Source organism: Podarcis raffonei, chromosome 2 (assembly GCF_027172205.1).
Source record: "Podarcis raffonei isolate rPodRaf1 chromosome 2, rPodRaf1.pri, whole genome shotgun sequence".
Lineage (NCBI taxonomy): Eukaryota > Metazoa > Chordata > Lepidosauria > Squamata > Lacertidae > Podarcis > Podarcis raffonei.
The window spans coordinates 51,820,332-51,892,420 of NC_070603.1; positions in this window are offsets into that span (position 1 = coordinate 51,820,332).

Consider the following 72,089-nt stretch of genomic DNA (forward strand, 5'->3'; position numbering starts at 1 on the left):
CTCCTCATTAGAATCGTCGGTTGAACTGACCCAAGCAGGATGATTAAGGTCTGTGTGGAGATAAACTTTAACCAAAAGTATGCTTTATGGAGCTCGAGAAGCAATAAGAGCTTTTGGAATGGCGCAGCAATTAATTCGGAGTCGCCATCTTGCCAAAGGATTTATAGCCGGGAGGAGGAACGGACCTGTTTTCAGACTGCATTCCTGGTGAATCTCCTCAGAGGTTTTGAGAAATGAGGCAGATTGGTGAAGATTAATGACGCTAAGACTGTTTTGATGTATGGAAGTGATGTTATATGGAAAACGTCTGGATATGGCTACTGGATAAAAAAAAAATATCCACGCAGGATTACAAACTGTTCTAAGCAGCTTGTGGAGACTATCAGAGGTCACAAAGAGAAAGGAAAAATATATGAAAATAACAACAAGAGATGTGGAAAAACAATAAGAAAGGACTGGATAGTACTGTGAACATCATAAGGTTAGATTTGTGGACATTAAAACAGCAGTAAGAAGCAAGAAGTTGATTGGATCCCCTTCGGAACTTGAAATATGGGTACCCCCAATAAAAATTTAAAATTCGGCTGTGTAATTTGGAATTTATGTAATTTGTTTTGATTTGATGTGATTGGTCAGTTAATAAAAAAATATTCTTAAAAAAAAAAAAAATTTTGCTTCACATAACGGTTGCACCCAACTTTTTTGCAAGAAAAAATGTCTATAAGTTCTAAACTATGGCTTAGTGTTACATCCAAGCATGACCAGTACATAGCAACAAGCTTGGATTTCCCCGAGAGCAGTGGTTCCCAACCATTTTTTGGCCATGCCCCACATAAACATCTCTAGTGTAGTGGTTAAGAGTGGTGGACTTGTAATCTGGTGAACCAGGTTCGCTTCCCCGCTCCTCCACATGCAGCTGCTGGGTGACCTTGGGCTACTCACACTTCTCTGAGGTCTCTCAGCCTCACTCACCTCACAGGGTGTTTGTTGTGGGGGAGGAAGGGAAAGGAGATTGTTAGCCACTTTGAGACTCCTTAAAGGATAAAGCAGGATATCAAATCCAAACTCTTCTTCAAACTCTTCTTGAGCTGTGTTGTGTAGGGAGCATTGTGAGAAATTAAAATGGTGGGTGACCAATACCCACCTGCTGTAGATCATAGAACTACTCCTTGATACAACCAGCTGGTAAGCCAATCAGGTGCAGATGCTTTGCTGGAAGCACCTGACAGGGTGGACTTTGGTCTTTCAACTTTCAGCGGCACCCTGTGTGAGTCCAAAGTTCACCCCACCCTCCACTCACCTTCCATTATGCTCAATTCATTGTGTCATAGTTGTGGTGCCCTATGGCACCCCCTAAGCTCATCTCCCAGTACGTTGAAACTGGTTGCACTGCTCTAAATCTGCCTCTGCTCTGAGACCTAGTGCATGCCCTACATTCATGGCAAAAGCAAGGTTTATCTTGGTTTGTAGCTTAGACTTTTAGCCATTATGCTGCACACTTGCTCAAACCTCTGTTAAGTGCCCATGCCACAACTTTTATGGCTTTCATTAGATCCTACGCTGAGTCCAAATCTCCTTGTCTAATTCATGTTTTATTACTCCCAGAGTTTTATTTTAATGATTCCTTTGAAAATCTTAAACATTCATATTTATGGGATAGAAAAAGACTGGCCTGCCGGAATTAACAATAACTCTGAGAGCAGGATGGTACCAGTCAATGAATCAGAGTGATAAGCAGAAAGGCGGTATGTTGTTAATCACAAAAAGGAAAACAAATGGCACTTTTCATGTTAGCTGATCCCTGGAATGCTCTGAAATGTCCTCAGAACTATATTCCACTTAACAATGAATGGAAAAACACCACCATTTTAAAACTGTTTGGCTAGTCCCATTGAAAATATGCCAAGACACATATCAGAGGCAGAGGAACTTGATTTTTTTTATTATTACAATATAAAAGATGTAGGCAAAGACGTGAGAGATTTGAAAATATAGAAGGCTGACCTGTCTGGTCCTAACTAAGCCCAGCCAAGTCAATCCTTTGTTTGGACAATATCACTTCTGTCACTTTTAAAAGTAACATAAACACAAGAGGCACTGATCCCAGGTCTTGAAATTTGATTAACTGATTTGGGGGGAGGGCAGTTGATGGGTGCCTCAGTGCTCAGTTATTTCAGAAGTGGACTTCACTTCTATCTCCAACATAGTCATAAACCGAGCCAATCTCAGTATTTATGTCTTTGATGATCAGTAAATGTCCACGAAAATCAATTTGAAAAAAGGTAATCAATTTATACCTTAATAGCTGTCATAGATGGAAGGTCAACTGTGTCCAATAGGACTTAAAGGTAAAGTAAAGGGACCCCTGAGCATTAGGTCCAGTCGTGACCGACTCTGGGGTTGCAGCACTCATCTCGCTTTACTGGCTGAGGGAGCCAGCGTACAGCTTCCAGGTCATGTGGCCAGCATGACTAAGCCGCTTCTGGCGAACCAGAGCAGCGCACAGAAATGCCATTTACCTTCCTGCCGGAGCAGTACCTATTTATCTACTTGCACTTTGACGTGCTTTCGAACTGCTAGGTTGGCAGGAGCAGGGACCGAGCAACGGGAGCTCACCCCGTCGCGGGGATTCGAACCACCGAACTTCTGATCGGCAAGTCCTAGGCTCTGTGGTTTAACCCGCACTCCAGGGCAAATGTGCATAGGATTTCAGTCTTAGGAAACCAGGCAGTAGCTGTTTAATGAATTTAATACTGTGACAGCAAAATATTCAAGGGAAATATAATTAAATTAAGCCTTTTGTTGCAATTGCTTGTTCAGCTTTAGCACAGTTTGTGGCAGCACATTTCGAACAGTATTAATTCCTGTGCTTTGTATGTATTGTATAATCCTCTATTATTGACAATTGATTTGCACTGGTGTGGGTTTATTATACTGTCAATTGTCAAAACACACACACACACACACACACCCCGCCAGGTTGCTCTTTCAAAACAGAATCCCTGTGGATTTAGTAGGAAATTTTTCGGTGGTGTAACTGCATAAGTAGATCCACAAGACATCAGCTTGGACTGTTAATAATCAGTGGCTCATGAAATGGAAAAAGTCCTGAACACCCTGCTAAATTAGTGTCCTTACTTCACATTCCGTCCATGCAAAATTGCTAAAACACACATACATTGGCCTGCGATACACGGCTACAGTGGTACCTGGGGTTAAGAACTTAATTCGTTCTGGAGGTTTTGATTTTCTTTGAAATGAGTTGTCTTCTGTGGGAAGCATTTAATGGGTGACATTCATTTTTTACCACGTTGAAGTTAGATACTTAATGCTGTTTAAACTTTAGCATCGTGTCTATGAAAGAAGAAAAAGAGAACCTGAAATAGTACATACAGAGGCTGAGGTGCATATAACAATGTTAGGAGATTGTATTTCTGTCAGTCTCCAAATCTGGATTCCCCGCATTCTGTTGCACACTTCCCTTCATTTGACATCTTTCCACACATGATTGTAAATGTCAAACTAACATATTTTAAAGTTATTTTCCCCCCAAAATAGTATACATTAAAAAATGTAAGCCCTGTGAATATGATGAATTGATGCTTGAAAATACATTTATCATACAGAAACATTTATCAGGGAGGTGAAATCTGAAGCAGCCCCCCCGTTGCATGAGCACTGTAGCGTCGTGGTTCCCAACGTGGAGCACACACCCCACAGGGGGGCAATTAGATTTTTAAGGGGGGGGCAATTCAAGAATGAGTTATTAACAGTTAATGGCCTTTTAGGCTTCCTCTACTTGAATAGGAGTTCACTTTTTGAATAATAAGAATAATATGTCACTGCGGGGGGGCACCAGGGTTTTAGAAGAGGAGGAGGAAGAGGAGGAGGAGGAGGAGGAGGAGTTTGGACTTGACATCCCGCCTTTCACTCCCCTTAAGGAGTCTCAAAGCAGCTAACCATCTCCTTTCCCTTCCTCCCCCACAACAAACACTCTGTGAGGTGAGTGAGGCTGAGAGACTTCAGAGAAGTGCGACTAACCCAAGGTCACCCTGCAGCTGCATGTGGAGGAGTGGGGAATCAAACACAGTTCACCAGATTACGAGTCCACTGCTCTTAACCACTATACCACACTGGCTCTCAAGGGCATTTGAATGGTGGGAAGCTCATAGGCTCAGCCACCCAATGGAAGGGGGAGGAGTGTCCCCAAACAGTATGTTGTTATGACTGTTGTTGATATGAAATTACATCTTTAATTCTTTATTTGGGTCTAGGAATGTATTGGACACAATCATTTTAGGTGTAATTTCGTATGTACTTGGCCTCCTCCAATATGGTGTCATCCAAAGGATGTCATACCACACACCAACTGTGATGTAGCCACACATAGGCATCATGGCCACAGCTTGGCCAGCTGGGGGAAGCATTTCATTCCCCCTGTGACCGCATCTTGTAAATTGTGCATTGAGAAAATGTAACCCCCCTGAAACAGACCCTTAAAAAGGATGCCTGGATCCCATAGAAAGCATGTGTGTGTTGTACTACAAATTTAATATTTAGAGAGACCTTAAAAATTCCCTGGTAGGTAGCCCAGCAATATGGACATGCTGACATTTTCTTTCAACTAAAAGCATCATCAACTGAAAGCAAAATGCAGCAATAAAAAAGCTTGAATTTTCATTTGTTTCCTTCTGCCCACTGAGTATGATCTGCACTTCACAGAGAACAACGATCAATATTTGAAACTATTGTCTAAACAACAGGAACAGATAAGTCAATTGGCAAAGCCTTAGCAAATTGCTGTCGGTTCTCTGGCTGTCAGACAGAGAAAGAAAGGTATTCTTAGTGTGATGGTGTTCAGGGGAAAGTTATTTATAGCTCACTTTGGAACAGGTGATTGGAAGCACAGACAAAATAGTTTTGGATAGAATACAGTTCTCAGGTTCAGTTGAGCTGTGTTGACACAAGTACCACCTGGGAGGGCCCTTTGCATCTCATTTCTCTGCTTCCCAAGATTGCCATATGTGGCTACACTGCTTACATGATTGAAAATCGAACACGGGCCTGTTTACAGCATTAAGATTTACATGTTATCTCCTGGAGTGTTATATTCTGAGATCATAACCTTCCATCAGTGTTCTAGCTGGAGCTCTTTGCTGATTCACATGACATGGTTTATGGGCTAGTTCTGATTGCCTCGAACCTCCAGTGATGGGTGTGCCTGTGGGTGCAGACCATGGAGAAAGAGGAGACTGAGGTCTCACAGGCTCATTGACAGACACCTTCTTGTTGGCAGCAGTTTAGGAGAATACTGAGAGCAAAGTGCACCTTACCACCAGGGACGTGTATATGGTTGTGCCAGGTCAGTTGTGGCGAGGTGGCTGTTTGTTTCCAAACTGCTTAGGGTGGTTAAAACAGAAAGGATTGCAAGAATCTCCAAAATAACGTCTCCAAATGGTGTGCATGGGCAGTAGAATGGACAAGTGCCATTTACATGTAAGTAACTGTAATGTGATGCACATCGAGACTGACCAGGAATGAGACTTTTCTCTGTACAAGCAGAGGAAGTGGTCCTCCACCTCTTTAGAATGATTTCTATCTCGTGCGCAGGTCTTTACAGATTTAACTGATTCATGGGTTAATTGGTTAATTGACTAGAACCACATATATTGAAACCATCTGTCAGCAGAGTTGGATTTAGGGAAGCACTACATGCTCAGTCGCACTGGGCACAGAGCCTCAGTAGCGCTGCAGGAGACACCGCAACTATGTTTTAGAATGGAGTGTGGAGAGGCAGTGGGTGCTGAATTTTGGTGTCTCACAGGGTGCCGCCGAAATTTGAGACCTCAAGGTCTGCCACTGCTGTCAGGGATGCTTTAGCAGCAATTCCTGCATTCCAGGGGGATGGAATAGATGATTCTTTGGGCTCTTTCCAGCTCTACAGTTCAATGATTCTAAGAACTAATCCATATAATTGCATATGCCTAGGATTGCACTTCCAAATGAGCCACTGTAGGTGCCATCCAGTACATGTCTACTCAGAAGTAAGTCCCACTGAGTTCAATGGGACTTTCTGTAGATAACCATGTATACAGTTGCAACTTGTGTGGCCTTTTTACTTTTTACTTTATTTAGACATTTTCAGCCTACAGTCCAGTGCAACTTAGAATGCAAAACACAGCTTATGGGATCCAACTTTCCTAGTATCTGACTTAATATACATTTTACAGACTTCATCATTTCAATCCAGTGTATTTTATTAGAAGAAGGCAATGTTTTTAATGAGCCTATTAAAGATTCACTAGCTGGCAGAAAATCCTGAGTGTTTCCACACTTCGATAGCAAGGGGCTCTTGGCCTTGTGCCCACCAACACGCTAGGTGTGAATTAATTACAGGGTAATCTTTATTGGTCTCTGCTTATTAGAAACAGTAAATCGCCACTGTGAGCTGATTAACGACCAGAGGAGAGCCAAGGCATTAAATCAATTTTTAAAGTCATTTATCATGTTTATGTATGTACACACACACACACACACACACACACAATGGTGCAGAGCATAGACCAGTTGGGGCTTAGTACAACTAATTTAAAGCCCAAGAAATGTGAATGAAATGCTCTAAATCAGGTTTTGGGAGCCTGTGGCCCTCCGGATGATAGTGGATTGCAATTCCCATCATCCTTGGCCATTGGCCACATTGGCTGGGGCAAATGAGAGTTGGGGTCCAACAACATCCAGAAGACCACAGGTTCCATATTATCTTCTCTAAATGCTGGTACCAGCCAAAGCATTGATTTGCAAAGACTTATACAACCACTTTACCATTGAGGACTCAAAGAGGCTCTTTTCTATCTATAAAAATTAGCCCCACTTGTAATCTGTGGGACTTCATAAATGTGAATTTACTTGATTTGCACTTTCCACAATAATTCACAATCTGAAACACAGGCATCATTCAAAATTCACAGATCCCTTAATTTTGCACTGCAGTTCTCCAGCCAAGTAAAGTGTACAAAAATACACTGGGGTAAAATGTGCCAAAATATGACTATACAAAAGTGCATAGTATTAGGCAAAATAATCATAGCTGTCAATGTTTCCCTTTTTTTAAAGGGAAATTCCCTTATTCCAAATAGGATTTTCCTTAAAAAAAGGGGAAAGTTGACAGCTATGAAAATAATATAAAAAGATGTGTATATTAGGGGAAAATTCATACTGAATGCTAATGAATTTTCATGAGCTTTTTTATTTTTAAAATATCACAAATTGATGTAGCAATAGTACTGGCTAGAAGTGAGCTAGCTCACACCCCAAACCTTAGTACATTGACTTGGAAGTAGGTTCAATTTAAGTTCAATGGTATTAACTTCTGAGTGAGCACATTCAGCTTGGAAATCTCAAAATGACCCCCCCCCAATCATTATCAATTTTCAAATATCTTGCTAACTGACAGTCAACCGGTTTGAGTCTATTTTTAAACTTAAAAATGGAATACTCATTGCAAAGTATTGGAAGACACAAGAATTACCCACTTTGGAAGAATGGCAGATGCAAGTAATCGACTATATGGAAATGGCTGAGATGACTGGCAGAATCCGAGACCAGGGAGAAGAGTTGGTGGAAGAAGATTGGAGGAAATTTAAAATTTATTTACAGAAGTATTGTAAAATGTATGAATGCTGATGACATTGAAATAAAATGAAGGGGTTCTAGTAATAAGAGATAAAAATTTGAAATTTGGGAGGTAAAATATATAAGGATAAAGTAGTAGGATACGAATTTGCTGAACTAATTGTTAAAAAGGGATATAAAAAAGGGAGGCGTGAGGAAGTCAGGAAAATAAGTTAATTGAAGATGAATAATTAGAAAACAGTGATTTGTGTTTTTTATTTTATTGTTTGTGTGTTGATTGCTCTTTTTTTTCTCTCGTTAAATGTTTGTATTTTATGTATTGTGAAAGTTTGTATTGTTGTGTTTTATATTTTTTGTGATCTTATTGTCCTATTTTTCTATTGTTAAACTGAATAAAATATTATTTTTTTAAAAAAATTAAAAATGTCAATATGCTTTTCCAAACACTGTACATGCTCAAATCACAGGAAAATCATCCTTTCCATACTGTGCTCAAGCATTTCCTTCTTCCGTCTTCTCGCATTACAGAAACTGCACTTGCCATGAGTCATGGAATCTTTATAGCAGCAGGAATGAAGTACCTTCTTCTGATAAGAGAGCACAGCCTGTGACTAAGGAATTTGGCTCTGGCATGGCTCTTTAGCTGTGTGCCTGGCCCATTTCTACGAACGTTCCCTGTCCACACTTCCAGCTACTGGAAGCATGAAGTCACTTCGCAGAGACTGACAAAACACCAAGCACAATTAAGACGTGTTTGGCGTAGTGTTCATTGTAAGGGAAACTGGCACAATGTTCTCTTGAAGCTCTCCACTTATAATAAAATGGGAGTTCAAAAGCATTCATTCCTCAGTAGCGGGGCACTTAGTGCCATGAGTAAATTAGATGTTGCTGCTTCTGAGCAAACCAATTAAACATTCTGCTATTTTAAGGCTTGGGGGGTGTTTTCTTCTTTAGAACATAAGGAACTTGGACTAAAATAATCATGGAAGGGACATTGGACTATTGTTGTTTTTAAAATGACAGTGAGCTGGTTGGTTAGCTGCAACACAATTGTTTGGATCTAATTCTGTTATATAGGAGAAGGAGAATGCTAAGCATAAGCTGTGACTGGCTACTTGGGAGAACGATACAAGGAGCTGAAATATTCTCTGGGATCAGTGCAGTACCAGTTATCTATAGTATATGATGCAGATTCTTATTGTCACTTCCGTATGACCTGGTTATTAAGCATTCAGCCTGATTTTTTTTGCACAAAGTTTGTGGGGAGGTTAGATGATGCTGGCAATTTATTGAGCATTCCCTCTGGTTTGTTTTTACGGAAGTTATACAACATCACATCAAACCCCCTACGTTTCAAGAAGTCTGGGAAGTTTTTTGGGGGGGTAGGTTTCTTCAGCTTTAATTGCCAGCATTTGATTGAATGCCACCCCAAAATAGTGACAGTCTGGAAGTGCCCTGTATCACCGAATGGGTGGATAGCAGGGGTGCCAACTTGAATAAAATATTGGGGGCCTCAGGGAAGCCTCACTTGCATAATTGATTACATGTTATGGCATGCACACACACCATTTGAATGGCAATGCCCATCAACATTGGGGGGCTTGGCCACCTCAAATATTTTATTGGGGGGCAAAGGGACCTTGGCCCCTAGGAGTTGGCGCCTATGGAGAATAGGATTAGCTGGAGATATGCATTGTTGCCTCACCACCCCTGACACCAGTTCCTTTTTATATTAATCATTATTCTACATGGGCAAATAAGTTACACTAGAAAGACAACTTTTGGCAACTAATCAGCCAAAAGATTGCTCTGGGCTGCCTTTTTCACACTTAAAGCAGGAGTGAGTTCAGGCAATACAATATAGGCCATAGTCAGACAGACAGACAGACAGACAGACAGACAGACAGATAGATTAGATAGATATTACTAGATTTTTAGACAAAAGTCTGAGAGAGTAATATGCTTACATTAGCCACCTTGATCAAATAAAGCATATATTGAAAAATGTGCCTTTAGAACAGACAGATCCTTGAGATGTTGCACAAGTTTGTGTAGGAAGTTGTTGTTTTTTTCTATTTCGAAATGTAATCTATTGTTGTGTTATGTATAATGTAATCTCTTGCTGTGGTGGAACGTTGCAACAGGAATTTGCTTTCATAACTAGGGCTATATTTACCTGCCAGGATATCCTGATTATATTTTGTGTCATTTCAATTTACGTTTTCTGAATTGCGGCTTGCTTATTTATTAGAAGCCCTTCTGCTAAACGGCATTCAAGGTGGCTAAACAATCATTCAGCCAAGAGCAACAGAAAACAGCTGGGAAAGGATAGAGCTCCTTTGCCCAGTGCCATGTGCATCTTCCTATGTTGCTTTCTCCATTGTGTATTTATTTTTCCTCCTCTGCCCAGCCCCACACAAACACGTCAGTTTGTGTGTGTGTGTGTGTGTGTGTATGCGTGTGTGTGTGTGTGTGTGTGTGTGTATATATATATATATATATATATATATAGTATGAGCTATAATGACAGAACATTATGACCAAGACTGTTTGTAGTTTGTGATACAACGCAGAATGTGAGTGCCTTGGCCCAAGAATTTGGATTCCTGTAGTACAAAATACACACCCACAGCTCTGATTGTGAGCAAGCAACAAACTTGCTAATTGATTATTGAAGGGCATGGTCACTTCTGCTCACCTGTGACAACCACAATGGCCGTAAAACATTAAGGATAGACATAAAACAATTGATTTGACAAATGGTTAACCACTCAGCTGGATTATGAAACATAAATAACCTTAGTACTGGTCTGAATTCACTCTAATGTAAGCTCTGACCTATCACTCCATATTTACTTCTTAATATTGAAGCTCCCATAAGAAAACCTCTGTACTTAGTCACGGTTACAGTTATGGGGTTTTTTATTCTCTTTTTATTGATCTGTGCATCCTATTGACTTTTTGCAGCTGTATTTTCAAAAAAAAACCAATAAACATATATACTGAATAAAAGCCAATAAACCAATAAACTAAATGAACAAAAACATATATTAAAACAAATGAACTTAAAAAGTATGACAGCTCAGATTCTGAGACTGCATTGCAGCTGTGGACCTGAGTCCTTAGGGAGAGTGCGGCCCTGTCCAGCACAGACTGAACTGCTCTTTCTGGGTCACAGCCACATGTCAAGCCCTCTTGTACCACTTAAACAGTCATGGATTCCTCCAAAGAATACCAAGAACTGTAGTTCATTGTTTATTGAGAGTTGTTAGGAGATCCTTAACAAACTACGGATCCCAGGATTTGTTGAGGGAAAGCCATGACTGTTAAAGTGGTGTAAGACTGCTTTGATTGTATGGAGGGAATGTGACTCAGGTTCAGAAAAACTGCCAGTCCACACAGGTTCTTTCTGGGGTCTGATTTGTTCACCCTCTATCAGTTAATCTAGCATCCCAATAATTCAATAGAAAGGGGAGATAAAGGTTATCTACTCTGGACAGTAGTTTCATGTAGAGGTTTGATAAGATGGTGGGCAAAATGGACCCTTGTGTCACCCTTGTGACCAAAGGCCATGGAGTGGCATCATTTATTCCCCATTTTAAGTGGTATGTGTGGGCTATTTCACAAATTACACAGAAGCCTGATATGCCAGAAAGTATCTACTCCCCAAAGAGTTGCAGTCAAATATGATTTGCATGCATATTTGCAAGTGCATTTGACATGTTCATGCTTTACACTTGTTGGTGTATACAAAAAGCAGTTCAAAGATGCACCTACCACATGTAATGTGTCAAAGGACTCTGAGTTTCTGCATTTCCATTGCCGTTAGCAGGAACAGTTACTGAAGAGTACAAGAGCAGGACTAATGTCTCCAAATGGGCAGAAACATGTAGTGGGGACATCCTAGGGAGTCTGAGGTCTATCCCTGTTTTGCCGCAGATAGTTTGAAGGCATGCATCTCCCTTCACACTTGCACACATTTGCACAAGATGCCATGCTAACATTAAGCATGAAAACTGGGCAACTGAAAGTAAGAAAACAATTTATGGGGCTTGGCATGGCAAATCCCAGTATATAACTGGGGCGGGGAAGAGGAGACCCTGCTTGCTTGCAAAGGCTGGATTGGCACTAACAAAATGAAGTCAGGGCATTCCCTTGACATACAGTTTGAGCAGAACTGTGTGACAAAAAAAATGCAATGCACACTGCACAAAGAATGGGGATGTGCCGGATCTTTCATTCCTTGTTCAACAGGTCTGTAGCACTTGCAGGCAGTTACTTGATGTTTACAGGGTACAAGCCATCACTGCAGAGCCTGAACCGTATCTACAATATGTCAATCCTGGCAGCAATAAGAAAGGATGAGAAAGAGAGAGAAAACACAGAGGCGATGGGAGTCAATTTAATGTACCCTGCATGCCACTTTCCCAAGAACTCGGTGATGTTTGAAGAGCTAAGGGCATAATGAGCATGGTCTGTTGGTTTTAGCATCAATTGTATACTCATTATTTACATAGCCAGACAGAGCCAAGGAGTTGGAGAGTCACACTAAGAAGAAGCCTGCTTCTGTTGTCCTTTATTTAAATGATACTTAGAAAATGGAGTCTCATTCTTAATTATCTACTGTTGCAGAAGCTCCACAAGGTGCACGGCCATGTGACTACAAATGCCAAATATTTGTAGTAAGCAAGTTCCTTTTGTCACTTTAAAGGAAGTGCTGGTATGGATGCAACATTGCAAGAGAGGTGAAGAGGAATGGGGAAGTGTTCCCAGCTGATTCACTCTAAGATATAAAACAATCATTTCTTGCTGCCTGTAGGCAGTGACACTTGCAAGATTAATCATCGTGTCCCATCCATCACAAGGGCTATTTGTTTTGGAAGAAGCTGAAAGCAGGATTTCTTTGCTGGGATCAAATATTGTTTCCCACTAATAATGCTGCACACGATAGTATTCAATGGGCTAAAGAGAGTTAGTTTCAAGCAATATCTTGAGTCAAACCCACATAATTGGATGGTTGGGCTAAAGAACATCAGGTTCTCTGATAAGACTTGAATAGAAAGCGAAGGATGCAATAAGGGATTCTACAAAGGAGGACCTGGCAATGTGCGATATGTGAGTTTGCAGAAAAATTGCTGTGGACTTGTGATATATCATAGAGCAGCCACCTTGGAGAATGTCCATTCTCTTCTCTGATGAACACTAGGGGGAATGTTGGCTAGCAGTGATGAGATTGTTGAGATCATTTATATAATCCAGCTTCATAGACCTGAGAATAGACAAGTCAGCTTATAGTTCTGTACACTAGATATTAGGTTTTTGTTTGCTCAACTGGAATGAGAATTTTTTTGCATCTTGAAGATAATGATATCCCATGCTCATGGTGACAGTAATATTTAAAAGAAGCTGAACTTTCTTTTTTCACCAGAAAACTTATATTTTGCAGTGAAAACTGTATGTTTACTAAAACTAAAAGATAAATGATATTCATGTACTTGAGCTGAATGAATTATGATAGTTCTAAATTTGATGGTTTTCTGAGGATGGATAGAATAGCCCAAGGGTGGGAAATTTCTAGTCTGTGGGCCAGACTCACCTCACCAGGCATCCCCATTTGGCCTACATGGCCATTTCAGGGAAAACACACACACACACACAACCTGTACCTGACATGATACATGGTGTCAGGTATGTGGCAGGACTTCAAAGGAACAATTGGGAGCATAAAGACTGCAGTCAAATCACACTTCTTCTTGGCAATAGGGATGGAGAAGAAATTTGTTTGGTTCACATTTTCACATTCCAAACTAATACACAAATCAAAATGTGGCTATTCTTCAAAACTTGCACTTCTCCAAATTTTGGGGATAGTGTGCATAAATATATATATGGAAGTGACATTTTTAAAATGCATGAATGACATGCAAACGTGTATATTATGCAAAACTGCATGCAAAAAATGTACATGTTAAGAGCAATGTGGATGAAAATTTTCATTCACACTTTATTTTCAATTCACAAACTGATGTGGTAATGGAATAAGCTGAGCTGAAGATTGGAAAAGTAAGAAACAGAGAGACTGAAACTGATTGATCTGTACATCCCTAGTTGTAAGAGGATCTCATTGAACTGTGTAGGATTTGGAGATAACCATACATAGGATTGTGCTGCAAATCAATGAAGGATTTTGTTTTACAGTTATATGATCAATGCACACATCATAGCAAATGAACTCCACACAGTTGCATCAGCATAGTGCCCCTCACCTGCCAGAAGAATGTGAAGAACTCTGAGAGGGCTTGGCACCTTCCTTTTAATCACAGCCCCTAAGCACTTCCTCTTTCCTTCCTGAATCCTTGTGCTCTTGAACAATTGATTCACTTCCTCTACTTATTCCATAGTATCTCCTTCCACTAGCAGAGCTGAAGTGACAGTCCAGGAAATGAAGTATCCTCAGTGACTATAGCTGGTCCATGGAGGGCAGTCACAGTCAATGCGGGATTTATGTATAAGCTAAACAAACTATAGCTTCGGGCATAGCTGTCAACAGTCCCTTATTTGGCGGGAAAGTCCCTTATCCCAGCGCTGTGTCCCGTGCTGTTCCTTATTGATGATGTCCCTTAAATTTCCCAGGTTTCAAAGGAAGCAGCTCCTTTCCCTCCCTCCCTGCCGGCCAGGGAGGAGGGAGGCTTCAACAGTGATGCTTGGCTGCGTTGCTCACCCAATAAGGAGTCTAAGAACGACCAGGGGGTGGAGCTTGCATGTCTTTTGCTGATCAAATTAGCCGCGTTGCCTGGGGACTCGCCTTGGCTCAGCGCATCCCAGCGGAGAGGTGACGGTGGTTTTCCTTGCTGCATCCCCTTTGCTGGATTGCTGCGCTGTGGGAACCATGAAGCTTGAGGCTTCATTTGGCTGCTGGCTGGGCTTTCTGCCTTTGGCTTGGAGGGGCTCAGAAGTTGAACATACTTATGCTCGGAAAATCCCTTATTTTGGCTGCTGATCCCTTATTTTCAAGGCTGCTGGTCCTTATTTTCAAATGGCTTAGGGCCTCATTCTCTTGGGGGCCCCCCAAAAAATTACAGTAGTACCTCGGGTTACAGATGCTTCAGGTTACAGACACTTCATGTTACAGACTCCACTAACCCAGAAATAGTACCTCAGGTTAAGAACTTTGCTTCAGGATGAGAACAGAAATCGTGCAGTGGTGGCACGGCAGCAGTGGGAGGCCCCATTAGCTAAAGCAGTACCTCAGGTTAAGAACAGTTTGAGGTAAAGTATGGACCTCCAGAACAAATTAAGTTCTTAACCCAAGGTACCACTGTAAAGGGGGAAAAACTGGATGTACATTTCCAAAATATAAGATAAAAAACAAATAAAACCTACCTACAGCAAATGGCTTTAGATACTATTAGGTCCATAAATTACCATATAGCAAAAAACAGTGACAATATGTTGTTGACAAAGGACAGCTAGACATATAAAGGGCCCCATTACCTTCAGTAGCTTAGGGCCTCATCAAACCTAAATCTGGCCCTGGTTACAGTTGGCAAAATGGTTCAGTTGGGCTTGGAGTCTAAATTGCCTGCAGCCAAACTGAGCATTTCTGTTTTTCAGAGGCGTATTCTTGAGTTGGGGGGGCGGCGGTGGCGAGGTAATCCTTTTGCATATCCTCATGTCTGCTTCTAAAAACAAAAGTTCATTTCACACAGAGGGAAGAGACACATCCTCAGAGGATGTTTGCTTTTAAGACCATTTTTCAAAATCTAAATGTTTTTCAGCACTCTGTCTGGATATGTACAGAATGCCAGAATTTTTGAAAGTAATAACAACCATGTAATGTCAACCATGTAAAAACAAACAAACAAACAAACAAACAAGCAAGCAAGCAGTTATTTCAGCTTTAGGAGTCACTGGACCAAAGGAAAATGTAAGGAATCAAGATGTTCCACAATTAGGACCGGTAGGTCCACAGAAAAGTACCTTTGGGAAACAAAAAACATCACTCACACACTTGCACTATCTATTAAAATAGTCATTGCTGGAGATAGGAAACAGGGCTAAATGAACACAGGAGAACATTTCATAAGTATATACAAAGGAAAAATGTGCATAGTCCAAGCTTGTTAGGGAAAGCTACAATCAATTCAGGGCCCACGTGTTTCAGGTGTGACAGCTGTCCTCTCGCACACTTTTTTTACCATTTCCTGGCCCCCTTCCAGAAGCTACCTAAATAAACTCTTTTCTCAGCCTTTATAGCTTCATCTTCTTTTAAGCTGCTAAACTCCACAGAATAATTTCAACAAATGCTGATGTGGATTTGTTTTAACTTGAATTTTCCTTGAAAATAAAATAAAAATGCAATTTCCTCTAAACAAGAGAAGTAAGTTTGTAGAGAGGCCTAAGACTGGTTCACACAGGGACTCTAGTGAGGGATAGAAGAAGGCAAGAAGGCTTTGACCTGTCTTTATCACAATCAGTGTTATATCCATTCCACTGCAGTTCAGTTTCTGCCAAATACTGTGCTAGCCATTTTGTCATCTACTACCTTACTTTTCCATCTACAAGACGCCCCCTATTTTTGGGCACTAAAATTTAAGAAAATGGGGGGAGATGGCACAGAGTTGTTGAGCTTTTTTTGCGGAGGATTGCCGAAAATCGCTCACCCACACACATTGCAAAACCTGCCTCTCATCTGTCCCATCACCAGCAGAAGCTGCAAATCACCCACCCAACTGCCGGAGCATCAGCCAATCACACCACAGTGCTGTTTAATCTAAATTGAATCCTAAAATGCTTGTGAGTAGTGTAGGGGCAGCTTTTAGCCATCGTGAGGATAGGATACTGGGCTAGGTGGTCTATTAGCCTAATCCAGCCGGGCTCTTCTCAACTTACTCACAAACGTAGGTGCAGAAGCCCCACCACATGGTGGAGGTACAGGTGCCAGAAAACCAAGTTTAATTCAAGCACCCCACCACATGGTGAACATACATAACATGGCTGTGTGTGAACCAGTATTTAGTTATGGTAGGGGATCTTTGTGTTGTTTTTTTAAGGAAATCATTTATATACAGCAACAGGCTGAATCAATTCCAAAAATCCATATGAGGGCAATACCATTACCAGGTCATTGCAAAAGACCATGCAAGCTTTGAAGTTCCCCAGAACTCTTTGTCAGACTAGATGATGAATAATGGGGTTGAGGATGGAAGCAGAGAGAGAGAGAGAGAGAATGGAAAAACATCTGCTGGTAAATCATGGGCAAATCTAGTTACTCCCACATTCCTAGATCGGCATAAACGCCGTGCAAAAGTTATAAAGCACTCACTATTAGGGAGGGAAGCAGCTCAGTTCTCCATAAGGCACAACTGATAAATTGGTTGCAGCTTGTCGTCTTATCCAAGCTGCCTCCTGGTAGATAGCTCTGGATGAGTGGCTGCCTCTGCTTCCCCCCAGGTGCCTCCCCTTTCCCTTTTCATTGACTGACGCATGAATATTCCACCACTGAAGGTTCTCTGGGCTGATAGGCTCCAGCACCTCATTAGCTAATGGCCCGTTGCCTATGTAACTTGTTTAGCGATACACAGCAACAAAGAAGAAGGGGAACTGGTTGCCAACTCTTGGGGGAAAGTACTGAAAAATAAGAGAAAGGATGCCTTCATTAAGGCTTAATGCAAGGGTTTTCTTCACTCCCTTCTACATTTTCCTTTCTAGGGGCCAAGAGGCTCACCCAACCATACTCTGAGGACATTGCTAGGTACCTAAAGGACTCACAGCACAGGCCCCTGGCACAAATCTGCAAGAGAGAGAAAAGTTGCATATGCTAATTGATTTTAAAGCTGGCATACTTCTGGGCAAGTTAAGTGGGAAAGGTGGTTGGTGTGTCACCAGCATTGCACTTTGCAGTGGGCCCAGCTATCCTATAAGCAAAGTTTTTTAAAAAAAATAGTGACAGAAAGGTATAGTCGATCTGGACTTTGATGCAAAAGATCTTGACCTGCCTAGACCACTCTCTAACAATGTCTCTGCCCTAATCCCAGTTTGGTGCAGCAACACACAGCCAGGCGCTGTCCAATTCCACGGGCAAGTCAGAAACCCTGTCCAAGGGCTCTCAGCTGCAGATTAATATTGCATTGCTTCTTCTGAGGTGCTGGAGGCTTCTGGTTGGAGACAGGAGCCCCTATAAACCCTTTGTAAATGCCCTTGGGCTGTCCTCACTCAAACCCAGACCAGGCATGACACACACTGCATCAATCCTGATTTAAAGTACTATTTTCACCGACTATCTACGTAGCCATGGTCAAGAAATACAGCTACTTTCAGCAACTCCCTTCCTCTTTCTCATATCCTGGGAGTTCTGCCCACATTTCTAACCATCCTGTACATCTTTAAATCATTAATTATACACACAGATACACACACACATATATATATCCTTCAAAAGCAGCATGAGGAAGATAAAAGGAATACTCTGAACTAGAGCAGGGAAAGGACAGACAACCTTCCAAAAGCAAACTTCCATAAACTAGCCTTCAAAATCAGCTTGTTCATTGCAATGGATAAATAATAGTTTGCGGATCCTAGCCCACAAAGAACACTATTTTTATGTCTTTTTGGTTATCAGGTAGCCTTCTCTATAAATATATTTTCCCACAGTTTTGGAATCTGTTCTTAGACCAGAGGGCAAAACGCTATTTCCATGTGTTTTTGTTTTTCACACTGCATGCCAACACTGGAAATATTAAGTCAACTGTTAGGTGTGTGTCTCTTTAATGAATGTTTCACAAACATCTAGATGCCTACAAGTAGTCACTGTTGTTTTTCCGTCTGGGCAGAATGACTCAGCTGGGCAGGGACAGAGCTATCTTTAACACTGTTAAATCCAGTGTCACTATGGAATGAAACATAAGCAGATGAACCTCCAGGTAAGGTGAGGTCAGACAATGTCATTTGCCACACCTTATTATATCACTGGCCTTTTGTGCACGTTCTTTTGGCCTGTTTCTCTTTTGGAATGTTGAAGTTCAGCTAACCTTGGTGTTGGCATTTCAACCAATTCCTAGTGATTCAGTCCCAGCCCTCCCATGCGCCAGGTTTGGTCCTCAATGTGATGCTGAACTGCAGATCCCATCATCCCTGACAATTGGCCGTGCTTCCTAGGGCTGGTGGAAGTTGTTGTTCGGCAACATCTGGAGGGCATTTTGCATTAGGCAGAGTGAGGTGCCTCAGGTAGCAAAATGTCTTCAGCCAGCCCCTTTGAATGTATATCTTGTTGCTTGGTGCAAGAGTAAAGCCCAAGAAGTTAAAAGGCATTACTATAGCAAGCATTTGATATTTATTGCTGTCGTAATTCCTATAATGTGCAGAACCTGTCTCCTCTTAGCCACAGTAATTCACTAAAGAAAATAACCATCTTGTTTTCATAAAAGCTTCCTCAAAATTTCAATTCATTGGTTGAAAATTTAAAGGGCTGCAGTCAGCATTCTCCCCAAGGGCCTTTGAGCCAGCAGATGGGTGAGTTTTAGCGCTGCACAACAGAGGAAGCCAACACAACCAGGGCACCAGCAGAAACTTGTTGTGCAAGAGATTGTGCAATCTACTGTGCAACCTGTTTGTGCATTCTCTTTTGCAACAATGTTCCACTGGTGCAAAACAAGTACAACACTAAAGGACTTTAACTTACCACTACACTGGATACAACCCAAAGTTCCAAATTATCCCTTTCACACAAAGATGGACAAATTCCGGAATCAAAGCAATAAGTTAGGAGAAACAGGCCTTTTACTCTTTCATTTGATGTGTTGTATCATTCTGGGCATGCATGTGTCATTGCTGAACTTTCCAAATGATGCATATTCATGAGATATGGCAACCCAAATATCTCTGAACAAAGAAGAGTTATGTTTTAGAGAACGCCAGTTAGCCTCTTATCAAGCACGCCTGAACATATCTTCTGTCAAGCAGAGTCAAATAAATTATGGAGCCTGAAGTCCAGTCCAACAGAATGTCCAGGTGGGATGTTTCAGTCAAATAGATGTTGGAACTGGGACTGTGTTATCGTGCATGGCATTTCTGAAACATGGAGGCAGATGTGGGGGTAGCAGAGTCCATGGCTTGGGAAGGAGGAGTATACCCCTCATACTAATGGGGTTCTGTTATTGCAAGGCCTTCTGCTTTCTCCATACAAGACACTGGAGTGGCATTTGTTCTTTTTTTTCAAAAATTTTATTGATTTTCCAAAAATTTTAAACAAACATAAATCTTAACTGTACTTAATCCAATCTTAGTAACATTGTTAAGTGACTTCCTCAAATCCCCCTGACTGAGTTTCAGTGTATATCATTGTAACAGTTTTCCAAAACCAATTTTCTCATAAAATTACCTTAATCACTTAAGATCTTTCTTTCTTTTCATTTTAACTTTAAACATATTATTCTCTAACATCACATATTTAAATCCTAAGCCTATCTGGTATTTGCAAGTTTTTCTATTTAAATTATCTTAACATATTTAACTAAATAGTCTTTGAATTTCATCCTTTCCTCCTGCTACTCCTCCTCCTTCTGGTCGCGGATTCTTCCGGTCAGGTCAGCTAGCTCCAAAAAGCCCATCATCTTCATCTGCCATTCCTCCACTGTTGGCACTTCTTGTGTTTTCCAATTCTTAGCTAACAAAATTCTAGCTGCAGTTGTGGCATACAAAAACAATCTAACATCTTTCTTGGGCAATTCCAGTCCTGTTATTCCAAGAAGAATGGTCTCTGGTTTCTTAATAAATGTATATTTCAAAAAAATTTCCAATTCATTATAAATCATCTCCCAGAAGTCTTTTACTGGCATTTGTTCTTTGTTTAAACCAGGGGTGGGAAACTTCAATCCCAGGTGCCAATGTGGTCCTCCAGATCTCTCTACCCTTGGGTCATCCCTTCCCCTCAGGCCACAACCACCCCAGCCCTGCTCCACAACAACCTTGAGTGCCTGACTGAAATGTATCCTTGAATTCAGATAATGCCTCTTTCTTGTGTGGCTGGAGAGATGTGGTTGCATGTAAAAACCACTAACATTTACATGGCTGGAATGTAGCCTGCTGTGCAAAGGTAGGAGTCCCATCTGGTAGTGCACCCACTTGTTCCTCTGGCTTCATGCAGTTTTGCCTCTGAGCCCTGATTCTCCCAGAAGGTTACCCATGAGAGAATGCAGACCTTGGGCTGAACCCCCAATCCCACAACTAACTCCTTCCAATTTTACCTTGGACCTTGGGCTGAATCCCCAATCCCACAACTCCCTCCAATTTTAGCCAAATACTCACCTATCCCATAGCCTTCTGTTGAAGGTCCCTCACAGAAGCTAAGTGAGTTGCCCCCTCTGGACCCTTTGAAATTGGAGAACTAGACAAAGGTGGAGATTCTGAAATCAAAATACTCGTTGATTGGGGAGTCCCAGTTGTTAGCACCATGCATATTCTATTACCACATCTATAGTCAGAGTGAAAAGCCAGCTTAGACAGCTTTTCCATATCACAGGGGCAAAACTAGGCTTTATTTCACTTATAGTACACCCTTGTGCAAATTAATTGAAAGAAGCAATGTAGTTTATTGTACAAAACTCACATATACATGTACAAAACTCACATATACTTACATTAGTCACGGATATGACCTCCACTATTTTTAAGCAGCATTTGAATACGGTTTGGCATGGAGTCTACTAGTTTCGAAGAGTCACTGTTGATTTTCGGGTCCCTGTACCACACTTGAATCAGCACCTGAATGAGCTTCCCCATAGTCATACACAGTCTACAGCACGGAGGCAACTTTTGCATATAGCCCACAAATTCTCAATGGGATACATCTGGGGAATTCCCTGGCCAATCAAGTACCTGTATTTGCTGCTCTGTCATGAATTTCTTCACCACTTTTGATGTGTGACAGGGGGCTAGGTCCTGCTGCAATATCCCAGTACCATCAGGATACCTCTTTTCCAGCTCTGGAATAACTCTTTTGTAGAACCTCAATATATTGTGGCAAGCGCATCATTCCTTCTATTGGATGTAGGCTTCCAACACCATAATGATCAACTGACTTTGCGTGTTTGTTTTGAGCACAGGATTATGAGTAAGATAGAAAACATGCTTTGTTTCAATTAATTTGCACAAGGATGTAGGTCAAAGACCCAGTTTGGCACCCCCAACACACATTTGTGTGTATACACACACACAGGCTGGGAGCCTCAATAGCGTCCCTCTGGAGGCTTCACCAAGGGGGGGAAAAAACATGGCTCCCCCTACAGCAACTATGTATTTAAGGACATTGGCCTATTATTTAGTTGCACTAAGTACCTCGGCTTGCCAATAAACACAGTGATAGTTGTATCTCCAAGAATGTGTTCAAAGGGGAGCGCCAGGTGACACAGCATCACAGCCTCTGTGACAAAGCATGCGGGGAATTAATTGCACATGCTGGGCATCTATGTGCCTTCATGGGGAACAAGTACTTCACACACCAATTTACATTAGGAATGAGGTGCCAAAGGATGAAGAGGCACAAGAGACATAAACCCTTTCTCATTAACAACAGCACAACACTTTCCACTTTTGATAAAGTCTTCGCAGACAACTTCAAATATTTCTATGGCCCTCTGGATGATAGGAATGTTTTAAAAAAACAAATCAGGGTTTTTATGCCAGAGAGGAGCTTGTTTCATCTAAACTCCACATCCAAAGCCATCTACCTACCACCAATTGCCCTCTGATACATATTCTGATTCACTGTTATATTGTAACATTATGATTTTATTAATGTGTTTTCATTTATGTTACTTATAAACTGCATTTGAAGGATTTGCATCCTGAGAGGCAGGATATCAATGATTGTAAATGATTATTATGATTATGGTAATAATAGTAAACAAAATACTTGCTATCTCCTTTTTCTCTTTTGATAAGCTTACAGATGACCTTCATTTGCATTCCATCTTTCTACCTTCCCTCCTTTCCTTTCCCTTGTACTTCTCAGTGGTTTTAAGGCAGCCTTAAGGCAGTGCATCAGCCAGCACTGAGTCCCACAGAGCCACTGGATACATCTTCTCCTTGGAAGCTACACTTACCTCACTGCTGATCTCATAAAACTGTGAGAAATATGACTTCACAATGACGAACTAGGACAAGACATTCCTGTCCCTTGAAGCAGAATGTCTGTCTTTCTCCTTCTGATTTCTCAAGTGCCAGAAAGCTCTGTGTCTTAGTGCATGTTCTATAATTCAAAATAACAAATTGGTATGTTGCTATTGGGCTTAAAATGCTTTACGATTGCTTAGTGCTTTGTTGTTTAGCATGAGGCAGAGGTGTCCCTTCCTTCCTTCCTTCCTTCCTTTCTTTCTTTCTTTCTTTCTTTCTTTCTCTCCCTCTCTCTCTCCCTCCCTCTCTCTCTCTCTTTCTTTTTAGCTAACATCAAACAAGCAGCCAGAAACTTCATTTCAGATGGAAATCTCAGTAAAGGCTCAGAAGGGGAAAGCAAATACAGTAAGAATGCAGCATATTGTGGTTTACATTTTTTCCTCTAGAGGGTATACATCAGATTCACATGCCCACACATCTTCTCCGGTCAAATTAGCTTTGCACGTAATTTCTGTGACTTTTGGTGCCAACTGAACACAACACTGGTCTGACGCTTTAAAAAAAATATAATCAAAATTCCCTAGCCATTGAAGTGACCCTTCTGAAATTTTGCAGGTTAGTTTTCTAAGTGCACTTCTATGATTTATACAATTTTCATACTATTAGAAATTGTATAAATCATACAATCTTTTCTTTCTTCCATTTAAGTCTTTTCTTTCTTCCATTTAAGATTTAAAATCAATCTTAAAAGCACCTAGCACAAAATAACCTGTATCTATCATTCTAAAGTTTGTCAGCTTTCTGACTGAGGGTCACCTCTGTTTTCATAAAAAATCAACTGTAAAAAAGGGGGAATATTAAGTGACTTTTTTTACCTCCTAAAATCTGAAAATATTGTCCTTGCATGAACACCCATTCACCTCCTCTGAATGGGCTACCATGCCTGTAAATTTCACCCAGTTTGCCAAAATTTAAAGGAAGTTATAGACTATTCCATTTTTTTTAAAAAAAAAACAGTATGTCCAAAACAAAACCCTGGACCTATTTGTCTGGAATCTACCATGTTTTGTCCACTAAGGAGTAGCTGCCTTGTCTGCAAATTTCATCTAATTCTGCCCAAAAATAGTAGCTTTAAAACAACAACTGCAACCCCATAGCAGTGATTATGGAGACATGAAGCTTTGGTTTCCTAAATCAGGATTTGGATTTGGACCTAAGGTGAATTGGGCAGTCTCCACATCAGTCCAAGCTGAATCAGACAGTGGTTTTTGAAAGAAAGAAAGAAAGAAAGAAAGAAAGAAAGAAAGAAATTTGGCAGGTTTTTTAAGTGATTAATCAGGATCCAAACTGAATCATGTGGTCAGTTCAAACTCCTAATTTGTGGCTGAATAATACACACACCCACACCCCTGTATGTATGTGTATATGAATAAATAGTAGGAGTCTTAACTTACATGTCTGAGGTTTAGATCAGCCTCTTCCTGTCACACCAAGGCCAGAGATTTTATCAAATCTCAACAGAATATTATCACTGTGCCTGAAAGATGCACATTGTGATGCCATGTTCCTTCTCCGCAAAGCCATTGTTATGAGTTTTCTACCATATTTTTCTGAATAGGAATCTCACTGTGGGTTTCCTTAAGGCAGAGGTGGAAAATGTTTTTATTTTCAGTGATTCACCGGGGGGCGGGGGGAATCAATCAGGATGCCCCCATGGTTATTTTTTCCCCCTCTGGATCAATGGCCTATAGGATGCCTTTGAAAGAGCAGATTGGATTGGCTGGTGGGAAGGAGGCTGCCTGAGGAGAGCTTTGGAGATACATATCATGCCAGCTGACAGCCAGTCTAATCCACTGTTTGGAGAAATAGGGGTGAACTTAATACTCTTATTGATCTGCTTGAGAATCCTGGAGCACAGATTATCTTCTCCAGTCAATACTGAACACTGAGAATAAAGATAGACTCAGAAAGCTGATGCTGCAGCAAATGTAAGTAGTAACATCCAAGTCTATATCCAAAGAACTGCTCTTATTCTTTCGATATCCTAAGTACTATTGCTTTTCTGCCTCATGTATAGCAAAAAAGACCTCTCACATGTTTTGCTCTCCCAGCTCTCCCACCATTCAGCAAATCTTCTCTTACATTGGAATGGAGGACCTCCAGTTCATGGGTCAAATTCGGCCTAGAAAGCCACCACACCCAAACCACACCCACCTGCCGCACTCCTGACATCAAATTTGAGGTGGGTAAAGATGTGACTGGATTGGCTGTGTGAACAAGTTCCACATGGGAACCTCAGTCACACAGCCTATCTCTGCGAAGGTAGGTTTGAAGTCCCCACCCTTGTAGACTGACTCCGCCAACCCTAATCTGCTCTTATCCGAAAGGACTTTGTCCATGCTTTCTGGGCTACAGGAAAATCATCTGCTGTCTAAACGCCCCACTAAATGCCACTTTGCTTTCATCATCTTATCCAGAACAGAAAGCATAAACAGATTGGTTGTAATCTTGTTACTTTACTCTTGCTCTTTATTAGCCAAAATCAGGCCAACATCCTTTTGAAGCCTGTCCAAAATGGATTGTATCTCTGCCTAGTGGGAAGGACCATTAACAATGTCATCCCTTGCTTATAAATGTGCTGGGGAAAGTTTATTCACTGGCAGGCTGCGTTATTGGCAAGAAGGCAGCAGTTAGCATTAGGGAAACAGCAAAGAAAGGTCAGACATTAAGAAAAATACACACTAAACTCTGGATAGTCTTTTTGTGCATTCTAGGGAACATGGGCATGATGAGAACAATGTCACCCCTCCTACCTCCTGAACATAAGCTGTCTATTAAAGTACAATTAGCCTTCATCCAATGTGTGGGGAGCAGGAATAATACATAGGGTTGCCATACATCCTCTTTTTCTAGGACACGTCCTCTTTTTCAGTAGTAAAATTTCTGTGCGGGTGGATTTCTTGAATTTGCCAAAATGTCCAGGGGGGTTTCTTTGGTACCGATTTTTTCCCTCCCTGGTGCCCTCCCATGTCACTCCAGTGTGAAGTGAAGGAACTGCAGAGGAAGGTGCAGAGTATTTCTTTGCATTGTAAGACTGTCTATTTTGTAACTGTCAGAAATATACCATAAAAGTGATGCCGGCATATGTCTGATCAGTGGGGAATGCTAGACAGGGTTAGTTGTTTGGGGAGAAGAGTGTTTTTTGGTTCCATCTCTCCCATGGAATGCTTTTAACTTTGCTTGACAGTTCTGTTAAACTAAACATATTTGTTATATTTTACTTTGTTAGTTCACTCTTTTTACTGGGGGCATAATATGGACAATAATTGGTGGACCTGTTTATCAGATGGGTGTCAGGAATATTAAGAAGCTACCAAGAGCTGGACCCAATAACAGTCAGATCCCTTCCATCCCAACAAGTCCCTTCCCCTGGCAGCAGTATTGAATTCTTGGGTTTTTAAAGATGGGAGGGGGGGTATTTCCAGGGGGTAATAAAGTGGAGAAAACAAATGTTGAAAAAGTGTATATGATGAGAACTTTGTGTCTTCAAAAGCACTGATGCTTCTTTGCCAAAAGCTTATGTCAAATATATAACAGGGGCTGTTCTTCACAGTTTAAGCAGCTTTTAATGTTAAATGAAAGTTTTCCCTTAGTAATAAAATGCCACCAGTGCAAACAGAAATGAAAGGAAGAGTTGTGGCCTCCTGAAGAAGCTCCTTTATTATGAAAATTGTGAAGAGTAAAATGAAAAAGATTTTTGATCTAAGAAACAGAGATAGCAGTCCCTGCTCAGCTGGAAGTTGCAGGGGGTGATAGAGAAGTCATGCTGGCCCAATGAAACCTACCTTGTAGGACTTGGTATGTTCTGGGTTGTGACTTCCTGTGATGTTACTGTTCACTATTCTTTCATTTTATGAATGCATGCTTACATGTACAAAATTTAACAAAAAGGGAGGGATCCACCCTAACTGCTGTTAAGTTTTAGAACACTAATGGTTGGTTTGGATTGTCACTTTCTTTTGAAAAGAATTCGCATTACACTCTTTATTGCAATGTCATACTGAATTGATATGTATTTTGCTGTTGTATTGTGAGGTGCTATGTGAGAAAGTGGTGTACAAATGGAAATAATAATAATAAACATTAAAAAGAAATTCAAAACTGATGTGATTGTATGTGGTGAGTTTAGTGTCACATCCAGGCAGGCCCCAAATTATTGAAAAATTATTCAGCACAGCTATTTGATGGAATATGACAGAGCACTATTGCCTGGACACCTCTACCACTTCAGCTTAGCCCTTAGAGGACCATGATGGAGGTGCTCCTACATATGCATTCTAGTTACACAACAGGTTGCATAGTGATGCAGTGGTGCAAAGCTGCAACATGGAACTCCATAACAAAAGAGACCCGCTGATCCTTCATGAAATAAGAGTGATTTGTCAGCATGGAATGAACCAGACCACATTAGTGGTGATGCTTCAACAATTTCGGCTGGCATCCTGTTATACAACCATTTTCACTGCAATGTCTTGGGGATGCCAAGGGCTTTGGTTGTATCAACACAGGGCATGAAGTCCAGCTTCGTAGATAGAAAGACATGCTGACTATTTAGTCCAGATTAGTGTTTGCATCCAAATGTGGGGCTGATCTGAAACCGTTCATTCTGAACATTTTTATAGCACAGAAGGATTGGTTTTTCATACCAGAGGTACAAGCTTCCAAGTAAACAAATTGCATCAGTGGAAAAGGCAATCTCCCATCTAGTGCCCAAGCACACATATCAGCTTAAGACTCTTGCACAGGGAGTCATGGATAAGTTCTGGCTTTTCCTAAAGAACAACAGACCTTTAAACTCTTCCACAGTGGTTAGCACACCAAGACAGACTGAACTGTCACGACTACAAAGCCTGTCTCAGAAGTCATAAGGCAAATTCTCAGTTTAATTGGGAAAGATTTAATGAGTGAAAGGGAAACTCATGTTTGCATGAGTTGAAGAGGGAATCTTGAGTCCCAGCTGTGGGTTTTCTCAAAAAAATGAGCTGTTGAGAAATAAGCCAGGATTGTTGGGGGAGTGGCCATCCCTTTATATGCTGTGGTATAGTGCAGAATAATGTGAGTCAGGCGAAAGAGATGCTGTAGACATAGTTTGGTGCTCAAACGGCTTTAAAGGCAGTAACGTCTTTGCCAAAGGAATCTAATGTGGAAGGAGAATGTGAGATGACTTCCTCATCATTACTCTTCCGTCTCCAGTGGCTTGAGAGCTTTGACGGGATGTTTTCCCCCAAAGAATATCTTGGTTTGGCATGGGGGGGGAATATACTTTACTTATTCACATGCCACCCCACTTTCCAAGTGGTGTGAGATTCCAGGGGTCTTGGTCCTTACTCACAGTTTAAGATTCCTTCAAAAATTGGGCACAGTGGAGACTGTGGTGTCTTTATGATATATGGTTTATTTACACATATATACAACCTGAGTCTACAGTGGAGGGATTTCCAGCATTCACATCTCAAGATGATTCTTTGCTCCTCACTTAGGAGCAGTAGGCTAAGGGCTACAAACAGAGGAACCATCCATGCTGCCTGTCCCTTTGTTACAGCTTGATCCAGCCAGCCCCTAAGAGTTCTGCTAGCCCCGTTTTCCCCTTGCTTTCCAAACCTCTTGTAAAATGCCACAATTTTACATCAGCCTACATCATCCAAACTGAAACCCTAAACCTTTTTTTTCCCCTGCCCACTAGCACACACACCTGGAGAAGCAGCTCCTCCCCTTCTTGCCTGGCAATCTTGCCCTCTGGTGGTTTCTTTGCTGAAACCAGAGTTTGTCCCCTGCTGATGGCCCATCTTAGTGGTTATGCCAAGTTGGCCTGGGTTGTTAGCATAAACTAAATCCAGTGAGTTTTAGCGTTTGGCGCAGAAAAATCAAACCTTGATTACTTCTAACTTTTACTACATCCAGGAATTATGGTGTGAATTGGAGTCACAGGTTTGCCACCCATACCATATACTAGGGATGCATATCAGCTTTGTGTACATGAGCAAATAACAAGGAAAACTGGAGTGATAAGGGTGTCTGGATGGTGGCAGAAATGGTTCAAAAGGAACTGATGCCAGCAAAAGCAAGCTCCTCCCGCTTTCTAGGTATTTTGCTTTCTCTCCACCCGCACAAAATCAGTGAAATACCCCTGGATTCTTGCCACCTGCAGGTGGGTTGACAAAAAAGAGGGAGAGAGCATATTTGCCCTATCATTCCTCATATTCCTGTGGCATTGCCTCCTATATTGTTATGTGCAATATACAAAGGAGTAAAAGAACTGGTATTGAGATGACTGCCTTAAGAAGGTCAGAAGCACCGTATTCAGGGTTAAAATACTCTCTGCAGTTCAGGCTCACTTTTTAAAAATTAAAAAAACCTGACAAAGAAGAGGCATGAGAGACCACTGCAAGTTAATGCATGCATTCCGATTTCTTCTCCTGATAATTCCTGTTCACCTCAAGTTTGCCTCGGCCATTAGAATGATGGGAGGGTTATGAATAAGCAAAGCTATGGAAAGAATCTCTATCTGGCATTTTCGGGTGGATTTTTATAAGGCTCTGGTTACACAGAACAGAACTTCAGATGTCACTATTTATTACTTTAGCACTGGGGGGGCGGAGCAGGGGATCTTTATCACAGCATCCTGTATACAAAGTCAGTGTGCCAAATTCTACTGAACAAGGAACTGCAGAAAACTGATTCCACTCCTTCACCCCTGCCTGTCTAAAGAAGGAATAGAGATAATGGCGATTCATTTTTCCTTTATAAAAATGTGCATTATGTCATTTTAATCAGTTTTTTTTTAAAAAAAATACTATTTAACCATTTGCATTTTGTTCTCCACTGCTATGTTATCATGAATCCAATAAATGATTATGATGATGGTGATGATATAGGACAGGGTATGGGAAACATTTGGCCCTCCAAATGCTGCTGAACTACAACTGACATCAGCTCCAGCAACCATAGCCAAAGGGAGTTGCAGTTCCACAACATCTGGAGAGTCAGAGTTCCCCCACACCTGCAATAGGACCTATGCAGCCCAATTCTTAATTACCTAAATGCGACTTAATCTTATCAGGATTATTTTCATGAGTTGGGTCCTCTGTGCTACCAACCACTTACACATTGGTATTCTGAAAAATTGGTCCTGAATTGTGTAAGTGCATATGGAATTATTGTTCTTAGACTGATTGACTAGTTTCACTTTTTCTAACATTTTCATTGTCTCTCTATTTTAATTTGTGTCACTTACAAGCATTTCCATGTGCTGGTTCGGCTACAGCTTTCATATATGCATTTTGATGGTCTGTTGTTTTTTTAGGGTTGCCTTTTTATCAGTTGCTTTGTTCACAAACATATTTGTCATCCACATGACAGAAAACCTGCATGATGCTGTAAGCTTTTCTTCATCTTCCTGAAGTCACCATGATGACTTCTGAGAGTGAATGTCTTGACTCCTATCCATTACTCCTATCCATTACACAGCTTTGTGTAGTTGCTTTCTCTCTCTATTCTTTTCCAAAGGGAGCATTTCAACAATCATTTTGAAGGCAGTTTAGGCATGTTACAGCAGCCCAAGGCACCTGAAGATTAGGAACTAGGGAATACTTATAGATATTCACAAACTTCCCCTTGTTTTAGAAACAAACTTTTATTCTGCTATAAATCAGCATTGCTGGTTAGTTTTAAAAAAACAAACCTATAAGGTTCTGTGTTAAAAACCAAAAGAAAGAGAAATAGTTCCTATTACATCCTCTGCCCCACTCTAACTCTCTCAAATTTCAGTTGTGTAAGTATTCCATATATAAGCAGTTCTTAAATAGTTCCAGGGACAGCGTGCCCGGAGTCTGATTTCCTTTGGATGAGACAGCACTTAGTAGTGTCTTTCTACTATTGTTTCATTTACAAATATAAAAGTATATTAAAGATGAGAAGGCAAAAGCAGACAGTCCTCCTACAAGGTGGCAGATCCACAATCTCTCATTAGTTGGAAGCGGGGAAAGAAATTCTACCTTCATAAGAAACTTTCAGCCCTCTGTCTCTCAGTCTCTCAGATTCTCCGTCTGTTCAAAACAGCAAAGACTATTTGCACTCCTGAATGAGTATTTTTTTCTTATTTTGATCCCTCAGATTTGCACAAAACCAGAAAACTGCAGAAGTAAATGGCACTGGCTTTATATGTCTTTTCTTTTTATCTTTAGATTTACACAAGGCCAGAAAACTATAAGAGCAAATTTACAATTGCCTGTGTGCTTTTGCATGCTTATTTGGTTGCCATATTTCAAACAGTGAAAATGCGGACAGAAAAGTCGCTCTCTCTTTTTTGGCAAAAGTTGTTGAGTTTTTTTTCAGTTTTGTTCAAATTTGTTGGGCTGTTTTTATGGGAAAATGGCAAAAATGGCACTGCCAACATGGGCTGCCATATGTCCAGATTTTCCCAGACACTTTCCCAATTTCTGCCCAGACACTGCTGCTGACTGCAGTATTCTGGATGTGTCCAGGAAAATATTGGCCGGGGAGATTTTTTGTATTAAGTGTGCGCACAGATACCTGCAAGGATGCCCTGTCAAGTATTTAAGTGGTATAATAGATTCAACAAATTAGAAGGTGGAGACAAACACAAAAGCAGGTGCCTACTGGTATGAAATGTAAAGACCAAATTGCTCCTCATATACAGATTCAAATACAACTGTACCTTGGTTTTCAAACAGCTTAGTTCTCAAACGTTTTGGCTTCCAAATGCCATAAACCCGGAAGTGAATTTTCCAGTTTGCGAACTATTTTTGGAAACCGAACATCTGATGGGGCTTCCATGGCTTCCAAATGGCTGCAGGAGCTTCCTACAGCCAATCAGAAGCTGTGCTTTGGTTTCCAAATGTTTTGGAAGTCAAACGGACTTCCCGAACACATTCCGTTCGACTTCTAAGGTACAACTGTACATGCGGGTGTGGACTACGCTGGTCTAATTCAAATAGGGGGAAAGTGGATTAACAGCTAAATAATGCTCAGATGTGGACAAGACCCAAATTAAAAAGCAGCTGTATCCGTGTCTCTTGTAACATCTAATTCCTCCTTCAGTTTAACGACATTCTAATTTTCAGAGACTTTGAATATTCCTTGTTTCATGTCCCATTGATTTACATTGTCTCACTTCACTAGTTTACCAAAAACACGGTGTAATGTTACAGGACTTGACTATGAAAAAAACTAACCAACAGAATTGAAACTTTCAGATTCTTCCAGCTACAAAAATATTAGTAATATTAATTCTTCAAAGTTCGCAGAGTATTTGCCCAACTGAATTTTCTGAATCAGATCCATAATAAGCCAGATTTGGAAGAGATGTCTTTCTTTATGCAGAGTATCCTGTTTTGTTTATGAGTTTCTCTTTAGTTTCATTTTGCATTAACCCTGGTTAATCTGGATGCTACATGACATCAACCAGATCCCAGCTTCAGGATCCAACGTGGGCTTCAATTCTGACAGGTTGTTTTGACCTGCAAAACAAACTAACTGCTGTATGAATCCTGGAGAAATGCCATACAAGCATGTCAGAGACTTCTATTGTTTATACCTGGCAAAACTTGTGAATTTCTCCTTGAGGTTCATTCTTTAGTAATTACAGCTGAATTCTTCTAGGTGGGGTTTTGCATTCCAAATGCATGAGCCATCCAGGCTCCAATTTCCCCCAGATGCTGAGAAGATCTGAGGAGCGTTAGGGCCTTTTCCAACCTCTCTCCCTGGAAGCAGAAGTTTGCCGAATGCTTCAGGTGTGTGTGAGCCAACACTTTCTTTAGAACACATGGAAACATTTCGTCAGAGTGCATCCGATGTGTAATCTCAGTCCTCCTCACACCAGTTATTGGCCATCAAAGGACCGCTGCCTGTAGCTTTGTTTGTTTTGGCTGGCTTTCCGCATTCCAGAGAAGCATCGCCTCAACTCCAAGCCAACACAGCAGCTACATCAGTTCATCTCTACAGCAGCAGAGGGTTTGGGGGTGGCCATTGCAACTTTAGTAAATCACTGTGTGCAATGGCAGAATTACACATTGTGGAAGATGTACAAGGCTGCTGTTGAAAACAGGGCCTCTGCGCCACTCCCCAAGTCCAACAGAGAATGTGTGCTGTCATGTCATCGGACTCAGAGTTTCCTCTCTTAAGTGTCAAGGTGATTCTATTCCTGCAATTGGCTACTGTGTGAATCAGTTTTTAAAGTAAATACCAAGTTTGGGGAACCCTGACTGAAAACAGCAGTAGTGGCTGGTGTGGTGCAGAAGACCTGGGGAGCCAGCTTCCTGAAACCAACATTGTCTCAGCATACCTGGATGGCACATGGGGTGGGGGCAAGGCAGAATAACACAATAAAATATAATTATTATTTTCATAAACCACTTTGAGGTTTTGTTACAATCAAGCGATATAGAAGTTTTGTTAAATAAAGGAATATAAAAGAACAGGTTATACACACAAGCATGATATACAAAAAAACTGTTATCACTGCATTTCTTTATTCCTTTCATTATCTTGTTGCATTAGTGTGTGCTGTCTGCATTTTAACTCTATTTCTAAATAATATAATATTTACCCCTCATTTCTGCCTGTTAATGCCTGCAGATCAAAATGCTTTTTTAAAAAAAATAGGAGCAGCAGGTGGTCGAAAATGTTGGTAACCCTACTACCAGTGGGGTTGACTGGTGCAGACACAAGTAGAGTTTACATTACAGCAGTTTTCAAAGTTTCAGTGGAAGCTGCCTGAGTCTACAGTTTAAGAATGCTATTCCTCAGCCCTTAATCCTGAAATTCATCCTCCAGCCAATACTCTAATAGATGGCTTTGGAAGGGTACCGATCCTTCATTTAGCAGAGCAAAGGGCTGCCAATCCTCCACAACTGAAGGGAAATTCCCTTGTTCTCTGTTTATAAGGAAGGCTTAAATCTCTCAATTTTGTATCCGGGACTGACCTGGCATTTGGATTCTGGATTTGCTCAGCAATATATCTTGATTTAATTCAATAAGCAGCTGAAATACTAATTAGCAAGATATAAAAAGCCAACATCAATCTCACCAGCTTTGTAAACACTGGCAAACCTTGCTGTATTTGTGCTGAAGCAGATTAATCAAGCCATTAATCAACGGAACACACACTCTAGTCCTGATTACAAATCTCAAGCCACTTACTCCGGGGTGGTCCCACTGAAAAAGGGAAGCTTGGGTACAAATGGTTAGAGGATTGGGCACACTCTCACACTGTGACTGCTCCCGGACCTGCCAATGGTTTTGCTCAGGCCACATGCTGTTTAGCCCAGATGCCAATTTCCAGATGAACCTGGCTATGTGAGTTTCATCACGTAGTGTGTGCTTGGCCATGGCATAAAGTACAGAACGCCAGGCAAGTCCTGAACATAGTAAATTCTGAGAATTCTGGCACTGGCTTTACCAGAGCAAGGGCTTCCCAATTATAAAAGGCTTGTTGACACATCTTGCAAGGCTTGTTGCTAAAAGAAGAAGGGGTTAAGAAGTTACAGCATCACATTAAAAGAATCAATCCTATCTGGAAAGCGCAAAAAATGTCCTCATTGTGCTTTGCAAAGCAGGAACTAAGAGTACACCATGCCCTGCTAATATTACCATGCTATCTGGGCCAGGTGAACAAGGTGGCCAAGTGTCATATTTTACAAAGGAAAGCTGTCTGTCAAAGGAGTGTCACTCAGTTATTTGAAGGCTGTTCAGTCCAAGCCTGCTTAAAATATAAAGAATCAGAAGATAGGAGAAAATTGCCTTAAAGCATCAGGGCAAGAAACCAAGAAGACACACAGGTCAACTGGCCTTAGTAGTCCCATTGTGGCAAGAGACATTGTATTGCTGTTTAAATTATACTAATTGTTTCTAAATCTGAATCTATACGTATAAATTAGCATGTGCAAATGTCATGCAAACCAGTGTCCATGTTTTTTTGTTATCTATAAGTGGCCACTCTTGAGGGAAGAGGCAGAATGAGATGTTTGTGCTGGGCTATGGAGATGATGATGAACTTACAGGGCACTAGTAAGAGAGTAAGGTCTGGGGCAGAACTATTTGCACTGAAATACAGTTGAAGATTAAGGGACGCGGGTGGCGCTGTGGGTAAAAGCCTCAGCGCCTAGGGCTTGCCGATCGAAAGGTCGGCGGTTTGAATCCCCGCGGCGGGGTGCGCTCCCGCTGCTCGGTCCCAGCGCCTGCCAACCTAGCAGTTCGAAAGCACCCCCAGGTGCAAGTTGATAAATAGGGACCGCTTACCAGCGGGAAGGTAAACGGCGTTTCCGTGTGCGGCTCTGGCTCGCCAGAGCAGCGATGTCACGCTGGCCACGTGACCCGGAAGTATCTGCGGACAGCGCTGGCCCCCGGCCTCTTGAGTGAGATGGGCGCACAACCCCAGAGTCTGTCAAGACTGGCCCGTACGGGCAGGGGTACCTTTACCTTTACCTTACAGTTGACGAAGGATACAGTATTGACAAGCTGGAACATGTCCCAAGGAGGGTGACCAAGATGGTCACGGGTCTGGAAATCAAGTCTTACAGGGAAAGGTTGAAGGAAGTGGGTATGTTTGGTCTGGAGAAGAGAAGGTTGAAAGCCATCTTCAAATATCTAAAGGGCTGTCACGTGGAAGATGGTGCAAGCTTGCTTTCTGCTGCTCCAGAGAATAGGACCCAAACCAATAGATTCAAATTACAAGAAAGGAGATTCCAACAAACATTAGGAAGAACTTTATGACAGAGCTGCTCAAGAGTGGAACAGACTACCTCAGAAAGTGTTGGGCTCTCCTTCATTAGGTGTTTTTAAACATAGTTTGGATGGCAACCTTTCAGGGATCCTGTAGCTGTGATTTCCTGCACTGCACTGCAGGGGGTTGGAACTCCCTAACTTAATGTATTTTAATCTCCTGTTGGAAGCCACCCAGAGTGGCTGGGGAAACCCAGCCAGATGGGCGGGGTATAAGTAATGAATTATTATTATTATTAACTGTAATTTTTGCTATGCCAGGCTCAAAATGTGAGAAATAGAGTCTCACTGCTGCTACATATTTTCCCTCAAGCACTGATTGATGCCCGATATACTTCAAAAGAAAAAATAGTACCTAGAGCTAGACATATCTTCATGGTTGGTAATACCTGGTCTTAAATCAAATGTCTGAAATGGCATAAAAATAGATGTCATTAGAGACACATGATAGAAAATCAGGTATCACTATTGACAGCAAGTGTGCTGTAGCGGCTAGGAGACTGGACTCAAACTGAGTACACCTAAAGTCAAATGTCCACAGAGCCACAGTGCTTACTGGGCGACTGAGGGCCAGTCACTATTTCTTATTCTAACCTACCTCAGAAGTTTATTGTAAAGATAAAATTGGGCAGGGAGATTATGAATGACACCTTGGAGAAGAGGTGAGATTTAAATGTAATAAATAAGCATGGGTGGAGGGGGAAATGTATACATTTGGTATTATTTATTTACACATTATTATCCTCCCAGTGTGTGATGTTGTTCTTTCTTGGATCTTGGTCAAGTTATCATAGCCCAACAAAAGAGTTTTATACATCCCAATTATGTAAAAGATAGTAGTGGAAGCTTTGGGCTCTCTCACCAGACATCAGTGATCCAAATTATGAAAACAGATAGTTTGATGCTAAGCTCAAGATGGCATTCCGTGGTGCAAATCTGTAAAATGAGCAAATCACCCTATCATCAAATATCTCAGGCTTGAGACTGGCTCATACTGTGGATTTTGATGAATGGTAGTACCCCATTTTCCACTTCATGCCACTTGCTATTGAAAAGTTCAGCCTACTGAGCAGGAGTCAAGTTCACTTTAAATCCTGCTTCATCTTCATCTCGTGTGATAGTGGCCTTTTCCCCTAGTGCAACTACCTTGCTATTTGCTTCTGGCAGCAGCCAAGCTAGTGCTCTATAGTAACAATGGAGTATTAAGATCCACAGCACCTTGTCTAATTTTATCAGAGCCACTGACAATACAGAACCTTTTCCCTCTGAGGAAGAAGGCCTATCGATGCTCTGCCAAAGAGCATGATGTTGCCACACTTGTTCTACCCCCAGTCCTAACTCATAGTGCCTTCTTATTTACAATAAAAAAACCATTCAGGTTTTAATACACAATTACACAGCTATCATCAACAGATAATATTAGGTTAGTACAGTTTTAATGGAGAAATGAAAATACTTTTTTCTGAAAGTGGAACCCCAATGCATTTAGCAGGCATATCCACCAACCATGAATACCCCTTATAACAGGCTGTTTCAGGGTAGTCTTTCATGTTACTGTCAGATCATACAGCTAACGTGGTGTGCCACGATGGTTTGGGGAGTGCCCTACCCAAAATGTTCAGGGTGATCATGAGATGGAGAATCAAGAAAATATTCCAAGTAGGGAACGCTGTAGAAATTGGTAGCTTCAACTACCGTCACACAGTCATGGGGCAGAAATTAAATTCAGCTTCCATTTAAAGTCAAATTTACCTAATCTTCTATTTCCAAAACAGTACATGAACTGAAACACAGTGATTCTTTGAAATTCACACTTCTCTGAATTTTGCAGTGTAGTCCTCCAGCCAAATAATGTGAAGGAAAATGCATATATTTTTGAAAATGACATGCAAATATGCATTGGGGGAAATTACTTTGCAAAAGTCCATTCATCCCCTTTTGGGGCAGGCAGCTTTGTGAGTGGGCCCCCGGGCCTCCCTGGAAAACCAGCCTATCGCAGGCTGGATCACATCCCTGCCACCAAATGTACCAATGGGGGCAGGAGTTAATGGGCATTCCCCTGGGCACAAGACCAACCAACTAACTGTGGCCCTTGGCACCATGCCCAGGGGAAGTTTAAATGCCCAGCCAGTGGGGCCGTTCGGCCTTTCTCTCGCCACACCAGTCCCCTCCCAACACTGACTTCACCCTTAGAAATACTCCCAGTGGACAGGCGGGAATGACATGCACAATTGCTTACCACAATGCCAAATCTCACATCTGTAACCAATGAAGTTGTAGCTTTATTTGATTCCAAACCAATATCCTGTGTTGTGTCTAGTTATTTGCACCTTAGGGAACAGGGTGGTCATGGGGCCTCGATACGCAAATGTGTATATTGGGCAAAACTACATGCAAAGAAATGTGATTATTGGAAGAAATTAACACTAAAATGCTGGTGACTTTTCATGAGGACTCTTCTTTTAAAAAATTCAAAAGCTGGTATGGAAATGTGAAGAACTGAACTTAAGATTGGAAAAATGAGAATGATCAAAAACAAAATTGACAAATTTGTCCGTCCCTACTCTTATTGTATCTTATAGGTGCTCAGCCAACAGATCTTCAGTCCTTAATCATTTCAGGGGGGAAATCAGGCAGACTAAATGTTCTACAGGGAGATTATATATGAACACACACCTGCAAGGCACAATGTTTACTGCGAATGAACAAATTTGCAAATTACCAAGTACCGGTAAATAGAAGGGAAAGGTAAGGGCTCAGGCAGTGCATCATAAAATGAATTGTGTTCAGTCCTTCTGACCAATTTTTCTCAGCTGTGCTGATTTATGAACATGCTTCATAATGTGGCAAATGTTTTGTCAAATGCAGGAATGCTTTTAAATCAACTTAACCTCACAGAAATATTTCATGCAAGGCAATATTTGTTGGAGACAATCATGTGCTCACACACACACACACACACCAGTCATTTAAATGCATGCTGGCAGAAGTCTATGGAATAATAATGTAACTATAACTAAAATCTCACATATAAACTGCCTTCTGCCAGATGTGCCATAAACACAATACAACCTGTTTACTCCTCTTTCAAACATTTTGCCTGCCAAACATGTTTTGTTAGTTTGACTCAGGCTTTCCTAATTGATTAACAGCTTGTTTTCTGCTTTATTCAGCTTCTTTTTTGTCATTGGTTAAACACAATACCTATAGCATGCTCTTTCAGCACACACAGCAATGTGAGCAAACCCAGATCCTAAAGGATTTTGCATTGGAAAGAAAATGATCATTTTCTTTTTTTAAAAATGATGTTTATTCAAGTTTTAAAGGTTACAAAGAGAGACAAAAAAGAGAACACAATCCGTACATCAAAAAATAAAAAAGAAAAAAGAAAAATAAAGATAAAAAGAAAAAGAAAAAGAAAAACAGATACAATCGAGGGGAAAAGAACAAATCAAACCTTTACCTAACTTTCTTTCTTTAGCTTATTTCCTTGACCTCCTCACACACCCCCTCTATGTATTCCAATTCAGTTAAATATTTCAGCAAATCCTTCATCTTTGTTTCTATCCTAATAATCCATCCTAATATACTGCAATTTTACATTCTCTTCTTTCACCAATTAACCATCCATTTTTACTTTATTTAATCTTATTTCTCATTAAAAACTAATATATTTGAACTTAATCTCTTAAGGCATTTCCCCTAGGGTCATAGAATTTTCATTCCACAATTTTTCCATCTCTCATTAAAATTTTTTTTTTTAAAAAAAGGAAAAAATCTCCATATATACACTTTAAATTCCCAATTTTTCCCCCGCCGTCTCCCCTCCCCGGTCTCGGTCCCTGCCGTCAGTTCCATCAACCTCCAACAATCCATCAACCTGGAGATCTTATATCCAAGGCTCTTAACTCTTCTTGACGTCCCCTCTGCCGATCTTCTTGATGATCTTTAATGCTAAAAAACAGATCTCGGGGGAGCTCCAACCCAACGATGCTTAGATTCCTTCTTAACCAGTCCGCCAGATTTCCATAGTTGAAGCTAGGGCCCACAAAGTATTCCAAATCTTGTTTCACAAATCCTCCAAGTCCAAAAGCCCCAAAAGCTCCAAGCTCCTCCTGGCCCCCATCCATGCCCCAAAAGCCGGTTGATCCCTGCATAAGGGGATCTCTCCCACTTTCCTTTTCCAAACCAGACCAGGCTCCCCTCTTTACAATCTGGCTTTTCCTAGTTACAGTCATATAGGGCTTCAACTTATAATCCTCCATTTGCCCCTGTAAGGTTAAGGCTCCCCCTTGTATTGCATTATATTCAACAACAGCGATTTTCTCCTTCTCCAATTCATCAATTTGTTCAATTAAAATAAATTCCTGTGCCGGATTCTTGTCCACTTCTGTACTGCTGCCCACTTTTGTTCCCAAGATGTCAATATTGGTAGCCATGACATCTATCTGTTTATGCAACTTTCCAAACAAATAGATTGTCCTATTCAGTGCAGAGATTACTTCTTCCTTAGCCGACATTCTTGAGATGTTCAAGGTCAAAACTAGTTTCCCACAGTCTTTATCTTAGCAGCTGCACTCTTGTAACAATGTCCCAATGCTCCCTCTAGAGGAAGCCAGACTTCATTTGTATCAATCCTTTCCAGCACAATTCCAAAAGTAAGTTTAGTAACAATTTTTAGTTACTTTTTTCTTCTTTTTAAGTGCAGAAGCGAACAATGGAAACAATGTCCTTCTTTTAGAAGGGCTTTTTACAAACCGCTCCCAGGTTCAGAGACGTGGTGCTTCAATTTTAAATTCCACCTTCTCCTAAAGGTTCTCCCCCCGCTTCCAGGGGGGATTAAATACTTTCAATCAGTGGAGTTTTGGATCCTTTACATAAAACTTTCCAAGACCTTAGCACGTACTTTGCTTCAGTCTATTTACAGAAAGGGGAGGTGGACTTCCTGTTTGAACCTTCCCCGTTCGGTGCCAGATTAACTTATTTAAATGTCCATTTTTCCGTTCTACTCACGGGTTGTTGTTTAAAATCTAATTGTCCACAGGAAAAAAGTCAGCGCTCCCCGACAGCGGCAATGCGGCTTCACTCCATGAAAGAAGCGGTCGATTCAAAGCACCGCGCCGCTCACCCCACATCGCTCCGGATTCCCGTTGCCGGGTCTCCCCGCGAGTATGGGGGCGCAAAAGGTGCCAGCCAAATCCCAAGTTCACAGGCTTCTTCCGCCTGTGATTTCTGGGGGTCTCCGCCTTCGCCGTGGCGGTTCAGACCCTATTTCTCACGGAGCGGGTTCCTCCCGATCGGAGGAATTCCGCCATTGCCGGAGGCGCCAACCCGGAAGTCGAAAATGATTGTTTTCTTAATGGTCACTGAAAACTAATGGAGATGCTGTTGAGTTAAAATCACAGCATCTCCATTTTGAGGGAGGAACTTTTCTTGCCTCATCAGCCACAGTCTTCACCCAAAAGGGTAAAAGCGGAGGTTATTTTTTTAGTTCCTGACCCAAATTTTCACACAATGCATTCGCACAGACCACTGTGGGTGCTATTTAAATGATTAATAGCAATAGTACCAATATTGCAGTCCTTTTTAGAGGGGGAAGTGGGGAGGTAGCTCTAACTTAACCATACAGGCTGTTTCATGAATGACAGTCAATACAACTTTCAGACTGCACCGCATATGAAAATGATAAATGTGTCTATACAAAACCGAGCAGAGATATTTTTAAATCAAACTTATCTTCTAGCCTCTGTCAAATTACAGACATGGGAAATGCAAACTCATTGAACCACCACTTTTGAAAAGTATAAAAATCCACTGAAATGAGCATGCCAATTTTAGCACCATTGCTACTGGAAAATGTAATTTACAAAATATGTAGATAGGCTTGAAATAAACTATATCTAACTAGGATATGTCAAATGAGAAAGACTCAAGAGGTTCTTTGAATAAAGATTTGGCCTTTCCTAAAGAGCTGGTGAAACTAAGGAATGCTGAAATGGAAGTGAGAGGCCTTAGCTGAGTGGTAGAGCACATCCTCTATACAGGCGGGATTTAGGTTTGATGAGGCCCTAAGCTACTCAAGGTAATGGGGCCCTTTATATAGCAGGTGGCGCCCGTTACTTACATCATAGGAGCCTACACAACACATAACACTGTTGCTGTATGTTTTATTTTATTTGTTTTTTATCTTATATTTTGGAAATGTACATCCAGGCTTTTTTCCTTTAATTTTTTTGGGCCCCCCCAAGAGGGTGGGGCCCTACGCTATAGCTTGTTTAGCTTATACATAAATCTGGCAAATCCTCTATATAAGGAACACGGACTGAGTTGTGATAGGTTTACTTTCCTGATACATCACTTCTCATGTCAAAAACCCTGCCCTTTTAAGAAGGTGGAATGATAGCCTAAAGGCCTCTGAACCTGTGGAGCTTATACTACTTTCCCATTCTTATGGAGTAAGTCCGACTGTTATGGTCTCAGAAAAGATGGAAGAACTGCAGGGAAAATACCCAATGCCAATACCTGGATGACAGCACCACGTAGCTGCCCCCTAAAAAGTGTGGAAATGAAGCATGGCAATTCCACACTAACTGCCTAGTGTGGAAGCCCTCTAAGACTGCAATCCTAAACCCACTAACAAGAAAGCAAGTACCATTGAAATTAGTGGGATTTACTTTGTAAAATAACTTTTAACCTTAAAAATATTGTTAAATCTTGAATTAATGGTGGGAAATTACACAGAGACACACACACAAGGATTCATGCTGAAATGAGGGAGGTCCCCAGCCAGTGCAAGCCAATAGGACAATCTGCCCAGTTCACATTCTTCTGCCCCACTATGGCTTGAACTGATAGAAGAGGGCTGCAAAACTGCTAATTGAGAATGGGCACTTGAATAATAGTATGGCACTGGCTTCCAGTCCATTTCTAAGAAGCCCCAGTACAAAGTGGAGGCATTAGCTTACAAAACACTGACCTGCTTAGGACAAGGCTACCGAAGTATGTTCTCTTATTTTATTTTATTTTAATTCCCACACACACATATCTTCCTACCCAGACCCTGGGGTCATCTTGAAATGACCGCCTTCTGATGTCCCTGCCAAGTAAGATGCTACAGGTGAAAGGGCCTTTTCAGTGGTGGCTTCGTGACTGATCCCAGAGAGAATCATCTAGCACCTACTTTTTGTCCCTTTCAGTATCAAGTAGACTTTTGACATTTATTTTCCAAGGCTTTTTAAACTCCTATTTTTTAAATCTAAAATATGTTCAGTTTATTTCTTGGTTATATTTTATTGTTTATCATTTAAATTTATGTTTTCTAATGCTACTCTAAGCCATGAAGAGAATTTTGTTACTGGGCTGTATAAATATTGTTAATAAATACATCTGCCGGTGCTGCTCTTTTGACTCTGCAAGTCTTTTAGAATATGAATTTCTTGTCTGACAATGTGGACCGAGTCACAGCTATACTGGCATAAATAAAGAGCATATTCAGAATGATTGTTCTGATGACAGAATCGCCGGAGCCACCAGGTCCCAAACTGGCTGTCTCTGGCTTGGCCATCAGTAAAGCACACTGTTCCAGGTCACATCAAATAAAGCACAAGGTCACATCAAACTGTAGTTCCCCTTGCCTACCTGTGTCACAGGGCATATTTGCATGTCCTTTATTTCTGAGGAATATGACCATTTCCACTTCTGGAACATCCCAGTGAAAAATGATGACATTGGAGCCAATAAACATTTGTGTTAAATAAAGCCATTCACTGTTACAGGGTAATTTCTACCTTTGCCACCTTGTTGTCTCTCTGAAAGTCAACTCATTCCAGAGTCTCAGACATTAGTTTGCAGTTTTTTTCTCTTTTGCTGTCAATGAGCCCAGGACCTAGTTTACAGTTCTTGCTGACATCTCATTTGTCAAGTCCTCTCATTAGGAGCTGCACATCTGCATAAATCAGTCAAAGATGGAAACTGTTTCAAAGAAATACAGTACTGTTATGCAAATGTCATGCTACAATTCTCAGAAATATTGACAAGAGATGCTGAAATGAACCATGGGTGTCTAACAATATGCAAGTAATGAGATGCTTATGTTGCTTGGACTGAGCTGTAAGAAAAGGGAACACAACATACCTTCCCAAATCTACAGGGTGCAAGTGGATAGGCTTTCCTTATGTATTGTTACATGTTACCCCAGTCTCTGAGTGGCATGAGATTCCGGGGTCCAGGTGCTTACCTGTTTCATGTTTCCTTTGTAAATGAGGCACAGCAGAGACTGTGGTGTCTTTATGAGATATGGTTTTCTTTACACATATATACAACCTGAGCCTATGATGGAGGGGTTCACAGCATTACACTCCAATAGGGTCCTGCTTTTCCCATTGCTGGAACCTTGGATCCAAAAAGAAACAAAACGTGGCTCTCTGTCCCTCTGCTCAACTTGCTGCATTTAACAAACTGCCTTTTTTTCTCTCTCTCTAGTCCACATCCCAGCCAACTCTGCTTTGTCTCTGCTGTCTCCCAGATTGTCCGGAGTTTTGGGCTGGGTTGTCATCAATATACTGATGACACCCAGCTTTATCTGTTGATGGACAGCCACCCTGACTCAGCTGTGGCTGGATGGCTGCATGGGAGCCGGTTGAAGCTAAATCCTTTGAAGACAGAGGTCCTCTGGCTGGGTCGGGACAACATGAAGTTGGGGGGCCAACTCCCATCTCTTGCGAGGGCTCAATTAGTGCCAGCGCCTTCTGTCAAGAGTTTGGGTGTGACTTTCAACGCCTCCCTTTATATGGAGGTGCAGATCGCAGCCACAGCAAAGGTGGCATTTTTCCATCTCCGCCGTATTAAGCAGTTGGTCCATTACCTTTCTCGCCCTGATCTGGCCACATGCAATGGTCACCTCCAGGCTTGACTATTGTAACTCACTCTATGCGGGGCTGCCCTTGAAGCTGACCCAGAAACTCCAGCGGGTGCAGAATTCCGCAGTGAGGCTCCTTACGGGGTCCTTGCCATGGGATCACATTCATCCAGTGCTTTATCAACTGCAGTGGCTCCCAGTGGAGTACAGGGTCAGGTTTAAGGTGCTGGTTTTGACCTTTAAAGCCCTATGTGGCCTAGGGCCCATGTACCTGCAGGACCACCTCTCCTGGTATGCCCTGAGGAGGACCTTAAGGTCCATAAATAACAATAGCCTCAAGGAGGTTAGATTGGTCTCAACTAGGGCCAGAGCCTTTTCAGGACTGGCCCCAACAGAGCAGAGAGACATAAGCACAAACAATATGCTATTGGGGGTGGAGTGATGAGTGATGAGTATCATACCTCATTCCTAAGCATTTTGGGTCCCATCTGAACTGTACATTTAAAACAGCATTATACCACTTTAACTGTCATGGCTCCCCCCAACTGAGAGTTGTTAGGAGACCCCTATTCCCCCTCAGAGAGCCACCACTCTCAGACTGCTCTAGGAACATGGATTGATTGTTAAACCACTTTGGGAGCTGTAGCAATCTGGGCAGACAACTCTCAGCACCCTTAACTAACTAACCGACTTGTCCATCCCAATTTGGCAGCTGGTGGGTATAAAGGTCTCTCCTATCATAAACTTGCCCCAAGAGCCAATACAGGATGCTGATACATATATGGAAAGACATCAAATGCTCCACCAAAATAGCAGCTATTCCATAACCATAAATTGGAAGAGAACCTATCTGGATTAGAGTAAAAGATTAAACCAGCATATGATGAACAGTCAGGCACCAAATTTCTCTCTCTCCTCCACCCCCCAGTATTACCTAGGGAACTTAGTGCAGAATGTTGTTTTGGAGAGAGACTTCAGCCCATGATCTATATATAAATAAGCCCTGGGAAACTTACTGGCTGTGGATCTAGCTTGTCTCTCACAGACTTTTACAAAAGAAGCCATACTGTATATAAGACCTCGCTACCAAAGGAGGAGGACTGCTAATATGCTTCTGACCCTATCGTAACCACTTTCACACATTTCAGACACCCAGGTACTGTGATTAGGATAGATAACTCTCCCAGTGGCTGAGGGGGTTGAAAAAACAATGTTAGCATCAAAGGCTGAGTCCCTGATTCCACTTGGATATTAATTCATATGCAAAATTCATTTTAGTTTTTGAACATTTTAAAAAATGCAACTAGTCTGCCTGCAAGTTGGGAGGCAGTAATGCTTCTGAAAACCAGTCGCTGAAAACCACAGAAGGAGAGAGTGCTCTTGTGCTCGAATCCTGCTTGTGGGCTTCCCATAGGCATCTGGTTGGTCACAGGATGCAAGACTAGATGGACTATTGGCCTGACCCAGCAGGGTGTTCCTATGGTTGCATGTTCTTATGATTTTGATGCCAGGATTACAAACAAAGGAAGATTCAAATTAGTATCCAGCAATATGCTGAATATATATAATGTGGTTGGTCAATGCTTTTGGAAGTGTTAGATGTGGCCTGAATATTGTCTGAAGCTGTGTTTCAGAAGCCTCTTGGGGTTGTTTTTTTCTAGATTAGCTCCTTAACCTGTGACTTGAAGTCATCTCATTAAGATAAAAATGAAACCAGAGAGAACCAAGTTCAGTATTGAAGTTCCATGCTTCCAAAGGGTAGGTACTTGTTAGTAGCCACTGAAGTCTTGGCTTTCTTTAATTAAAAACTATGGTTTCGTCCCTTTGGATAGACCCACTACTGCATATTCCCAGAGCACTAGTTCCTTCAGCCTGAAAAGATTCTCTGCACAGTGTGGAGCAGCTATAAGGCAAAATGCTGCTGAACTGTAACCTGACACTTGGCATCATGCAGGGGTCAGATATTACGTCAATGAGAAGTGTTGGCTCCCATCCTGGATGGTATCAGGACCTTAACACCCTCCCTAAGTAAAGAAGAGGGATTTGCATGGAAAGCAGCATCAGATCAAAGCAGAGCAGAGGAATATTCTTCTGGGAAGTGGCGGGAAGAAATGTGTGAATCACAGAAACACGGCAGCAGCCCCCTACAGTGCATCTTTCATTGCATCTGTGCCCAACAACTAGAAAACAAACAAACAATACGTTTGAATTCTGATAATAGCTTTAAAAACAGTTGGAAGTTTTATTTTTATTAAACAAAATAACGGAAGTTTTAAAGAACATATGGGAAATGTTTTAACACAAGGCTATGCATGTCTACTCAAATGTAAGCTATACTAAGTTCAGTGGGGCTTATTCCCAAGTAGGTGTGTATGGGACTGCAGCCAAAAAGACTCTGGTTAATTTCTTTTTCTGAACTATGCGATAAATGATGCTTGAGGCTGCTGGCCTCTGCTGGCTTCCCATCAGCCACTGCCTGTGTATAGACTGGGCAAAATGGGGTATTCCAAGAGTGAGGGGGGGTCTGAGTGCTGTCATTACGTGATGGTATTGGGGCCAATCCTTGCCTCTTTGCTGTGTCAGCTCCAGGCTGGTGCAGTGACCTGGCAACCTTCCACCCTGGCCCCCACGTGCAGTGTGATCTATTATTAATAATAATAATCTGTTCCCCCCCCCAAAAAAAATAATAATATGAAACTCATCATGACTTACAAAAAAAATGAACATTAAGTACAAGACTATAACAGCCTAAAATATACAAACAATATATATTAAAACAGAACCAGCTGTACCCCACTCCTGATCCCTGCTAAAATTAAGATCCAAAGTCCTGGGTGAATAACTACATTTTGCCTGGAGCCTAAGGAGAGCTCATGATGGTGCCAGACATGCCTCCCCAGGGAGAACATTCCATAAACAGGGGTCAGCTACTGAAAACGCCCACTCTGGTGCCACCATCCTACAAGGAGAAACACAGAGAAGGGCCTCAGATGAAGAATGCAAGATCTGAGTTGGTTCACGTGAGAAGTAGTTCTTGAGGTCCTGAGGTCCTAAGCTGCATTTCTGCAACAGCTGCAGTTTCTGAATCATCTTCTAAGGCAGCCTCACATATAACACACCACAGTAATCTAGCCTATGTTCTAACCTAACAGAGCACAAACAGCAGAAGTTAGGCTATCCCTGTCCAGAGAGGGCATGGTTGGGCCACTCGTTGAAGCTGATGGAAGGCACATTGCGCCTCCCAAGCCACTTGAGCCTCAAGCAACAGATATGGATCCAGAAGTGCCCTCAAGCTATAGATGCTGGGGTGGCCCTACCATTCCCTAAAAAACTTCTAGTGATATACGCTGTGAAAATATGCACTGAGCATGCACATGCACCTTTCTTTTGCTAATCTTGCAGAAAAGAAATAAGGACTAGGTCTCGCATCTGATTCGTCATACCCTTTCTGTTTGGTCAGATGTTGGTACTAATGAATAGTTCTACATACACAGTGGCATGCCATGTTTACCTGACTCTTAAGAAACAGCAAGAGTACACAACATTTGCTTGCATCTTCCACCTCAGTCCTTTTGAAAACAGCTTTGCTATTATTTGTCCATCAGAATCCTGAGTGTTCTTAGATGTATAGTACATTGTATGCATGCAGTGCATGTCTCTAGCTGGGACATCCTGGTGTGTGGTTCATCTTTGTTTGCACTGGAAGAAGTTCTCACTAGACTTGGCAGTACATTCTCTTAGATCTGAGCACGTGCACCCAGACAGTAAGGAAGCAATAGGCTTCTTGCAGAATCTTAATTACTGTACATTCCTGGAGAAACAAACCCCCTTGTTCTGCATTGTTCCACACCTGTACAACATCAAAAGGTCCATATGTAAAAGAGAGGTGAGCAACCTGTGGACCTAGGGTCACACAGGTGCCCTTGGCCTCATTTCATGCAGTTTTGACCTGCAAGGGATCAACTTCAGACTTCTGGAAAGAGTGGCTCGTTCCTCCTTACACAGTCCACTAGGTGAGGAGGAAGAGAGAGGAAAGGGGTGGCAGAAAGAGAAAGGCCCCACCTTCTGGCCCCACCCACTGATGGTATCCCAACAGAGTACCACCAAGAGAATGCAGCCCTCAACAAGGCCGCCACCACACCCATTAGATACTTTCCCAATACTATGTGTAAAATGAGGCACAATTTCATCATTGGAAACTTCTCTCTCTATCTTCAGAAGTCACACAGTGTCGGATGGCCAAAGCAAGAATCTATTAAGGTCAGAGACAAACAAACAAAAAGATGCCATCTTAGAAACCATCCACAGAAAACGCACAATATCCTGAATCTGGTAAATGAGTCTTCTCAAGTTTCTGAGCAAATGTGAGCTATTTTTGTACAAGAGATTAAAATAAGACTTGTGTGATGCTACAGGACTCACAATATGCGCATTTAAAAACATTTTTGTGATTTAAAAAATATGAACCAACAATATTTTACTGCATGAGATGCCAGGCTCTTTGGGAAGTGATCACAGGTGCTTTGTGACATGGAGGGGAAGGGAAAGCTACAAAACTCTTGGTTTTACTCCCACAAAGTCCTATCCAAGGCCAAGAAAGTCTGCTGACCTGGGTGCCATCACAGCAATACAGCTAGAAGACCTAGAGCTTCTCAGTGCCCAAAATGTCATTCATACTACAAATACCCTAGCTCTGACACTCCTCTTACTCTGCTTGTAGCCCACTTCTTGTGACCAGGACAAGCCATGTAGCATGCACAATTATGTCCTTAGGAGAAGCAGCCAAGAGGCTGCCCCCATCTGCCACCCAAGGCCATCACTGCACTTTGCCTAATGGTAGGACCAACCCTGCTTCTGGCTAACAGTGTGTGGTCTCATAGAAGATTTTCAAGTGTGCTGATTCATAAGTTCCAACAAAACAGAAGTTGCTGTAGCTCCCCAAATAATTTTTTTGAAAAGATGCCATCCAATTTATGTCCATGAAGTGGTGGGCTTCATTTCTTTCCACCTCTGATTACAGTGATCTTTCATATTAGCATTAGGCATCCCATCTAATTGCCAGCAAACCGCCTCCCCACCCAAATAGCTTCCACACATGTGCAAAAGCACTCCTATCTCTACTTGACAGCATCTACTGAAGACAATCACATATTATTCCTTTCTATAAATACTGTGGAAGATGGGATCATGTCACTTTTGCATACTTTTTCAGGGAGTGAAAAGAATGGACCATCTTGAGAAAAAATTGCCCCCTGCCGTGGATGAACAGCACTTCAAGAAGTGGCTATTTCCCAAGCCTAGATTGGTCAACAGGTTTCTGTCCTCTTTCAACAGGTTGCTCATAAATAGGAAAGCTCTACCCTGATAACGCAATACCTGTGTCCCTGACAGAATTCACCTCAACTGACTCCACGGCTGCTCCTTATGCTGCTGCAATACACCAACACTGACAGAGCTCCACCTCAAAGCAGAATGTTTTGGCTATTCAACAAAAGGCTCCTGTCGAGGTCTTTGCATTCAGCACGTCCTGATTAGCTGAGTACAGAGTGTACAGTCGGCACACGGGCGTGCTCCTTAGACCTGCAACTTGGGACTTTTGGTTTCCCCTACCTATCCCCTGCTTTAAAAGAAGCTGGAAGTTTTAGAGTGCTTTTCGGAATGGGAAAGGAGCTTCTTCTTAAGCATGAATGAAAGAAACTCATATTTCATCCTGTCACTTCCTCTCCCAGGATAATCAATTTTTCTCTTCACATATATTAGAGGAAAGCCAGCCAACTGTCACCTTATCGTTGTTTTACATATCACCTGCGTACCCCACCGTCCTCTTGGCTAGAACGAGCCAGCAGTGAGAAGAAGGTTGTGAGGCACCAATTGCTTAGAGCTAGTTATCACCTCTGTGGGTGTAAAGGTGAAGATTTGCTTCCAACTGTTCTGTATTCTGAAGTCAATTAAGGAGAGCCCTGCTGGATCAAGCCAAAGGTCCAGCACCCTGTTCTCACAGTGGTCCACCAGATGCTTGTAGGAAGCCCACATGGCAATGGCACACTCTCCAATTCTTATTTCCAGCAACTGGTATTCAAAGGCATTCTGACACCAGCAGTTTTCTTCACTGATGCCAAGGACGTCCACTGAAACAGCCGAGTTTCTCAGCTGCAATTTGCCAAAATGAGTGGGTTTTTTCTGACCTAGAGAGAAGTTGCACTTGAGATTAAAACACTTGCTTTCCATCAGCACTTGAGCAAGTTTGTCATCAAAGACTTTATGTGACCTAGATCCCATAAGCATGGGTATAAGAGCCGATTAACACAACCCTTGACCTATGCCAAGCTATAGGCTTATTTCAGTCAGTCCATATGGCGGTGCATTCTTTGATTGTCTGACTGTTCATCCAGATCAGAATTCAATGGAAAAATGTACTCAATTCATGTAACACCACAATGATCTAGACGGGTTGTGTGACTTGGCTTTCTAATAGACAGGGACCTCCCTTCCATTCTCTTTCAAAGACCTTCCTGTCTTATTTTGTACATTCCCAAGGTCTTAGTTTTCTCTATGTTTTTCCAAAAGGGTACATCTCTAGTCTTCAGGAGCACAAAGAAACAAAGGAGGCTTTAGAAAGACATGCATTTAAGACCACCTTTTTCTTCTTCTCCTCAGGACCATCACCACCAGAGGTCTGTGCTTCAAAGGCTTCCTGGTCTGAAGCTATGACACTGTTGGTTTAGTTACACACAGGCTGGTAATCATTTGAACTGTAATTAAGTTTAATATGATGGGCTGTTATTGCTATTGATAATTTTATTGCTGCCATACCCTACTTTTGTTTTGTGGTATTTTGATGCCTTGGGAAATGATGCACTGCACGGTCTTGTGAAGGCATGGACCTAAAAAGGCAGCATGTCTTAAATAAAAATTAATACATTTAAATCCCCTCATCAACTAATGCAATTTTAAAATCTAAGCTAACTTTAAATCTCCATCAACTAATCTAACCAAGTCATCAATTAAGGCTGCAATCCTATTCATGCTTATTTGGAAGTAAGCCTCACTTAAGTCTGTGGGACTTTCTTCTGTGTAAGCAAGCATAGGGTTGGGCTGCAAAGGTTGAAGCCATAATAGGAAAGTGTGTCTCGGCAGAAGTTTTCATTCTCACCATGAGCAAGGACCTGCCAAAGCAAGCTTACTGAATGTCATAGATAAAGAGTTTTCTATTTATAAGCATAGGTACAGAGCGATATAGGCTAGCTGGAATTATCATTTCTCCAAGCCGGTTACAAATTCATTGCCATCTCATGTCAGTGGGTTGTTTTTAAATGGATTAATTGAGCAAAAGGCTGCTCTGCAATCTGAAATTCAGGAGCAACACGAAAAGAGAGTTTTCGAAAGAACTTTCCGAGTGTCTGTGCAGGTGCTAATTGGCTATTTCAACAACTTTCATGACTCATGACACACATACTTCTCATTCCAGAGACTTCCTATCAGCTGCTGTGCGGGGAAAGGCTATTTTGCCACAGTTTGGGGAACAGGGACTGGTTCAGGGAAATGGGGGAAAGTTTCTTACTACTCCTTACAACTTTTTGCTCCACACAAGTCAACTGAGCCAACCAGTTGTGATGGTTTTATGGACAGGGTCAGCCCTATAATTAGACAGAGTGAGGCAGTTGCTTCAGGTACCAGGTGCTGGACAGTTGGCAGCAGCAGCTTCCTAGCTGTTCTTCCTGAGCCCCCAGCCATTCCCCTCTGTTGGATATAAAAGCTGTGTGTGCCACAGGTATGGCATACTAAAATTAGCCTGCTGCCCTCATGCGTGGTAGAATACACTGTCCCATTGCCAGTGTTGAAGTACAATTCATCTGCCAGCCCACTCAGCTCCTGTACATCTCAGGCAGCAAAATGTATTGGCCTAGGCAAGTGAATGGAAAGAGGGCAGATTCACACCATACATTTAAAGCACATCCAATGCATGTTTAAAGCACATGACTTCCTCCTCACATAGCTACGGTTCTCAGCCCTGCCCCACCCCCTAACAAATTGCAGTTCCCAGGATTCTTTGGTGGAAGTAATATGCTTTAAATGTGTGTTACGTGCACTTTAAATGTGTGGTGTGGATCTGCCCCCAGGTGGTTTCCTTGGAAAGCAGCATGGAACCAGATGGAAATATCCTGTGTCCCAGACACAAAGCAGCCTTCCCCAACCTGATGCCGTCTGGATGTTTTGGACTACAGCTCAATCACCTCCTGCAAGTGTGGCTAATGGTTAGGGATGATGGGAGCTGTAGTTCAGAGCATCTGGAGATTGGGGAAATGGTGTTTTGATTCAGTTGTACTTAACTATGTCACTGTTTTATGGGCCTGTAGCTAAAGCTGATCCATAGACTGATGGTCTTTTGCTCAGCCTATTCTGTGTCTGTCTCTGAGTTGGTTTTTTTCCTATTGGTCTCTGATCTGGGACACATCAGCTTCTGCTTGTGGGATCTGGTTGGCTACTGTGAGAACAGGATGTTGGACTAAGTTGGCCTTTGGCCTACTCCCGAGGACTCATGTTATGTTAGCATCCCATAACAGGTTTTTCTTTGATCTACATAGGGATATTTCTCCACTTTCCATGTCCACCTCAAAAACTCAGTTGACATGTTGATGATGATGATGACAGTGATGACGAATAGGCTAAAAAAAATCAGAGCCAGCACCTTCAGTTTTATAAACAGAGTCATTCTCCTCCTTGCCTCTCCAGTAGCTACAATGGACAAATAACGGTGCACAAAGCCAAAGCTGTTTTTTCTTCTGCTGCTGCTCAGCAGGGATGAAATTCCTGCCTCCTTGCATACTGCTGACTGGGCAGCTGTAAAAGTAAAGGGAGCTATTCCACTCTTAAGGAGCAGATTCTTTCCATGCTGGCTGAATGCTTTGAGCACTGTGCCCATGTTTCAGCTTCGAATACCTTCCAGCCAGAGCATTTACACTCCCATCTCCAGCCCTCAGAGGACAGAGCATGATCAGTGGAAAAGTTGAGGGTGGAATGATGAGTCAAGGATAGCATTACAACCCCTTAAAATTTGGGTGACCCCATATAGAACGACCTTCAAACAAACAAATTATTTTTCCAAAACAAATTTCTCCATGCCTTTAACATGATCACATTTGATATAATCTGATTCCTGGCCCATTTATAGTTGTAAATCCATCCTGTCAGAGTACATAGTGCTACAATGAGTTTAGGGTTAAACTAAATAGATTCTTGAGATCCCTTCCGATCGTGTGAGTTTTCTTACCTGCAAGACAGGATTCTGCCGAGGGAAAAAAGAGGCTGCTAAAATCTGGTCAAGCCAGATTCTTTGTTAAATAAAGTCCTGATCTGTTTATCTAATTTGTTATATAAGCTTAGATCAAAGTGATGCACAGAAACTACTAGCTGAATATGTTCCTGGAAGATGAGCTGAAGGGGGCATCTCCCTGGCTGGAGGCAGTGTCAGCAAGGTTACTGCATGCTTGAGAGGAAACAATAGCCAACCAGTCTTGAGAGTGGGCTGGAAGGAAATACAGAGTCCTGATTGCTCCCTGTGAGAATCAGAAGCCATGGCTTTGGTGCCTTGCTCAAAACTTAATGGGGGAACAGGATCTGTGGGGATGTTAATTTTGTGAACTTCCACCTTATATTCACAGCCTATATTTATATGTAAAACCTTATCTCACATATATGCCATATAGTCTCAGGTAGGGATGGGTAAGCTTGACAATGTTTGTTTGTTTTTCTTTGTTTGTTTGTTTGTTTGTTTGTTTGTTTTGCAGTTTCTCATTTTTCTAGCCATCAGCTCTTTGCATTTCCACATCAATTGGCTTTTTCAAAAAAAGTCCTCATGAAAATTCATCTACATTTTGATGTGCTGCACCAATGCTATCCCCACTTACATGGGAGTAAGCCGCACTGAACTCACTGGTACTTCCAATGAGCTTTGGGATTGTGTGGCAAGTCACTTAATGTTTAAATGGCATCATATAACATTTTTTGTATAATAATAATTTCTATTAGGTTTTTCGATTTTACATTTCAAAATAAACATTTTACAAGCTTTAGGATATCCAGTGACTTCCTTTCTTCTCCCTCCATGGTTCATTTTACATATCAGCCTATTCCTGCATGTTTTACTTTAAACCATTCAAATTGATTTTCCACTTTTACAACAAACAAATATTAATTACACTGTTGAATTTATCTTAATGCTGCCAGCATTTTCAGCTGTGTACAGTTATTTTCCATGTATTCAATAAATATTTTCCACTCTTCTGTAAATATATATTCTTCTTGCTCTCTTATTCTGTGTGGTAAGCCTTCAAGTTCTGCATATTCTAACATCTTAAGTTGCCAATCCTCGCTCACTGGCATCATACGACATTCAAACACACTACAATAAAGTATATTTTTAAAATAAAATAAAAACCCAGCAAAAAAAAATTATGAATGCAGCTAAAAATAACTAAAGTAAACAAACAACTGGCAACATTTTAAAGTTTTACATCCCTTAGGAAATGAGCCAGAGATGGACTCTTCCTCATGGTAGATCCCTGTTGACACATGAGGAGTTTATGCAACAAAAACTTGGAATATGTTTACACATAGGGACTTGGGGCTACTTCCGAACCACTGTGTATAGGATCAAAGCCTCTTCCCTGCCGTGCTGTGTCTGCTGTGCAAAAAAAATGTGAAGCTAAGAAAGAAAAGCCCATACTGACCTCTAAAGTGGAGATACTACCATTCCCAGGCAATGAGGAAATAGCATGGCTGCCTTGGTCCTGGGCAATTTATCATCCTGTCCCAATCTCTGCACATCACAATTGTTTTGCTTTCCTGCACATCAGGAGAGGCATTTGAGTGGGGGGAGGGTGTCATAATATGCAAAGTTTACTACTGGCACTACTTCGGCTTAGTCCCAGAAATACATTGCACTTCACACCATTTAGATTGCCATTTTAAAGTGCTCAGATCTGCCTGGTGTTCAGCTCTCTAAAGACCTTCATGGGAATATAAGAAAGCTGACAGAATGCTATCTCCCAAAGCAAAGTGATAATTTCTTACACGCTGTGCAAATAGGATTGGGAAACAGGTTTTTCTAAGGAAGTTATTAGGAGCAAAATAAAATGCCTATACTCTGCATTTCATGACTAGGCATTGTGACTGCAGACTTGAAGCAAGAACGTTCAGCCCAAAGGCCTAGATGATGCCTAGAAGGCTAGGCACATTTGCAGGCCGTTGGGCAAGAGATGTAGAGTGGGAAAATCCTTGGCACCGATTGGTGCAGTCTTAAGGTGGTCCAAGGGGGAGGGCAGGACTTGATCCCTATTTAAGGAACAAGCTGACTTTCCCCCAGCCTCTCCATTTGCAGCAGCTGTTTAGGTGAGGGAAAAGAAATAGTTTGGTTTAGCCTGCTGACATCCTTTAGGCACCATTCAGGAGATGGGTTGGCCCCGAGGCTCACTTCTAAGACTTCACGGTTCAGAGGGTGAGATAGGGGCCTCCTATGAGGTCAAACTCTTTCAGCTACCCTAGGGTTCTGCAGTCGCTGGGGGTGGTGACAAGGTAAGGCCTCCCATCTCACCTTCAGGGTATGGCCTGGGAATTGGAGCAAGATAGGAAGCCATCCCCTAATTCCTTAGGCAAGAGCAGGTCACCCAATAGCTATAATTATACAGTGAAGTTAGTTCCCACCCCATAGTCACCCCCCATTTTAATTTGAGGTTTAAATAAAAATGGCCCATTTCAACCCCAGCTTATGCGCCTGCCTCTTCATTTGCCTATCGGGACACAAGATGCTTAAGGGAGGTGTCGGTGACTAAACAAAGAATGTGAACAATGAAAATACATACACAGAGAAAACAAACACTCCACTAAATGTTGTTGCTGTTTAGTCGTTTAGTCGTGTCCGACTCTTCGTGACCCCATGGACCAGAGCACGCCAGGCACTCCTTTCTTCCACTGCCTCCCACAGTCAGTGGCGGAGCTTCATGCTCCAGCACCAGGGGGCGGAGAGCAGACGGGAGTGTAGCTGGAGCGTGTCCCAGGGGCATGGCACACTGCCCACGGGGTGCGGTGCGTGTCCTGGGGGTGTGGTGCACCACCTGCAGGGGCGTGGTGCCCAGAACGGGTGGGGAGGGCATCCGTGATGGCACCCCACCCGGATCGTGCTGCCGGGGGCAGTGCGCTCCCCCCGCCCCCCTCTTCCTCCACCAGAGCCCACAGTTTGGTCAAACTCATGTTAGTCTCCACTAAATATTGCCATATTATTCTAGAGGTCCACTTAGGCCTATGGGAAGTGCATAAACATCCTTGTTGTTAAGAATGGGTAGGCATGAGAATATTCTGATCTATTCTAAGGCACAAAAACCCACGGAGAGTCAAGACAAGAGGCTGAATCTCATACGTTACTGCATATGGAGAGATAATATAAACAATACAGAGGTTCCTTTGACGACATCTCCTACACACCATTCTGATTATTCCTCTATTTGTTCTTTATCTTCAAGGTTTTTTAAAAGTATAGCTGATTGAAAAAAAGGATTCTAAATGAAGCAACTGAATGTTTCATTTGCTGCCACAAACAATATTCATTCATCATCCTGTGGTACAGCTGGGTCATTTCAAACTCCAAACTTAGTGGTCATACAGTTACCCTTTTTATTCAGCCATATGTACTAATTCAGTTGTGAAACATGCAGTTAACATTTCCCCACTCCGTACCACCACTTCTTCATGTTTTACAACTGTGTCCATATTCTGAATGTGTTACATCACACACAAAAAGTTTACCCACCCTAATTTTAAATAAATAAATAAATCTGAGTATGTGCATTTTTTGCATTTTAAGCTTACTTAAATAATCACCATCATGATTACAGGAATGAAATGACTTTCCTTTTGCTGCCCTGATGCTAAGCACATATACTTGGGAATAAGTACCATTTTATTTCTGAAAAGCATAATGTATATTTAAAGAAAATAATAATAAAAGGAAAGTCTGTAAGTACATACACGCTGACCTGGCCACCAGCTGACTAACTTTTCTTTAATCAGAAGAAAGAAAGGATGGTGGGCCAATGAGCCCCAGACAGTTTTGACAGGCTCATTCCAGCCCAGGTGTTGACACCAGTCTTGTTTGCTACTGTCCTCATCATCTACTGTACTTTGGGGCATCATTTAGGGTTCACTGGACTGTGGGGCCCTGGATTCAAGCCCTAGCTGCGCCACTGTCTTGACCCAAGAAGCCCACAATATGACTGCCTAGGAAACTGAAGCCCAAGTAAATATTTTGCAAAGCAACACCTGACTACTCTGCTTGCAATCTCAGTACACGGTTACAATCTAAGTTCAAATGTAGGAAGATGGGGTGTGGGTGTGTGTACATCTATAAAGACAAAAAGCAAAAGCTACAGGAAGCAATCACAGGCTATGCATGACCAGTATTCATTAGAGCAAAAGCAAGCTAAGAAAGAGAAGATATTCATCCTCATACCCTGTTTTCCTACTGAAAAGTCCATTTTTCCAGGCTCAAAAGGCCTAAGAGGCTGAATGCATAACAGAGGGACAAGGACAGGAAATAGGGAGGGGACTGCATAAAGAATCGTTACCAAAGGAAACTTGTAGAAAGGAGAATAAGGGCTTAATGAATGATATTCTATTAAGCGGCTGAATTCCAGGGGCACAGCTGATGACAGACTCTGCTAGCAGGGAATGAGTCATTGTCAAAGCAGTGAGAAGGGGCAGGCTTCTCTATGACACTGCACCATCAAGAGGGAAGCATGCTAAGCGCTCGTCAAGAAAGTCAGCAAAGGAAATCTGACCCTTTTATCGCAGAGCTATCTACAGCAAAGTGAATACTGTATGATTAGGTTGTTTTATAGGCTTAGTGCAACGAATAGCTTTGCATTTCCGACACAACTGGGGAGAAGACCATTGACACCAATCTTTGGTTAATTTATTGGCCCTCAGAAGGGAAAGGATCTCACAGGCAGAAGAAGCTAACAAAGAGCAACCAAATTGGTCTCCTGAGTAAAAAGGGATTCATTGCCTGAAGAAGATTTGAAGACACTGCTGGTAATGAATTATAAGTGATTCTCGTATGGAGCCAGATGTTCTCAAGAGGGCTTTGGAGGGAATCATGATACTTAGCCTTCAGAAAGTGCTGTTATATGCTGTGCAGAGTGTGCACATTTTAAAAAAGAAAATATGCACCAGGGCCAAATGAGGCATTTGCTTCATATGTAGCATGAGGCTTGTTTTTTTTAAACAGGGGCCTGATTCTTGCTGGAAGTGTGTGGGGAAAGGGGATTTGTCTTTTCACTCTCCCACCCTGATCGGAAAAGTCTCCATAGGCACCAATAGGGACATTTTTCTAAGGCTCCTTAGCTTAGCTATTGGAACAAAATATAAAGCTGCATGCTATGTATGAAGCAAATGTCTAGTTTGGCCCTCAGAAACCTCTCATTTACTTCTCATCAGAAAGCCTAACTGAATGGTATTCAGCTTCTCAAGAAATATAAACTGTACCATGGGACATGGGTGGTGCTGTGGGTTAAACCACAGAGCCTAGGACTTGTCGATCAGAAGGTTGGCGGTTCAAATCCCTGCGATGGGGTGAGCTCCCGTTGCTCGGTCCCTGCTCCTGCCAACCTAGCAGTTCAAAAGCATGTCAAAGTGCAAGTAGATAAATAAGTACCGCTCCAGTGGAAAGGTAAACGGTGTTTCCGTGCGCAGCTCTGGTTTGCCAGAAGCGGCTTAGTCATGCTAGCCACATGACCTGGAACCTGTACGCCGGCTCCCTCGGCCAATAAAGCAAGATGAGCAGCGCAACCTCAGAGTTGGCCATGACTGGACCTAATGCTCAGGGGTCCCTTTACCTTTATCTTACCATGGGTAGGTCCTCAAAAGTAATACAAAATACTGCTACCTCAAGGCTTGTGATGCAGCCTTGGAAAGAGCTCCCAGGGCTGTATCTGAAGAATATCCCCCAGAATTATTTAAAACCAATGGTTGCCTAATTTCGCTTAAGTTCTAGATTCAAAATCCAGTGGAGCTGGTGGAATAATATCATCAAGAACTCTGCCTGACATTGAATGGTCCTACTAGCTCATCTTCTCCACCTATTCCATTGTACTCTCTTCTGGGTTGTCCAGCTCAATCAACCTGTTAGTCAAACATTTATCCATGACTGGCTCTCACCTAAATTCCTGGGATACACAGTTACTAGAAGGTCTTAGCCTTTCCTGCAATGGGCACTGCAGAATGGAAGACATGGAGAATGGGTGCAACTGTCGGAAGCGGTGCTTCACTCCAATACCCAGCTTAGTTAAAGAAGTTATGGGTCTAAGGATAAAACCTGCCACATGCTGGTTAACACACATTATCACAGCTCTAGCAGTCCGATAATTATAATATAAGTAATCCACACAATATCTGTGGTAACAATAGGTCCTGTTCTTGCCGCTTTCAAAATCTGTAAAAGATGGAGCTTCTGCTCTGAGTTAATAGCCATGGTGTGCCTTCAAATTCCATATCAACATCATTAAATCATCTTTTCTCTTTTTAAATCTGGTACCCAAAGAACCTTTGCTTTGCAAACCTGCCCAAGAGCAGATAATTTGGAGAATGCACAATGTACACATTTTTGTAATGAATGGAGGATCATGAAGTATTATTCTCCACAGAATAGCAGAATGAACCTCAGTACATTGGTGGTGGTGATATGCTTCCTGTAAGTGCCATTAATTTCCATTGCTGTGGCTTAGGCCTCACCATACAAAATGGCATATTTTTAAGCAGGATGCTAGTTTAACAAGAAAGCAAAACTTTCTTAGAGCTGTCATAGAGCTTAGACATTGCATTTTGGATAAATTAAAATGGTGGGCAACCACAACAGATGGGAATCAAGCTTGGTTCCTGTTCAAAAGTGGCACCTTAAGTGCTAAAATGCAAAAATGCCATCACAGGGCCTGGTGATGAGGGTGGTAAGTATGCCGCTTCTACAGTAGCAGGGGAGGGCAGGGGAGAGTGCAGCCACACTGAAGGGAGTTTATAAGGAGTTGTTTGAGGGTGGCTTTAGCAGCACCTTATCAAGCCCCCCTATAATCTGGGGTGAGTCCTGAAGACAGTTGAGTCAAGCAAAGTTTGGGAGCAAACTGGTGCCTTTTGTGCCTCTGTCTGCAGGCTACCTTCTCCAGGGTCTGCCCCCTTGAGAGAACTTCAGAGCTTTAAAGGGTCAACCCTTTTGTCTGAAGCCAGGCCCTCCTTCTCTACTCCTTAGTTTCCTTCCTGGTGTGCTCCCTGTGCCACTGGACTGGTGATGTGTGGTGGGAGGCATCTGATTCTTCAGGCTCAGGGGGAGGTGCCAGTGAGGATCCAGGATCTGGCCCCATAGGCTCTGGTGGTCTGGGAGGTTATTCTGAGGACCAGCCCATCAGCCTCAATGGCAATGCTCTCCCTATGTTCAGCCATCAGCTCCAATCTCTAACCTGACCTGGCTCCCCATCTGATGTTCCTGCAGCCTCTAACTCTGTGTCCAGTTCACTGCTGGACACAGGGGTCGTGACAGCCTAGCAACTAACACCAAACCTAAGTCCTTTAGCACAATAGACCACTGTGAGGAGTGGGAGTGTTTCGGTTGGTAGAAAGGGGGGGGACCTGCCATTTTTCCTCACCCCCTTGAGGCATTAACAGTGCTACAAATCAATAATAGTAGTAACAACAACAATAATACTGGGCTCCATTTCTAGACTCTTGTTAGGAGCTTGGGACTCACTGTTGTGACAGGTCCCCCATTTGTTAATACTAATATTGTCTCAAAGAATATTTCACTCATTGACTACATGAGCCTGGCAGAGATGACGAGCAGAATCCGAAACCAGGGAAGAGAAGCGGCGGAAGAAGAATGGAAAAAGTTCAAGGACTATTTAAAGAAATACTACAAAATTAATGACAGTTAGAATGATGTTGGACTAAAGTAAATGGTTACTATTAGTAATGGTTAAGACAAGGAGAATGAGGATGATTAGCTTAAATTTATAGTAAAATAAGGGAAGATTTGCTGAACAATTGATTAGAATTTGGAATACAGAAACGGGAGGCATGAGGAAGTCGAAGAAGAAAGGTTTAAGAAATAAGGACATGAAATGGTACTTGTTTCTTGTTTTGTTTTTGTCTTCTGTTTGTTTATGTATGTTTTGTTTGCATGAATATAAAAATTGTTTAATAAAAATATTATAAAAAAAACAAAGAATATTTCACTCTCCTCACTTACACACACACACACACACACACACACACACAGCAAAGAGCAGTGCAATGTGAACAGCATCATTCATGGTGACTTGCAATAGTCTCCTGTTATCACTGAGCTCTTTATTCAGGAATGAGGTCAATGGGCTTGACTTTGACCTCTACCTGAAGAAAACAACGGTGTTAAGTTACACATCAATGAAGGGCAGAGAGCAACACATCAAAGGAGGAGAGGAGGGAGAAGAAGCAGGACAATTGGAAACCAAACCGAAAAAAGGCCAAGATGGCAGCAAAGGGGATTTAAAATAGCCTGAAAGAAAAGAAAATAGCTGCCTTCTCCCAATGTTCCAATCTGTATTAAATTGCTCTACATTATGCATCAGAGATACGCAAAGAGCTTGAACTCTAGTCTTCTCTAGGGAAGGGAAGACTTAGAAGTGTGGTCCTTGGATTTTAGAGAATTTGTCATGGGGCCAGGGACTGCTCCAAGGGCTCATTCAGATGACCAGTTTATTGTGTGTTCATCCTGATGCAAAGGCTAAGCTATGTCCATCTTTACTGAGTATTCATTCCAATTTTTTTTGCAGGAAAGTGATATGACAATGAGCATTAATCCTGCATGCATCTTGATTTGCTTGTGTAGTGTCACACATCTGCCCATTAATTTGTTCCACACTTTTTGGTGCATTTCCACATCACTTTCCTCACCACAAAAGTCCACTTTAAGTGGATTTGTTATGGTACTGCGTGAACCTAAATTTCAAGTAAGCACTTGAATCACATTTCATATTTGCACAAGTATCTGTTGCATGCATACACCCTGATAGGAAAAGAAGCATAGTTAATATAGCCAGGGGTGATTCCAGCAGGAAACTGAAAATAGGTTGGATACAAACACAAAGACTCTGCTTGTGTCCAGTGCCGGATTTATGTATAGGCTAAGTAGGGACGCGGGTGGCGCTGTGGGTAAAAGCCTCGGCGCCTAGGGCTTGCCGATCGAAAGGTCGGCGGTTCGAATCCCCGCAGCGGGGTGCGCTCCCGCTGCTCGGTCCCAGCGCCTGCCAACCTAGCAGTTCGAAAGCACCCCCGGGTGCAAGTAGATAAATAGGGACCACTTACCAGCGGGAAGGTAAAATGGCGTTCCGTGTGCTGCGCTGGCTTGCCAGATGCAGCTTTGTCACGCTGGCCACGTGACCCGGAAGTGTCTCTGGACAGCGCTGGCCCCCGGCCTCTTGAGTGAGATGGGCGCACAACCCCAGAGTCTGTCAAGACTGGCCCATACGGGCAGGGGTACCTTTACCTTTACCTTAAGTAGGCTGAAGCCTAGGGCCTCTAAATCTAGGGGGGCTCACCAGCTTGCCATCTCCCCAGTCTCCCCTCTCCCAAAATTGCAAACCCAAGACTTCATGCAAGGGCAGGACAACTCAGGCCCAGCAACTATGAGACTCAGGGCTAGCCAGTAGGGCCCAATTGGAAGAAGTGGGGCCCAACTTTAGGTGTGTTTTTTTTTTGGTAGGGCCCCAGTTCACAGCCAAAGTCTGCAAAATCTTATAGATATAGATAAAATCCATCTAGATTGCCCTGGTGGGGGGGGGCCCTTAGGAGCAACCCGCGGGGCCCCATTTGGCCAAATTGGTCCAATTGCCTTAAGGTCAGCCCTGATGAGACTGTGCAGGGATTGGACTGACAAGCCCCACACCTTCTAGGTCCCTGGTGTCACTATTCAATGTACAGACTAAAGGACTTGTTATGGAAATAAAGGGGGGCACTTATTGTAAATCAGTTTTGTCATCTCTCCCCCCCCCAATCCCCGGGACGATGAGCCCAGCCACCTTTTATTCAAAGTAGCATAAGCACTACACTACAGCATGGCCATAAACCTGTACGTTCAACCGCTGAAATACATATCTAATATGTAGCAATAGAGATTTATGTTACTGCTTTATGAATGAAAACTGGTGCTATTAATAGTAAACCTTGTAGTTAGTTAATTGATTTGGCACCTTCCATGCAAATGACGTCTGATGCTAATTCCACACACACCCCACCAAAGAGTTAAATGATAACTCATCAGAGGCAGCTACAATTGTAAATGGAAACAAAATATTTGTGAAAGGAAGAGGAGCAGGTTTGCTCAAGTGTTTGTAATGAAGTGAGAGCAGTAGTTGATCGAATTAACAAATAAGAAAGTTTTGAGAATTTACATGCTAGATTAAAATTGATTAATTCATTGAGAAGGGGATTGTAAGAAAAACACTGGGGCCTAATTTGAATAATAGAGTGCCTGGTATCTGGTGGGCAATCTCCTCCTTTATTTCCACACTGTGGCTGCAGACCAAATCACCTGTCAGGAGAGCTATGAGATTCAGGTGAGGGTCATATGCCTTGTCAATCCCAGCAGGTATATAACAGGCCTGTGGCCTGCCCAGGCCCATTACAACTTCATTTTCCTAAGAAATAATGCTTATTCCACAAAATGTTTACAAAGTTGTAAACAAACATTGAAAAGTCTTGATGGATTTATTTTACTTCAGTTTGTTGTTGTTGTTTTGTTTTGTTTTGTTTTATGTACCATTATATGATTTTAGCTTAGCTGATATCTAAGTGGAATTAGAAGGTCAAATTAACATTCTAAGTTAAACTAATTTAAGAAAAGAGAGAGAGAGAGAGTATGTATGTATGTGTGAAGTTAAATTTCAATAAAGAATTTTTTCATCCAAAAAAAAAGAGGTCTTGCTGGATTTAGCAAATCCAAACTTTCTCTGTGAACACAATGCCCCACACTGACCCAAATGTCTGGGATTTCATTTAGCTGCCATTCAGGGTCTGCAAGGAAAGTGCTGCTGTTCATTTAAGTTAATGGATTTTACAGAATCTCTGGCTATATTTGCCGTTATAACCTTTAATGTCTTGCCTGTGTAAGTGGTTGTTTGCTGTCAGGTGCATTAGTATCCAGGGAGCCTATGCCTTGCTGTTGACACAGTCGGGCTGTTTAAAGCAGTAGAGCCTGATAAAGCACAACTACTGTCTAGTAAAAGTTTGGAGTCTTTTTACTGCTGTGCTGGAAAGGGAGGAGTCACGTTTGCCAGTCTCCTGAAGGTGCTTCAGGGTGCTTCTGAATGGATGTTTATCATGGGATGGGTGCTGCTTGGGCATGCAAGCTTTCTTAAAACATCTACATGACGGTGTTGACATAAAAATGCTGGTCAGTATCCACCCCACCCCCACTGCATCTAGTCTGGATTTACCCTTTCTGGGAGAAATTCAATAAATTTTAAAAGGGGGGGGGGACTGTAACAACTGTTTCAAACAACCCATTTGGAATATCTGAATGGCCCATTTTCAAGATTATGTCCCTGTCTGGAAGCACCATTAGTCAGCCAGAAGTGCAACAACATTTGAAATAAGTAAAAGCTTTTTTAAAAAAGAAGTAGAAGGGGAGCGTAAGGGGGCGGGGTTGAAACACCATATATACACTGGTGCCGAGTCAGCATTGGTTGGCCAGAAATGAGATCTTGTGGTCATGCTAAACAACTCATTGAAAATATCAATCCATTGTGTGGCAGAAGTGGGAAAGGTGAACTTAATGTTAGCATGCATTAAGAAAAAGGATTGAAAATAAAACTACCAATATCACAATGCCTATATATATATATATATATATATATATATATATATATATATTTGATGTGGTTGTATTTAACGAAGGTGCACAGAGAAAATGGCCAGATATAAGTTTCCCCTCCTCATAATAAAATCTGGGGCAGGCGCAGATCTACTATGAAATGAATGAAGCTTAAGCTTCAGGGCTCCTAATCCCGAAAGGGCGGAGGAAGCATCTGTAGTCCACATTACTTAAAAGTTTGGGGTCTAGTAGACCCAATTTGCATTGCACAACTCAAATTGATTATTTTTGTTGTTGTATATATTTCAACAATCCCAAATTTGGGAATCAGTAGCACAGGTGTTGCAAAGGTTTGGTGATCTGTTGTGGAACAACTCCATTGAAGAAGATAGCAGTGGTTACTCAGACCTTGTTGCTGGTTGCAAAGGGGCCGCCATAACAGTTCAAGCTTCAGGTCCTCAAAAATGAAGGCCCACCCCTGATCTGGGGTCAACCATAGAATCTGAACAATGGTAGATTTAGGGATGATAAAAGGAAGTACTTTTTCATACAGTGAAAATGCCTGTATTCAAACAGTGGTCTGTCAAAGGCAGAGGCCGCAAAAAAACCCCGCAGGCCATTGGAAAGCAGAGGGAAATTTGAGCACCAAACACCTTTTCTTCTTATATTCCCTAGTGGCATAACGCTCAATTAGGAAACACTGAAATCAAACCATAGTATTTGTCTAAAATGCTGCAGACTTTGGTGAAAGATTCCACCCCCACAAAAAGGTCAACTTGCAGCCAAACGAACAATGCCTTCATTCTCCTTTGTGCAAGAGGACGCATCTAAGTAGGCACAAAATGAGAACAAATGGCCAACTTGCTCTGGAAATAAATTAAGCCTTCCCTTTGTATAGATACAATCACATGCAAAAATATAGAGAAACAAACATTCCCTGCCACACTGTCCTGCCCTTTTAGGGTTTCATTTGCTCATTCATCAGCCTTGGCTTGGTGACGCATTATCAGTATCATGTTCCACCTTGATTGTTTCCCTTCTGTTTGACTAGGAATGAGTTCTTACAGATCATTGCCTGTTTCCACAAAGGAGTCCATTTCAGCTGCAAGACAGCAAGCGTGCCGGCCGTGTGCTCCACAGAGCACGTAGAGCAGCATGACTCTGTCACTTTCCAATAGCAAAAGAACAAGATGTTTCAAGTGGCAGGTTGGAATTTCACTTCCCTAAGGAAGCAGATGGCGCACAGGGTGTTACAGGTGGTGTGCAGCTCCTTTTAAGAGGTCAATTAATGTGGCAGTAGAGTGCAATATCCTTAAAAGGGTGGAGAGGGAAAGAGACCAGAATATCTATTGCCAACTCACACACAGGACATCTTGCCAATCATATTCCCACAGGGTAATGGAGCACTGTGTATATTGTTAGCTTGGGGGCCCAAGGAGAGCTGACTAGAATATCTCCCCTCATTTCCACCACCAGATTCGCTGTCCCTAGCATAGGCATGGCAGCCTCCATTGTGGAACTTTGTTGTCAACCAAGGCATAGGTGCTGGACAGAGGGCTCCTGGGAGAAGGAATAGCTGAGGACTATAAATTTATCAGGGGCCAGGTCTGTTCCAGGTCTTGCCGCCATTCATTTACCAGATCTGTACTCTGATGCTAGTTATATTTTATTTTGTTTTGATTTAGTTTGGCATATTTGCCCAACCCTGTGAACACCAGTGTTCTCAGATGTTTGGTATTATGCCTCCATCCCACTCTGCAGCAAGGCCCCTACACTATGACGTGCATCTCTTTCCAATTCCTTCCTCATCTTTCTTTCCTTGTGAGTTGTTTATTGCTGCTGAGATTTGCTATCTCAGCGGGACAGCTAGAAGAAGAAGATCATAAAATACTTGCAAAACATCAGTCAACAGAACATTTAAAACCATTGGCCAGCTGACCATAAACAAATCACTCGGCCTCAGCCTGTTGACAGTCTATACAGCATTTGCTTTCATGAAAGCAGTTCAGATATTGTTTACTCTAAGCACAAACACTGCCACCTTAAATGCCATTACCAACTGGGCTTTTCCAAGATCCGCTGCACATTTTCTGCCATTGGCCTGAGCCGTGCACTGGCGGAGGAAGAGGGGGGCAAGGGAAGCACACCGCCCCCGACAGCGCAATCCCGGTGGAGTGCTATTGTGGCTGCCCCCCGTCTGTGCTGGGCGCCGCGCCCCCGGAACGTGCGTCAGCCACACCCCCGCCTGCTCTCCACCCCCCAGTGCCAGAGCATGAAGCTCCACCACTGGGGCCATGTTCTGCATACTAGCCAACCACTTTTTGTCTGATCTGCATTTGCAAACGTGTTGATGAAAAATGGACTGGTGTTTCCATCTCCTTCAAACCCCACATTTGGCTTTTCCCCCCTTAAAGGCTATCTCAGCATTTACCCAGCATGTGTTTTCACCTGTGTGGCACTTGAAGAATACTGAAATTTCTGGAAAATGTTGGGGAACACATGGGGAACATATCCCTAAGAGCCATGTTGTGCACCTAACACTATTGTAGGAGCATTTCTGAGGGAGAATGAGCAGAACGATGGACACCTATACATTGCCAAAAAAGAGAGAATGTATCAGCAATAAATAAATAAATAAATATACATATATTTACATAAAATCTGCATGTGCTGAATTAAATACAAATCTAGACATGCCTATAATTTATGGAAATACACATTATCTCCCCATAGTGGGCAGGACTGTGACCAGGTGACCAATGTTACATGCTAAATGTTGAAAGGCAACTCCAAGTGCCCTGGTCTGCCCTCTTAAGGTTTCGTAGATTGGTTATTTCCGCAAATAACTTAAAAACCACCCACCATTCCAAAATATTGTGACAGTGTACCAAAAAAGGGGGCATTAATTAAAACAACAACAACAACAATTAAATCCATCTGTAAAACCAACAACTGTTTTTCTTTAAACCAGACTTAGGCCCAACAGCCCTTCCAACAGAGTTTAATGATCTGTGAGTTGCAGCTTGCAAATGGATAAACTTAAAATAAACATTGCTTTTAGTCCTTAACTGGTATGAATATGACCAAAACTTTTTGTTCCATTGGCCTATTATAATGCTGTGTTGAAACCTGCAATTGAACATGAGAAAGGCTCAAGTCTTGCATTTTCATACTTGGGAACTGTTCTCTGGCCACAAGGTGCTTGCCATCAGAGGTGAATTGTAATAGGCACTCGAAACAACTCCCTGTATGGGTGCCTTGTGGCGAACCTCCACTGGACCCCTCTCCACGATTAGTTAATAGTAAAACCAAGGGTGATCTGAAGTCTACTGAGTTGAAATAAGAAATATTATCTTTGCCTTATGTATTAAAAATGATCTGAGACCATGTCTGACAACTATCAAATTCCTCATTGGCCTTCTCATTGGCAAAATGCAAGCTCGGCCATCCCACTGGTACTTGCCAAGGTGGCTAACTTATTTAAAATATTCATAGTTTTTTACATCTAACGCTGCTTTGTGTAACCACATGTTTGTAGAATAACTTTTTATAGCTTACGAGGCAATATCCTGCAATCACACGGCTGGTGATCTTCCGTTCCCATAAACAAAACTGTGAATAACTTTCTAAGCACTGTAAATATTTTAATAAATGCCACATTAATAGGCAGGTTAAGTAAATTTTTGCTTGGATGCCTCAAGTAATGGTTATAAAAGAGGCAAACTTGCATTAAAATACATGAAACCATTGGCTGACAAGCACCTAAAGTTGAAAATTCATGTGATAATAAGATGGGTCCATACCAAGGACATTTGGACTTGTTGGTTAACATAGCAAAATGATTGGGAACCACTAAAATAGAGGACTGAACTTGGTAAATTAGGGCTCATTTTATAGAAAATGTCCCCTGTCTGACATCCCAGAGAGCTGTGGCCAGTCAGTGCACGCAATACTGAGCTCAAAGGAGCAATGGGTCTGGCTCAGTATAAAGCAGCTTCCTAGGTTCTTATGTACAAATTGCTCTCATTCCTGTGCTACAATCACCCAGCCAAGGTTGTCTGCCTTACATAGTGTGTTTGGTTCTAGCATAACATTAAGAGATAAGTTCAGCAGTGGACAAGTGCTAGCTAAAAATGCTGAGCCAGTCCTGGGACAGCGGGCAGGCGGGGTGGGGAGAGATGGCTGTTTGCTTTCTTTTCTTCTCTAAACTTTGAACTTCAGGAAATCAATGGGCTGCAGGTGGCTGGAGAAGAACATGCTTTCCTGTCAAAATCATTTCCTGCTCAGTTCTGTGGATACCGAAAGCCAGCAAGAGGCTAAACAATTTGTTCCCTTTGTCCAATGGCCTTGACTCACATTTGCCATGAGTTCCGTTTCTTTCTGGATGCTCATATCAAGTTGCATGCAATTTTGCAGGCAGGACAACAAGGCAGTCGGAGGAGATGCTATGACTATGGTACCTGGAAATTTTCAAAAGAAAAAGACAAGAAAATAGCCCTGATAGGAACAGAACAAAGGGTCTTACCCGGGCCTCTTACTCTTCCTGTATCGGAAAGAAAAGTCACTTGGTTATTTGAAAACGTGCAGACGTTATTATCCAGGCATTTAAATCCACAAAACTACCTTCTTGATTCTGGGAAACTCAAATGACAGGAACCTGCTAGGTAGCACAAAGGAAAGTAATATTGCTATTCAGAACAGCTTCTGCTTTTCATTGACTTTCATCATCTGCGGCTCTTGGTCTGCTTTGTAGCTGTCTGCCAGGTAATTTCCATTCATTACTTGTGGGATAGTATGTACTCAGCCCCAAGTGTGGGTCCCTTCCAACTCTACAATTCCTTGATTTTATGACTCCAAAATTTATTAAGTTCAATAGTGATATTAAAGATGGGTATTACCTATCTACAGCAGAACAAATGAGGATCACCAAAAATTAACATTATCTGCTTAAATCTGCAAACAGCTGCAGTATTTATGATTTCAAAATGCACCTGGGGGGGAATATGTCTAATTTGTATAATTCAATCAAATATTTCCTGTGACTGGATTTAACAACATGCACAGGGTGGTATCCAACTAAGTCCTACTCCAAGTAGACCCATTCAAATTAATGGACAAGTTAGTTATATGCATCTGTTTCAATGGGTCTGCTCTAAAATTGGCTGCAACCCACAATACATAACACAATTTTGTTGCACTCGGGTTCTGCTTAGGGGCTTCCTAGGGGCGTCTGAGAGGTCACTGTGAGACTAGAGATGGGTCTTTGGCCTGATTCTGCAGGGCTCTCGTTATGTCCTTATCTTCACATGCAGTAGTATTGCTTGATAGCCATGGAAAGCCAAAGTCATTGATACGCATTAATGCAGTATGATGGAGGTTAAACCTTTACACGATGGCCCAAATGTTCCTTTGCTCATCTTTCCTTGGTTGACTAGCAGGCCTAACTATGGCTCATTTCACCAAAATCTTTTTCAGTGCTGTTGAAATATACAGGGTTTTTGTATAGTTCATAGCCGGAAAGGAAATCAACTGTTAATTTTGTGTGGAATTTTGGGGAGTTACACACAGTTTAACACAGTTACATCCACTTTTCAACATATATATTTCCAGGGTGGCTAACAGAACTAACCTCTCCACATCGGAGTTCTCTTCAGGACTAAACATGATACAGAATATAGGCTGGCCCTCCAAAAGTTTCTTTAAGGAGCATGAAGGAGAAAATGTAAGTTTGGGAATTTGGACAGAGGAAGGTTAATGGGGCTAGAAAAGATGGGTTGAAGTTGGTGAAATCTGCCATTTGGAGTATTTCCAGCCTCTCCATTTCATCTCCCTCCCACCTCTCCACCATTTTCCATTTTCGCATACTTGGTCCCCTTTGGGCTATTCTGAGGTTTCCCCTCCCCTCTTTAAGAGAAATGCAATTTTGTTGTCCTGCAAACTTGTCCCTTCTCAAAGCAATATTGTACACAGTTTTGCCTAATATACACATTTTTAAAAGAAAAAAACCCCTGTATCTCCCTAATATGATGTATTTGTTTCATTAACATTTGCAATTTATGCAAAACATTTGGACAGATTTTTTGGTTGAAGCGAGATAGCAAAATTCAGAGATGTTTGAATTTCCAAAGATTATGGAGTTTCAGTTTGCATATTGTTTAAGGAAGTACCAGTTAGGTAGCTCACATTAAACCAAAGCAAATTCCTCTCCCTCATTCGTACCTATGAGCTTCAAAAAAACATTTAGCCTAGCTGTGTGCCATTCTCTAAGACCACTGAATAGCCACTTACTGAAGAGAGAATTATTTGCCCTGCATGTATTATTTATCCTTGTAGGCACAAGGATAAATAAATTCAGGCAGCAGTGGATTAAGGATGTATTGATTGCTACCATAGCTAATTCCAAGTCAGTCTTCAACCTACATAAAGAAAAAGAAAGTAGGAAAATGTTTGCTTTCACAGTTTATTGGTTATGTCCAACTGAAGGGTACACTAAATGTGGTAGAATTACCTCTAAGGGCTTTGCAATTCACACAAGGACAATACTTGATTTGGTACTTGAAAATAAGCCCATTTTTTTAAGGTTACGTACTTTCATCTAATTCTGCTCCAGTTGGCTATACTGCACTTCTAATTAGCAACTAGTAATTTCTGCCTCCCATATCAACTCTTTTGAGCTGTCCTTGGTACAAAATGTGGCTGTAAAATGAGCTCTTTCCTCTTCTCTCATCTTCGGTCTTATTCACCCCTTTGTTAGCTTTGCCACTAACACTTCGGTGAATTTATTAGATGCCTCATGACTTT